Genomic DNA, 72,089 nt, shown 5'->3' with positions numbered 1-72,089 from the left:
TAGCGCAAAGCAGGAGGTGGAGGCCTCCCGGCTCGGTCATGCACGCCTTCCCCTCTCCGTACTGCCAAAGGTTCAAGATGACCGCCCCGCTCAGGTGGGCTAGGCCAGTTGCCTCCTCGGCTAGGTAAGCCCTGGTAGGTATTCTATCGTTTTATTTTTATTTCTATTTTTTTGTATTTTTGACATTTATTCTGGCATTAAATAAAATACCTAGACATTTGTAAAAATCATGGGAATATTTATGTGGGTTGAGTGGATTTAACCAATGCCACATAATAATTTTCAAAATATATGGAACTATATTATATATATAGTACATATAATTCCATTGCAAATAATTGTTTGATTAACTCAGAAGCCCAAAATAAGATGTTTCTGTAGTTCTAAAATATTGGTTGTCATTTTTACCTCATGCCAATATTTTATTAGAACACCCAGGACATTTTCTTCGACCAATTTGATGCAATTTTTATATTGCTTATTTGACAATAATTACTTCTGAGACTTGATCACTTCCTCAATTCATTTTAAAAATGCATGCATGAATTTATTGGCAAGCATAATTTAACTTGGTTTGTCACACATGATGACAGACCCGATAGGAGCCGCGTATCTTGTTCTCAGGGCACGACCAGATGAGCTAGACGTCGGGTGGGATGAGACCCTGGGTGATTGGCGGCATCGGACATCACTCATCTTGGACCAACACTCATGAGGAGCACCGGCCGAGGGGTTGATTACGTATCCACGGGTGTCGGCGGGTCCGTATGCTTTTTATTAGTTATTAGGCAAATGTAGTACCGATGTTGGGACTTGCGAGAAGAGTTTTGTCACAAAACAAAATTCAAGGGGCTCCCCATAACAACCCAAAGCATGTTAGGACCGCTCAATTATGGAACATAACACCGGTACACAAATAACTAGGGCGGCAAAGGTGGAACAAAACATAGACCTAGAAGGCCAAGCCTTCCATCCTTTACCAAGTATATAGGTGCATTAAATTAATTAGCAATAATATGGTGATATAACAAGGAACCCATGTTTTTACATGGAGAACAATTGCACCTGCAACTTGGAACGCTATAAGAAGGTTGAGCAAGCAGTAACATAGCCAAATCGAGGTTTGTTGGGATGTGGAGGGGTTAGAGGATCTTCATGGCAATGTTGTGAGGCTTAACATGGTAGGCGGTAGGCAGCAAGACAAAGTGATAAAAACAAGATAACTAGTATGTGATCCCGCTTGGAAGAAGAACGAATCTGTGAAGAAGGCGAACCAGCGTAGCGGAACGAATCCTCACGCTCCGCACGCTTGCGAAACTCCATCAAGAAGAAGCAATCCGGAAACAACAATAAACACACAAAAAACACCATAACATATGCATGACATGATGCATAGTCGGACATGATGCATGTTCAATTAATTATGCATGGTATGGCAAAGCACAACAATCAACTCCTACACATTAAATGAAGCTCAATATGCAACGAATTGCATATTGATGAAACTTCATATTTTAATTACTTAGTTCACTCCCGTTTAGGTACACAAAAATGTTAAATTTTGTTAAACATGGAAAGATGTGAAGAATAAATAAAGTACACTGCCTAGGCATTTTAAATGAGGTCGGAAACAACCTATAGTATTTCCAAAACGACCCCATATGTTAATTTCAAAATTGGTCCAGATCTGTATTAAACACATTTTATGTTTATTAAACAGAAAAATAAAGTGGGTCATGTGATTCGACGCATCATTCTAGTCAATTTACATATATAGATCATCCAAAACGGAGCTACAGCCTAAAACATGTGCAACACAAGATGATATGGTATGAATGCAAAATGTAGGCAAATGAAAGCCACAGCAACAAGATATTATGAAAATACATGAGATTCTAAGCAAGTTTCATATATGTCACGTTCAAATCGGAGCAGTCGTTCAAGAATTACACGCAATACAAGATATAGCTATAATCTGCCAAAACCAGCATCATGGCATTTTATTCACACCAAAACAACAAGCTACCGGAATCCAAAATGTACAAACAAGACATGAGGAAGTAGTGTAAAAGATTCTCAACAACCATCTACAAACAGCAAATTGAATAGAAGCCTGGATCACTAGCAAACATCAACACAACATGGCATGGTGAAAATCAGATTCTCAGACTTGGAAATATTTGACACTACCAAACAACAACATCATCTTAGGATGTTCACATGATAAAAACTACAGCTAAGCATGACATACATGGCATGGCAAACCTACTAATAGCAACTAGTCATAGTCTACTGCAAATAACTCCATTTCACACAATCAAAAGAGGCATGATTTGCTTAACAGAGACTCCGCAAAAATGAACTTATCGTTAACTCATTTGAGTTTTAACTTGATGGCTACTTGAGAGCAAGAAATGAGCAAGATAATGGTGTTGTACCTAGCAAACAAAGTCATGGCATCAAGGTACACATATTATAGAGAAAATTACATGAAGGAATGTAACGACCAAACCTCGAAGGATTTGAGTCTCTGTGCTTTACTATGCTAGTCCCTGGATCGACTCGCTAGCACACACAGTATAGATGAAAACCAGAATAGCAAGTGCATCATTTATTACAACGTATGATCCAGAATTTAAAGTATAACAAACTGCATAGCACTTAGCTAGCTTTGTTCTATCAAACAGCGGAAAAGTAGCAGACTAATAACGATGAGTCCCATCATAGCCCACTGGCGATGTTGAGTGAAGACTCGCGACCCTAATTGTACCTTACTCCTCGTCTGAATATCCTGCAACATGATACGTTGCAGCCATATAGGTCAATACTTTGAATGTATTGGCAAGTTACACAGGAAAAATAATATAACATGGCTACATGTATATGCATAGTATAACAAGAGAAAGGCTGATGGTTATTTTGCAGAAAGCTGATTTTATCCTCCTAGGTACGTAATAGTCAAGTTTTAGTTTGTTTGCTACAATAACTCACATATGGTTGAATTGGCATCTCCTACTCCAACCTATTACCGTTATTAAGTTCCCACCAAGTTTTATTAAGTGTGTCATCTTTCAAGATCATCCAACAACTGTAATGGCCTAGCTGCTCAAAATTGTCCATAACCGGGGACACGGCTAATCATGATTAGTTTATACACTCTGCAGAGGTTAGTACGCTGTACCCACGGGACCCAACCCGAAGATTGAGACAAAGTCTTTCAGAAGCAGTCACCTAGTCCCACAGGAGGCCCATCCCACCTATCATAGCTACATCAGCTGGCACATCCGGGTAAGGTTTCCACGACTGATCAAGTAAGCCACAGCCCATAATAGCCACTAAGTCTGTTTGATCTTTTTGAACCTGGGCCGCATCCACTTACATTCAGAGGGTTGATACCATGATGTTCTTGAAACCACCCAGCAATACCATATCCGCCCAGAGGTGAATTAAATCCTTAATTACTACTCAAATTTATTTTGTAGTAATCCTCACATAATCTCAATGAATACAGGAACCAATCCCCATCTACATAGCATAGCAACATTACAAATACCACGATCTTCATGACAAGGGGATATAGCTCAATAGCATAGCAATAATAATAATATTCCTATACATCCATAATTTCATAGGGTGATATAATACTACATGCATAGAAAAATAATAGGTAAAGGATGATCAACATGTAACTTGACTTGATTCTGGTTCAGTAGGTCACACTCCTGACAATAGTTTGCGTCGCACTCCGTACAATCTACACGTTGCAAACAATCACACCAATCAATCATCACAATCACATAACACCAAATAAAACCATCGGCAATAAAACAACTTGTTTAAACCAAAGCATAAATAGCATGGCAGTAGGTATAAAATCATCTGCACGCTGATACGATGACAACGCAAAAAGAAACAACTAAACCGGATGAACGGTTTGCAAAATATGGCCTCCGGTAGTTTAAAAAAAATCTGATTTAACAAAAAATTAATTTTCTTAAAACTGAAAACTACTGGTTCTAACATGTTCTACTCATCAATACGAGATCACAGGAAAAATAATTTCCTGAATCGGAGTTACGAGTAAAAAGATAAACGCATTTCAAAATTATACCGAGAATTTGACACAGCTAAAAACAGATTAAAAACAGATTAAATTTCGTCCGGAAGATGTTCATCGGGGTTCGATGAATCGGCTCGTGCATGCGTTCTCACCACGAACAGCGGGGAAAAACGGAACCGTCTCGGTGTGGTGCCTCCGATGGTGCTCCAGTGGCGGTCGAACGCACTCCGGTGACGGCAGCTCCGCAAACTCCGATGAACACGGGTGAACTCCGGTGGTGCTCCGGTGGACGGGGCTCCGTTGTGCTTTGTGGTGGGTTCCTCGGCGAGATGGGGTTGCGGTGTAGATCGAAATCGCGACAGGGCTTCGGTCCTGTGATTAATTCTTCGCGATGGGAAAATCGGACTAGGGGCTCTCGGTTCTGGTTCTCGTGGCTACCTGAAGCTATATGTTCGCGAGGAGTGCTGCGCTCGGTCTCGGTGTGCGGAGCTGTGTCCGGCTCGGGACAGGATTAGGCGCAGGGGCGTGAGGCCTCCTGGCCGCTGGCTTCGCTGGGCAAGGAGCCTGCCTCGGACTCGGTCAACGCTCGGTTTCTCCTGGGCTCGTTGTAGTCTGGCACTTCGTGGTGCTGGTGGTCCAAGCTGGAGCGAAGGGAGGCTCGGGTTGTGGCCCTGTGGAAACCAGGAGCTGGGGCTGGCCCTCGGTGGAGCTATGGCTCGTGGCTGGGGCACGTGGCCACCTGCCGCTAGCGTGGGTTGACCAGGCGATGCGAGCCTGGCTGGGTTGAGCGCTGGCTCGGCCTGGCCAGCTGGTTTCCTTTTTTTTAAGAAAACCACAAAAAGTAAATAACTAAATAATATATTTTTTTAAGGAAAAACAAATAGGAAAAAAATAATAACAATATACCTATACAAAAATATATACATATATATTTAAAAAAATATACGCATATAGTAATATATATAAATAAGTATATATAGATATACATATTAAAAATCTAATATAGATATATATATATATATATATATATAAATATAAAATAAATCCACCTAATAAATAATAAAGGAACCCTAGTTCCACCTAATGCATGTCACATCCCTAACTCTTAAGCAAGTTAGTCTTGTGCTCATGTCTTCTTTGCATTTGCATCTAAGATTTTCCAACAAGATCAAGGAAGTGGCAAAAGAAAAACTCAAAACCCTAGCCACTACTTCAAATAAAGAAAATCTCAAACTAGTTAAAATCAATGAACCCAAAATGGCCTCAAGAAATGTTCAAACTTTCTGATAAATCATGAAAGTAAATGAGCATTGGAGAAAACTATTTTCTTGACACTTTAAGCATTTTATTTTAAAGCAAAAGCCACTGGTTTCAAATTTTAAATTTGAAATCATAAACTATAAATTTTAAAAAATGTTGAAAATTTTGGAAATGGTTGGGAATATTATAACAAATATTCAGGTGTGTTTAAAATATATTTTTTACAACCTTTTTGGAGCTGAAATAAATAGCAAATCAATGTCAGAAATTAACACAGAAATAAAACAGAAGGAAATGGAAAAGAGCTTACCTGTCGCCTAGCCTGGCCCGGCCCATCTCCCTGAGTCGTCCCCTCCCTCGCGCCAGTAGGAGCAGGAGGTGGCCGCCGCCTCCTCCGGCGCGGCCACGCACCTGTGCGCCTGCCTGGCCGCCGCATCGTGCTGGCAAGGCCAGGGATAAGCTCCCCGAAGCCTCACCTATCCATTCCCAGCGTCGGCTCTCTCCCTCCTCCCGGATCTCTTCCTCCTTCCTCCTACCGCCATTGGAGCCGAGCAAAGCTCGAGCTGCCCGAGCCCCTAGCCATAGGATCCCCTCTCAGAGCATGCCGTTAGCTCCGCCTCGTCGGTCTCGTCCTCCCTGCAGAAGCCGAAGCCACCCCGAGCCCTGCAACGCCTGCGGCCCCATCGTCTTCCACCTCCGGCCGCCGGACCTCTCCCGTCGATTCGTCGCCCCCAGGCCTTCCCCGAGCCGTCTAAGCCCTGCTCTGCACTCCCCGTGAGCATGCGGTCATTTCCCCTAAGTTTTCCCCGTCGATCCCCTCCTCTAGCTCTAGTTTCACCGGTTTCCGACGAGGACCGCCGCTGCCGCTCGTCGCCGGTAGCCCTCGGATGATCAGCTCGTCCTTCCGAGGGCACCAGCAGCTTCAGGTCGACGCGTAGATGTTGTAGGAGCTAAGAACCGAGCGTAGTTCCCTCTGAGTCAAAGACCCCGATGACGCCCGAGCCTTGGCCGCCGCCAAGCTCGTCGCCGGCGTCATCTCCGGCCAGATCAGCCCTGGCTAAGTGCAGAAATGGAGCTGCGGGAGATGTGCAGTTCTTCTCGTGCTCTCCGCGCAGCATTTGGCCCCATGTGCGCCGTTTCCGAGCCCCTCCGCCATGCTGGTGGTCGCTGGAGGCTCCCCGCCGGCGAGGACGACCTCGCCGCCGGTGGATCTCGGCTGGCCTGAGCCACCGACTGGTGGGGCCAGCCTCTGGCAAGTTTAAAACTAATAAAAATAAATCAAATAAGTTAATTAGTCACTGACATGTGGGTCCAGCAAGGTTAATCAGTTAATGAAGTTTATAACTTAATCTAAAATTGACCAGAGAGACCGACCAGTGGGTCCCACTGGTCAGGTTTGACTTTCAACGGCCAGATGGACCTGCTGATGTCATGCTGATGCAATAAAAGTATTTTCCAGTATAAAAATAATTCCAGAAATGTTTCAAACTTCCAAAATTCATAGAAATTAATCTGTAACTCCAATGAAAATAATTTATATATGAAAAAGTATCAGAAAAATTCAAGGATTCTGAATATGCTATTTTCAACTATGTTTGAAAAAGTTACAGAACCCTAACATGTAGAATAAGGAATAATTCAACTCTTATAATTACTTTATTAATGGAATTTGGAAAATATTCAAATTTCATTATGAATGCCATGATCACACACTGTCCTAATTACAAATCAGTACCATAACATGACATTTCATGCATGCTAAAATCAAGTTGATCTGAGCATCAGGTCGAATCAATTAAAACGGTATCCGAGAATACCCCGTTTGAATTGATATTCGAATGTGATTCAAATCAACTCTAAATCTAATACGTGTTGATTATAATAACTTATCACCTTGCATTCTCATGCCATGCTCATGCATCATTTTGATTGCATATGATTGTTATTGAATGTTGCCATATATTTCGGTAGGCTCCGCACCCTCGGATTCCATCGAATATCCGTCTGACGGATATCGTCCCTCCTCTGAGCAACAAAGCAAGCAACCCTTTTGATCATCCCGATAATTCCCATGTTCTTGCTCCTGCACTTATTTATTGCATTAAGATCAAATGCTTCAACTGCTTTTGCCACGATAGTTGAACCCACTTCCTTTGCATGACCTAACCTTGTCATAGTAAATAGCCGAACCTTGCAACCTAGCATACCTGTTAGTTGCTTGAGCTATGATGTGCCTTATCCTTCTATGCATGCTATGCTTAGAGTTGTGTATGGTCTGTCATCTGGGAGATGAACAGAATTGTGGAATGTGTTCGGTGAGCAAAGGTTGTGTGTTGAACTTGATTTGGTAAAGGTACAGGTGAAAGGCTGTGTAGGAGTACATGGCGGGTTGTTTCATTGGAACCATCCTTAGGAACTGAGTTCCGTGTATGTAATCCAAGACTAGTTACTACCACATGCTGGGCCCTGAAATATGACCCCGCTCGGCCTATTAATCGCGTAGTACTCGGTTCAGGAGTTGCAAGTAGTTTCTGGTGTTTATAGTAATGCAGGAGGCCGTGCATGCTGCTGACCTGAGAGGTGGACCGTGATGCGGTAGGCAGTGGCACGGTGTACCAAGTGGCACCCGGATGGTGGGCTTGGGAACCCTGCGCACATCGTTTGAGGCCGTGGCGGAAACCTCGGCCGGACTTCCGTATGGGTTACTCTCAGATAGGCGATAAACCTGGACTAGGTACTAGTGTGGTTAACGGTCGTGGCCGACTCCCTCGCTGGGCTTCCGCTTGAAGGTTGCCGAGGTGCATGACGTGCACATAGCGATAAGTGGCGAGAGCGTGTGTGACGAAGTACACCCCTGCAGGGTATGATCTATTCGAATAGCCGCGTCCGCGGATATGGACTACTTGGAGACATATGTTGTTCATAGATAACTTCAATGGCTACTCATAAAATTGCCAAGATAAGCGTGAGTGTCATGGACGGCATTTCCGTACGGAAACAGAATGATTCCACGATAGTGTATTGTTGTGGTGTTAGTGGACTCGCGTGCGAGAAATCAAGTTGTCAAAATTATTTGAAAAATGCAAGTTGTCTAGCCACGAGTCAAATGCTGGCTTTCCGCATGAAACCACACAATAACTTTTGATACCTTGCATGAGTAGTTAGTTGTCCTAAAGTCTTGCTGAGTACCTTCGTACTCATGTTTGCTTAATACATGTTGCAGAGGTTGCTAACGACCCTAATGGAGGGTTCTTCGTAGACATCAACGACGACGAGTAACTGGTGTCCCAGCTACGATCTGGCCCTACGTTGGATCTATAGTATAGTCAGGCCATGTGCCTTCTAGTTGTCCTGTCTGTACTCAGACAGTTTAAACTCTTCCGCTGGCTTGTAATTGAATGACTGCTATTATGGGTTGTGAGACCCTTAATGTGTAATATTATGTGTGTGGCTCTTCCGAGCCTCTTAAATAAAGGTTGTATGTTTATGGTTATGTTGTGATGCCATCGATGTATCTATACATATCGGTATGCCATGCGTACGTGTGTTGTACTTGATATGTATGGGGTTCGATTACTAAGTCGTGAACTTTAGTAGCACTCCTTACAAGGAAATGCCCCTTTGTGATCCATAGAGCCTTGATAGTTCGCTACTGCTCCGGACACATTGGTTGACCGGCATGTGTCCTTCTTAGCTGCTGTGTCTGTCCCCTTTGGGGAAATGTCACGCGATGTAATGGAGTCCTTGTAGCTTGCTACGACTCGTCTACATTCGCTAAGGACCGACACCTGCTTTGTTGGGTCATGTATGCATGTCGTTGTGCGGTACTGCCACTTTGGTTTATGACTAGATATGTCGATCCGGGTTCTTTGACATTGGATTGCTAGCGACACTATCGCATACGTGAGTCAAAAGACGCAAACGGTCCCGGCTAAGGTAAGGCTGCAGCCGTGGAGTTAACCGTGCGTGAGACCACAAAGGGATGCGATGTGTTACAGGCTGGATTCCTATGGCTTAGGATAGGGTTCCCGACAATGCAATATTTTGAAAATAGTTTTAATGCAATAGGACGAACAACGAGCTTTTAAAAACTCAACTGAAAATAATTTCGGACATTATAAAATTTGTAAAACCAAATCAGAACAACTTCAGTTACATTCTAAACATTATGCACTTTAATTCGAGAGGGGAGAAGTCATATTGTCTCCACTCCAATAAATTGCCCGCAGTTGCATAATGAATAGAATTTCAGAAGAACAAAATAATGCATAGAAGAATATGAGATGCATATGAATGATCTATTAACATCCGAATTTAAGAAAATTGGGACGTTACAAACCTACCCCCCTTAAGATGAATCTCGCCCTCGAGATTCGGGTTGGCTAGCAAATAGGTGTGGGTTGTCCTGCATGAGATCCTCCTCGTTCCCAAGTAGCCTCTTCTTCGGTATGATGATCCCACTGAACTTTGCATTACCTCATTGTCATGGTGCGAGTAACTCTCTCTGCTGTCTCCAGAATCTTAACAGGCTTCTACTCATATGTCAAGTCAGTCTCCAACTGAATTGCCTCAAGTGGCACTATATCTCTCAAAGGAACGTCTGCCAACTCGGCATGACACTTCTTCAGCTGGGATACGTGAAACACATTATGAACTCCTGACGAAGCTTCTGGCAACTCCAGCTGATAAGCTACCTCTCCTCGACGCTCCAAGATCCTGTAAGGCCCCACAAAGCGTGGTGCTAACTTACGTTTGATTCCAAACCTCTTAATTCCACGAAGTGGTGAAACTCTAAGGTATGCACGGTCTCCTACCTCATATGTCACCTCCTTGCACTTTGCATCGGCATAACTCTTCTGTCTGGATTGTGCTATCTTTAGCCTGTCACGAACCAACCTGACTTTCTCCTCGGCATCTCTAATCAAGTCTGGTCCAAAGAACTGACGCTCTCCAACCTCATCCCACATGAATGGTGTCCTGCACTTCCTACCATACAGAAACTCGAACGGTGCCATCTGCAAACTAGCCTGATAACTGTTATTATATGAGAACTCTGCATATGGTAAATTATCATCCCAACTGGACCCGTAGTCCAAAGCACAAGCTCTCAACATATCCTCCAATATCTGGTTCAACCTCTCAGTCTGCCCATCTGTTTGTGGATGGAATGATGTACTGAACTCCAGTCTAGTACCCAATGATTCATGTAACTGACGCCAAAATTTAGAAGTGAACTGAGTACCTCTATCAGACACTACCTTCTTTGGAACTCCATGGAGACAGACAATTCTGGACATATAAATCTTAGCTATCTTAGCACTGGTATAGGTAGTCTTTACTAGGATGAAGTGAGCGACTTTAGTCAAACGATCAGCAACTACCCAAATAGAATCATAACCCGATCAAGTCCTGGGTAATCCAGTGATGAAATCCATACCAATCTGATCCCACTTCCAATCAGGTATAGGCAATGGTTGTAACAAACCTGCTGGTTTCTGATGCTCTGCTTTAACTCTCTGGCGCACATCACATACTGTGATATACTCAGCAATTTCCCTCTTCAGGCTAGGCCACCAAAATCTCTCCCTCAAATCCAAATACATCTTAGTATTACCTGGGTGGATAGAATAAGGTGAATCATGTGCCTCCTGAAGAATCAATTTCCGTATATCTGCATCCTGAGGTACACAAATACGCTTCTCAAACCATATGGTTCCATGTTCATCCTTATGGAAATCCTTTCCTTTCCCTTTTAGCATATTCTCATTTATCTCAGTAATATACTTATCATCCTTTTGAGCTTTTCTAATTCTATCAAGCAAAGTAGGCCTTACCTGAAGTGTAGCCAAATAGCCTCTAGGGACCATATCCAATCTCAGATTTCTGAACTGCTCACATAACTCCGGTGGCATATCCTCAATATTAATTGCATTAGCATGGCTCCTACGACTCAATGCATCAGCAAAAACATTAGCCTTACCAGGATGATACTGTACATTCAAATCATAATCCTTAATAAGCTCCAACCATCTCCTCTGTCTGAGGTTCAACTCCCTCTGAGTAAATATGTACTTCAGGCTCTTATGATCAGTAAATATATCACAATGATTACCGACAAGATAATGCCTCCAAGTTTTCAACGCATGCACAACTGAGGCCAACTCCAAATCATGTGTGGGATAATTATGCTCATGCTTCTTAAGCTAACGTGAAGCATAAGAAACAACTTTACCTTCCTGCATCAAAACACTCCCGAGTCCTTGACGAGAAGCATCACAATATACCTGGAAGTCTCTATGTATATCTGGCAGAGTTAAAACTGGTGTTGTGACTAAACGCTGCTTCAGCTCCTAAAAGCTAGCTTCACAATCATCAGTCCAAACAAACTTATTCCCCTTCTTCAACAATTCAGTCATAGGCTTTGCAATCTTTGAGAAATTCTCAATAAACCTTCTGCAATAACCTGCCAAGCCCAAAAAGCTGTGAATCTCACCAACTGACATGGGTGTCTCCCACTCTGTAACAGCAACAACCTTGGATGGATCAACTGCAACTCCATTACCTGATATAACATGGCCAAGGAATGCTACCTCATCCAGCCAAAACTCACATTTACTAAACTTGGCATACAACTGGTGCTCCCTTAGTTTCTCCAACACCAAACGCAAATGCGCTTCATGCTCTTGCTTATTCTTGGAGAACACCAATATATCATCAATGAAAACAACCAGAAACTTATCCAAGAACTCCATAAACACCTTGTTCATCATATTCACGAAGTATGTTGGGGCATTAGTCAATCCAAATGACATAACAGTATACTCATACAACCCATACCTCATAGTGAAAGTGGTCTTTGGAATATCTTGCTCACGAATCTTTAATTGATGATAACCAGAACGAAGATCAATCTTAGAAAACACAGTAGCTCCCTCCAACTGGTCAAACAGATCATTTATCATAGGTAAAGGATACTTATTCTTAATGGTTACCTCATTAAGGGAGCGATAATCAACACACATCCTCAAGGTACCATCCTTCTTCTCCACAAACAAAACAGGGGCTCCCCAAGGTGATGAACTTGGGCAAATAAATCCTTGTGCCTGTAATTCCCTTAACTGCTTCTTCAACTCCTCCAACTCTTGAGGAGGCATTATGTATTGTCTCTTTGCAATAGGTCCAGTACCAGGAATCAAATCAATGAGAAACTCAATATCTCTATCTGGTGGCATACCTAGCAACTCCTCCGGAAACACATCTGGATAATCCTTCACAACTGGCACCTCTTCCAGGCTACCCCCCTTAAGAGAGTTCACCTGCATCCTCTTATGTTGGTACTTACATACATATTTGATTCTCTTCCCTCCTGGTGCACTGAGAGAAATAGATCGACTAGCACAATCGATAACTCCTTCATATAATTGTAACCAGTCTATACTCAAAATAATATCCAGACCTTGTGACCTCAATATGATCAAATCTGTAGGGAACTCATGCTTCCCAATAGACAAGTTTAACTGATGACAACCAACACCTGTTATCATCTCAGCTCCTGGGGAACTCATTCTAATAGGCATACTAAGGGTTTTGGTTGGCAATTCATGTTTATCAACGAATACCCACGAAATAAATGAATGCGATGCACCAGTATCAAAAAGAACAAGAGCGGGTACTGAATTGATCAAGAACTTACCAATCAGTGCATGAGGCTCATTATAGACCTGCTCCACATTAACATGGTTGACATGACCCTTCTGAAAGGGGTTTCCCTTGATGACTCCAGAATTCCGATTACCATTATTGCTCTCTAGGCATGCATTGGAGTAGTGGCCCATCTTTCTTCACTTGAAGCACTGGACCTGATTAAGGTCTCTCTGCACTGGCACATTCTGGCGGTTCTGGTTATTATTACCTCCATTACCATTACCATTACCATTGCCATTATTGCCCTTGTGTCCATTATGATGATGGTGGCCATTATGATTGTGGCCATTACCTCCACTATGATGATGATGATGATGCCCATTACCTCCATGGTGATGATGTCCATTACCTCCATGATGATGATATGATGTGCGTGGCTTCTGCTGCGGTCCTGAATTAAACTTGTTGTTGCTATACTTCCTCTTGCGGTTCTCTATTGCCTGATGCTTTCCTTCAAGCACAATAGCCTTATCAAAAAGCTCCTGATAATTACCAAAAGTGGCCACAGTCAACTGAACTCCCAAATCATCATTTAGGCCCTCCAAGAACTTCTCCTGTCTAGCTACATCAGTGTTAACATCATTAGGAGCATAACGTGCAAGTTTATTGAAATCCTCCACATAATCATTAACTGAGCGACCTCCCTGATGCAAGCTGCGAAACTCCTTCTTCTTTAGACTCATGGCGCCAGCAGACACCTGTGCGGCGCGGAAAGCTGCCTCAAACTGCGCCCATGTGATAGTATCAATGGGATAGGTGACCAATTAGTTGTCCCACCAAGCTGCGGCAGGACCCTCCAATAGATGTGAGGCAAACCTCACCCTCTCTGCATCTGTGCATCCAACGGTCTGCAGGTTCCTACCAATGGAACGAAGCCAATCATCTGCCATAATAGGTTCAGGGCTGCTGGAGAACCTCTGAGGATTCAACCTCAAGAACCTTGTAAGCATATCCATAGGTGGCGGAGGCAGTGGGTTGTTGTTGTTATTGTTGGCCAAACTCTGGGCAAGCAACTGTATCAACTGGCCTTGTCCCTCAAGTATCTGGCGCACATATTGTGATGCATCGTTGCCATTGCCATCATTGTTGCCTGCTCCTGCATTCCTGTCCCTAGGCTCACATCTCGGCGGCATCTGGTGGGCAAGAATAGATAAGAAAATAGATAGAATAGGTCTAGAGGAATATAGATATTCTACCCATATGAGTATTATGATCAAGGTAATATATATGAGGCAACAAAACATCACAACAAATAACAAAACAAGCATAACAATAATCAAACATATCTATATATATAGTCGACTAATTTCCGACAAGATCCTAGTTTCGCAAACATGCAAAATAACAATCAAGCAAGCAACCTAGTATCGTCATGCCACAAAGCGAGCATAATCAGATACGCTAACACGTTAATATCGCAAATAAAAACTAGATAAGTGGTGGTCTCAACACTAGTTCCTACTTAAGCTGGTAAAGATACTAGAGTGGTTGTCTAATGAAAGAGCAAGATGTAGACAAAGTGTATAGAATAAATTTTCACTCCTATGGCTTTTCTAATCCATTTTCTAGGGCCACGACCTATAGTCCACGCATTGCTCTGATACCATCTGTAACGACCAAACCTCGAAGGATTTGAGTCTCTGTGCTTAACTGTGCTAGTCCCTGGATCGACTTGCTAGCACACACAGTATAGATGAAAACCAGAATAGCAAGTGCATCATTTATTACAACGTATGATCCAGAATTTAAAGTATAACAAACCGCATAGCACTTAGCTAGCTTTGTTCTATCAAACAGCAGAAAAGTAGCAGAATAATAACGATGAGTCCCATCATAGCCCACTAGCGATGTTGAGTGAAGACTCGCGACCCTTACGGTACCTTACTCCTCGTCTGAATATCCTGCAACATGATACATTGCAGCCATATAGGTCAATACTTTGAATGTATTGGCAAGTTACACAGGAAAAATAATACAACATACCTACATGTATATGCATAGTATAACAAGAGAAAGGCCGATGGTTATTTTGCAGAAAGCTGATTTTATCCTCATAGCTACCTAATAGTCAAGTTTTAGTTTGTTTGCTACAATAACTCACATATGGTTGAATTGGCATCTCCAACTCCAACCTATTACCGTTATTAAGTTTCTCACCAAGTTATATTAAGTGTGTCATCTGTCAAGATCATCCAACAACTGTAATGGCCTAGCTGCTCAAAACTGTCCATAACCGGGGACACGGCTAATCATGATTATTTTATACACTCTGTAGAGGTTAGTACGCTGTACCCACTGGACCCAACCCGAAGATTGAGACGAAGTCTTTCGGAAGCAGTCACCTAGTCCCACAGGAGTCCCATCCCACCTATCATAGCTACATCAGCTGGCACATCCATGTAAGGTTTCCACAACTTATCAACTAAGCCAGAGCCCATAATAGCAAGTGGTTGCACAAGGAAGCTACTAGTCACTAAGTCTGTTTGATATTTTAGAACCTGGGCGGCATCCACTTACATTCAGAGGGTTGATACCATGATGTTCTTGAAACGACCCAGCAATACCATATCCGCCCAGAGGTGAATTAAATCCTTAATTACTACTCAAATTTATTTTGTAGTAATCCTCACATAATCTCAATGAATACAGGAACCAATCCCCATCTACATAGCATAGCAAAATTACAAATCCCACGATCTTCATGACAAGGGGACATAGCTCAATAGCATAGCAATAATAATAATATTCCTATACATGCATAATTTCATAGGGTGATATAATACTACATGCATAGAAAAATAATAGGTAAAGGATGATCAACATGTAACTTGCCTTGATTCTGGTTCAGAAGGTCACACTCCTGACAATAGTGTGCGTCGCACTCCGCACAATCTACACGTTGCAAACAATCACACCAATCAATCACCACAATCACATAACACGAAATAAAACCATCGGCAATAAAACAACTTGTTTAAACCAAAGCATAAATAACATGGCAGTAGGTATAAAATCATCTACACGCTGATACGATGTCAACGCAAAAAGAATCAACTAAACGGGATGAACGGTTTGCAAAATATGGCCTCCGGTAGATTAAAAGAAATCTGATTTAACAAAAAAATTAATTTTCGTAAAACTGAAAACTACTGGTTCTAACATGTTCTACTCATCAATACGAGATCACAGGAAAAAGAATTTCCTGAATCGGAGTTACGAGTAAAAAGATAAACGCGTTTCAAAATTATACCGAGAATTTGACAGAGCTAAAAACAGATTAAAAACAGATTAAATTTCGTCCTGAAGCTGTTCATCGGGGTTTGATGAATCGGCTCGTGCATGCGTTCTCACCACGAACAGCGGGGAAAAACGGAACCGTCTCGGTGTGGTGCCTCCGATGGTGCTCCAGTGGCGGTCGAACGCACTCCGGTGACGGCGGCTCCGCGAACTCCGATGAACACGGGTGAACTCCGGTGGTGCTCCGGCGGACGGGGCTCCGGTGTGCTCCGTGGTGGGTTCCTCAGCGAGATGGGGTTGCGGTGTAGATCGAAATCGCGACAGGGCTTCGGTCCTGAGATTAATTCTTCGCGATGGGAAAATCGGACTAGGGGCTCTCGGTTCTGGTGCTCGTGGCTACCTGAAGCTATATGTTCATGAGGAGTCCTGGGCTCGGTCTCGGTGTGGGGAGCTGTGTCCGGCTCGGGACAGGATTAGGTGCAGGGGCGTGAGGCCTCCTGGCCGCTGGCCTCGCTGGGCAAGGAGCCTGCCTCGGACTCGGTCAAAGCTCGGTTTCTCCTGGGCTCGCTGGAGTCTCGCACTTCGTGGTGCTGGTGGTCCAAGCTGGAGCGAAGAGAGGCTGGGGTTGTGGCCCCGTGGACACCAGGAGCTGGGGCTGGCCCTCGGTGGAGGTGTGGCTCGTGGCTGGGGCACGTGGCCACCTGCCGCTAGCGTGGGTTGACCAGGAGATGCGAGCCTGGCTGGGTTGAGCGCTGGCTCGGCCTGGCCAGCTGGTTTCCTTTTTTTAAAACAAAACCACAAAAATTAAATAACTAAATTATATATTCTTTTAAGGAAAAACAAACAGGAAAAAATAATAACAATATACGTATACAAAAATATATACATATATATTTTAAAAAATATACGCATATAGTAATATATATAAATAAGTATATATGGATATACATATTGAAAATCTAATATAGATATATATATATAAATATAAAATAAATCCACCTAATAAATAATAAAAGAATCCTAGTTCCACCTAATGCAATATTTTGAAAATAGTTTTAATGCAATAGGACGAACAACGAGCTTTTAAAAACTCAACTAAAAATAATTTCGGACATTATAAAATTTGTAAAACCAAATCGGAACAACTTCAATTACATTCTAAACATTATACACTTTAATTCGACACGGGAGAAGTCATATTATCTCCACTCCAATAAATTGCCCGCAGTTGCATAATGAATAGAATTTCAGAAGAACAAAATAATGCATAGAAGAATATGAGATGCAGATGAATGATCTATTAACATCCGAATTTAAGAAAAGTGGGAAACGAGCATCCCGGCAACAATTTTAAAACACCGAACATCCGACAAATAAACCAGCTATAGTGTCGCTATAGGTTTATCCGTTGGGGTATCAAACAACCTTCGATTGTGATGCAGTTCGGCGCGCGGTCTACCTACCCGACAATAAGACTGCACGCCTAGTTTCAACCCAATCCAAGAAATTTCTATACACACTTTAAAAAAATATTTTATCGATGCCGCGGGCGCGGACGCGTGTAGTTGGGCTCGAAACGGTCAACGACAAAACAGACAAAACCGACAACTAATAACGGATGCAATTTTTGAAAAAATTATGCAACAGATTGTAGATGCAATTCGCATGATGCGATGACTAATGCGACAACCAAATAAATCACATGGCGACAACGGAATAAAATGGTAATCTTCTGGAGCATCGGTTCCGGGCTGTTACAACTCTCGTACACTAACAAGAGATCTTGACCCAAGATCTAAGAATAAAAGGGGGAAGAGGAAGAATAAAGAGGAAGAGGTAAAACTTAGTTGCATCTTTGACAAAGGAGTGAAACCAACGATCCTTGAAAGTTGCAAAGAGATGAAGAATGCCATGTGGAACAAGCAAGAATTCAAAACAAGTATCGGCAGCACTTCGGTAGGAAAGATAGGCAAAAAATGATAAGATGGAATAACTTGAAAACATTTCGCAACACTCTGATTCAATGGACAAACAAGGGAAGAACATGTAATAATAGGTTAGTCCCAAAAATAATATAGAACGGCATATTAATCACTGTTCAAGAATTCGTCTGATTAACCAGTTAACTTGCCAGTTAATCGCTACTCTTAGAGTGACCGAATCGAATAACACCTATTCATCACGTTAACTTGCCATGCCGATTAATTGGCCAGTTAGACCGATTAATGATTTGTCATACCGATTAATTAGTTGCCTGACCGATTAATCACGACTGGCCTATTAACTGGTGGGCAAACGAATCCCAAAAATTTGGCACATAATGCCTCCCACCCCCTCTTTCTACTAAATACCTAGGGTTTGGCCCTCCTCGCGCTTCCTCATGCTCCTTTCATCCCGTCCTAACATGGCTGGTGGCTAGTCGTGTTCTCACCAGTGCCAGTCTCCACACAACACCTGGAAGATCTAGTTGTTCCGCCATTCTGGTTGCTTGCCTTGACCACACCCCCCTTGGACACTCCTCATCCTCTCCCATGGGATGCTCCTCAATCTCTTCCTCAATGGCGTCACCAGCAGGGAAGGTACTACCATCTTCCCCCCATACCTTACTAGAGAATCCAACATTCATATATTAGTAGATTATGAATTACAATTTTGTAGATGGATGGATGGAACTATTGGTTTTGGCTGTTATGTGTAGTAAATTATGTGATGTATGTTAGCAAGTAAATGCATAAGTTTAAATATTTAATTCCTCATTTTGAATTTTGAGATTTTATATATTTAGATGTATAACGATTATTAATTTTACTTCTTATCTATTTTTTATATGCCTACAATAGAATATTTTGGTATATTACATAGCTAGGTGCATGGAATTATGGTATGATACATAAAAAATTTAGATATAAGTTGGCAAGTTTCTGTTTAATCTACCGATTAATGGTCGACCGACTAATCCAGTTAATAGGCCGATTCATCGATTAGTCGCTACTCCCAAACCGACCGAGCAGCTACCAGTTACCGATTTCTTGAACAATGATATTAATGCATATAAACATCCAAAACAAATAGTATAATAGCATGGAACAATCAAAATTTATAGATTCGTTAGAGACGTATCAGATACCCTAACAGAAGAAAAGATGGGTTGAAAAATCTCATGATCAAAGAAAATGGTGGGTTTAAATATATCATTCTTGAAACAAATTCTCTTTGATACTCCTCATGAATCAAGAATTCTATAACACTATCTCAAAGGATAATGGAGGAATAATTGCACTTTGAAATGCAAGACGAATTATAATTGAGCCTCCCAACAAGAATATTTAAGAATACTTCAAGAAATAATTAAATACTCGATGAACCACCATGAAGAACCTACATGTACAAAAGAATGATGAAAAGAAATGAAGGTTGAAAAGAATAAGATTATGACCTTGCAAGGATTTCGATGAAGCTTCATGAAGAGATAGGTGAAAAAACTTGGAACTCCAAAAAATGATAAATAACTTAGAATAAAGAATTTATATCGTGAGCCACTCCGGAAGAAGAATTGAAATCACTTTGGAGAAAGAAGAACAAGAATTACGTTATGCTTTTCCTTCATCAACTTAAATTGAGGAGAAACAATGGATTTAGCATACCACTTATTTTCCTAGAAAATTGAAGAGAGAGACAAGAACTCAAACTTGAAGGAATATTGAATGAAACACAAGTAAGAATTCAGAAACCAATGAGGATATATGAACGAATGGACTTGTCACAGCCCTAACTTGCCATTGACTCGTTTGCATCATGCATCATGTCATAGTGTTATTTTGTTTTCCTTCAACTTGAAATGGGGATTGTATAAACTCTAGAAGGCCGTCCTGATAAAAAATGGTTCAAATTGTTTTTCTAAATGAACCCAAAATGCCTTTTAAAATGTTCATAAGTTTTGAGAAAGCCTAAATGCGTCACCAAAAATGTTGCATATTTTTGAAGTCATATTTGGGATGTTGTTTAACTTGTTAACATATTTGAATTGGAGTTATTAATTCTATAAATAATATTATATAACTCCAATAATTCTGGAAATCTATGTGTGTCTTTGGGTATATTTTAAGAGGCCACATAGTAATTTTCAGAATTTATGAAACTGATATGGTATTAGTAATAAATTAAAACGAAGCTGCAGAAAACAGAAAAATGAAATAATTAAATAAAAGAGAGAGAGTGGACTTACCTTGGCTTATCTGGAGTTTCGGCTCAGCCCACGTGGCACTCCGTGTCGTCTTCCTCCTCGCTAGGAGCACAAGTCATGGCATAGCGCGCACCGCATCCTCGAGCTCATATTCTTGACAAGGAGCCGTGCTCGAGCCCCTCATCCTCTCTCTTTCTCTCCACGTGTCTATCCTCTCCCTTGCTTCTTGCTCTCGCCCATCAAGCATTGTCGTCGGTGTCGATTGCTGTCGCCGCAGCCATAGTCCTTAAGGAGCCCCGCCGCTATACCCAGAAGCGCCTCCGTGCTCCTCCCCATCTCCTCATCGACGCAATCGAGGCTGGAGTCCCTCTACCATCGCCATCTTCGCCACCTCCGACCGCCAGATGTCATTGTTGCTTCGCCATGTGTAGGTCGTCCCTGAGCATGTTGGTCAGCATTCCCGTGAGCCATCTTCCTCTTTCCTCTCTTCTCAGTGTCACACGTGTGCCCAAGTGCCTCTCCCCATCAGAACCGAAGCTCGCTCCCATCGATCTTCTCAACACCGTCGTTGGGGTCCACCACAGGCGCATCCAAGCTCGAAAACGACCTCGTGGATCTCCGTAGAGGCCGTAGACCACTCACCCAGCTCACATGTGCCCGCAACCCCAAGCGTGACCATATCTGAGCCGCCATAGCTGCTCGTCTCATTGTCGGCATGGATTCCGACGACCATTTGGTCCAGCTCCACAACCCCTTGATGCGGCCAAGCCTCAACTACCGGTAGCACCTTCCGGCATGCCAAATTATGGTTGTAGGAGCAAGTCCGGCGCAAAGCCGCCGTCGGTCTGGTCTTTGTCGGCCAACTCCGGTGAGAATGACGTGTGTAAGTGCATCTAGTGCCCCTTAGTGATTTTGGTGGTTTGAAGACTTATAGGTTAAGTATCTAATGTGTGCATGAGTGTACACAGGATCTATAAGTGACTGAGGAGTTTGAAATATTTGATGAATATCGACCCCTAAAAATGTATATGTTCGGTTGAAGAAATTGGTCTGAAGCTGAAGAATTTAATCGCGAAGAATCTGCGATGAAATTGATATTCCTCATGAAGATATTGAAATTGAGGAATTTGGTGTGTCCTGAAGAAAATCATTCTGAAGACTTTGAAGCATGAAGATTTACTCTTTCTATTTTGTTTTCTTCACACTTGAGTAATAGGAACACCGTAGTGTTAAAGGGGGTCGAAGTTACACTTTGGAATGAATTTCCTCATGATCCTCAACCCAAGCCTAATCCTACCAAAAGCCTCAAGTGAGGAATACGAGTGACACGAGGACTCTCACAGTTGAGGGTTCCGACCGTTTCGATAGCCACGCCACATGAGTGGTCTTATCCACACCAACGGTCATATTATTTAAGGGCATTAGTGTCAAATCATGTCGGGATGCTCCCAGGCTATAAATAGCCGCCCCCCACAACCATTAGCTGGTTGGCTGCTCTGTTAGAAACTAACACTTGTCATAAGAGCAACCCAATTCCTCAGAGTCTTCAAGAGTAATTCATAAGTGAGGAAATACCCCCAAACACCAAACCACAAACCGAGAACCAAGTGATTGAGCATCACTGAAGAAGTTGTTCCTGCGTGGGACTGAAGCCTTTTACCTTTGAGGATTGTGCATCCTCCAGTCGATTAGGCGTCATGGTCTAGAGCAATCCAGCAGTCAATTGTGGATCGCCGGGTGACCAAGTTTGTGAGGGTATGGAAGTCTGCCCTAAAGACTTACCACGAGTGTTGGGCGAGGACTGTGTGTTCTTAGCGCAAGGAGAATACGGTAGGGACTGTGTGTCCCGGGACTGTGTGTCTTTTGCTTTCAATACCAAGCCGCTCCAAACCAGATGTACAACAGTCACAGTAGTTGGAACTGGGTCATCAACTATTGTCTTCGCTGTGAAACGGGTTCTGATTCCTCAACTCTTTATATTCCTCAGATTATGTGTTTATGGTTTCCACTGTCACTGTTTGAAGAATTTGTTGAAGACTTTCTCTGAAATTCCTCAACCCCAAATTCTTCATGCTAGTTAATCCTCATTTGTTTTCTGCGTGCCTGCTTACTGTGCAATCTATTTTCACATTCCTCATACTGAAAAACTGCTGTAGTGAAACCTTTTACTCCTGGTCCTTTACTGTTTCTGCTGTAAGTTAGTCATCAGTGAGGAATTTCCTCAAAAGGAATTTCCCCAGTGATGAAATTCTAAAAATCTCCTATTCACCCCCCCTCTAGTCGATATAACGCACTTTCAATTGGTATCAGAGCAAGGTACTCCCTTGTTTTGTGTGATTTTGGTTTATCCACCTGGAGTTTTAGTTATGTCGACTGCAGGCATGATTAAGGTTGCTGCAGCATGTCCTACTTTCGAAGGAAAGAACTTTCCTTTCTGGAAGACCAAGATGCAGATGGCGTCCCCATCGTCTCTGGTATATTGTGGAACATGGCGTCCCCATCATCTCTGCTAGTGTCTCTGCTGCTGATGTGAAGAAATTGAAGAAACTTGATTCTCAAGCGAAAAATATCATCTGTGGCGATCTGTGCCCAGGCCAGTTTGGAAGAGTGAGTGCTTTGGGCTCAGCAACACTTATCTGGGAGAGACTGTGCAATGTAAATGAAGGAGTATCAACCCAGCAAGATTCTCGAGTTGATGTTCTTCGCAATCTCTTCAATATCTTCAAGAGGCTTCACAATGAAAGCTGCCAAGATACCTTTGATCGCCTCACTGACATATCAAATGAACTGCAAGCACTGGGAGCTCGAGACATTTCTAATCACGAAGTTGTGAAGAAACTGCTGAGGTCTTTGGATTCTTCATTTGATACTTCAGTCGTGATGATTCAAGAAAGACCAGACTACAAGATGCTTGATCCAGCTGATATACTCGAAAGACTCAATACTCATGAATTCCAGCAAGAAGAAAAGAAAGATCTATATGGACCAAGCTATTCTAGACCACGTGCACTGAAGGCTATACCAATTTCCTCATCTGAAGAAGAAGACTCGGATGATAGCATTGGTGATCCTGAAGAATTTGGACACGAGCTTGCAATGCTCGTGAGGAAATTCCAAAGGTTTAGATGACGTGGCCAGTTCGGTAAATCTTCAAGGAGAGATATGAGGAAATTAGAATATTCATCTGAGGACTACAAGAAAAGAACCTGCCACAAATGCAAGAAATCGGGTCACTACATAGCTGATTGTCCCCATTGGGGAAAGGAATCAAAGAAGAAGAAATACAAGCATGACAGTTCTGATGACTCGAAGAAGAAGAAGAAATCTTCAGAATTCTCATCTTAAATACCTCATCGCACAAGAAGACTAGTTTCAGAAAGGCTAGGGCACTTATTGGCAAGGAAATGGATTCCGAGGCAGAATCAGAGGAATGTGATGAAGAGGAGGGTTCTGATGAAGACTCAGAATCCGGACAGGCCAGTCTTGCACTTGCAACCACTTTCGTCAGCAAGTCAATCTTCAACCTTGAAGAAGATGATAACACCATCCACACTGATGACTATGCTGATGACTTCGCTCCAACCTATTGCTTCATGGCAAAAGGTTCAAAGGTACCGAATGATGCTTCCTCCTCTGATTCTAGTGACTGTGAACCTGATGACTATAAAAACCTAGTTAAAGTAAACTTGCTATCATTGCCAGTAAACAACAAACTGCCTTGGAAAAGCTTCAGAAACTGGTAGATAGAAGTGATGATCTGTTGAATGATGAAATGAATCTTACCCAAATCCTCACTGAAGATGTGAAAAGTCTTCAGTCTAGATTTGATAATCTTCAAGATCGTTATGATACACTCCTCGCTGATCATGAGAAACTTTCCTATGAATTTCTTCAAAGGAAGCTTGATATAGAGAAGCTGAGGATTTCTCATGATGATCTTCACATGGAAAATGATTCATTACTAGCTCAACAGATCAGTGCTGCTCAAGCTGAATTCATTCCTCCATGTCTTAAATGCATTGAACGCGAAACTGCTAATTCTTCACCAGAATCATCAAATTCTTCAATTGCTACAAATTCTTCAACTGCTCCTGTAGTGTCAAATTCCTCACTTGAGGAAAACACAAATGTCACTGATGAAAATGCAAGGCTGAAGGAATTGTATGTGACAGGCATATACAAAATCCTTAAAGGACATCAAACCCTTTGTGATGTGCTCAAAAAGCAGATCTTGAACAGGAACCCGAGGCAAGAAGGAAATGCCTTTGAGAGGAAATTGAATGCTGATGGATCTTATTGGAAACCTGAGCAGTTTCCCAAAACCTCATGGGTTGCTGCTACTCGGCATCCTATTGATCCATCCAATCTAACTCGCTTTTCATGTGAATTATCCTATTCCTCAGATGAGTCAGTTGACTCCAACTATAAACTGTTCAAAAATCAAGATGGTGAAGTATTTGCTCGATATGTTGGAACTAACTGCAGGAATGGCCCTCCCCTGAGGAAAATCTGGGTTCCCTAAAGTTGTCTTGAAAATCTTCAGGTGAATGTCCTCATGACACCACCAATGAAAAATCTGAACCCTAGATCAAATTCCTCAGGAGGACCAAAGTCTTCAAGAGGATCAAAATCCTCAACCGGTCAAAACTATGCTCGTACCCGTGCTAATGCTTGTAACATGCAAGGAAACTACAAGGAATATGAATATGAGCGTTACTCTTCAAATCATTATGTTCATAAATCCTCAAACCAGTTCTCTGCATATTCGTATGAGTACTTTAACCCCCCTGCTGCTAAGAGAAGTGCATTAGCTTCAATGCCTCCTTTCTCATATGGTGCTCGCAGGATGATGAATGCTTTACCACCCCTTCAGATGTGGGTGGTGAACAAATTGAACTAATTTCTTCTGCAGGACAGGTCTCCAGATGAAAATCATCATGTGAAGAATTTGCTGGAGACCTAAGGAAACGCTTGATAGGACGCAAGCTAATATTGATGAAATAGAAATATTTCACACGTCCTTATAATTTTGTTATGATGAAATTCCTATCTGATGAAATTGATATCATATTCTTCAAGTTTGAAGCATATGAGATGGTAAGCTGTACAAATTCATCTGCAGGATGACAAACCCAAGAGTACTGAGTGGATTCTTGATAGTGGCTGCACACATCACATGACTGGTGATAAAAGCTCGTTGATGAATATGCCACTAATTCCATCACCTCTGAAGCAAATCACATATGCTGACAAAGGTAAATCAAGGTATTGGGAATTGGCAAAGTGGCTATATCCAAGGATAGGCATATGGACAAGTTGATGCTTGTTGAATTCCTTGGATTTAACCTCATGTCAGTCTCAATGCTTTGTGATCTTGATATGATTGTTATCTTTGGTAGATATAGATGTGTTGTGATCATGGAATCTAATAAATCCAAAGTCTTCGAAGGTGTAAGAAGAGGGGATTTGTACATTGTTGATTTCTCTACAGGTCCTCAACCAACCACTTGCTTACTAGCAAAAACCTCAGAAGGATGGCTATGGCACCGAATACTAGGTCATGCAGGCATGAGGAATTTGCACACGCTCGCAAATTCCTCAAGGATCATCTGTGCGGTGCATGTGAATCTGGGAAAATGACCAGATCCAAGCATCCCTCGAAGACTATCATGACCACTACTCGTCCCTTCGAATTGCTTCATATGGATCTATTTGGACCTACTCACTATGCCACACTAACCAATGTAGCATCTTTATATGGCTTCGTCATAGTTGATGATTATTCCAGATATACATGGGTGCATATCATCTTATATAAAACTGAAGTGCAGGAAATCTTCAAACGATTTTCTTCAAGGGCCTGGACGAACTTCGGCATCAAGATCAAACATATCAGGAGTGATAATGGAACAGAGTTCAAAAACACTGGTCTTGATGATTATCTTGATAAACTTGGTATTACTCACGAATTATCCGCTCCTTATACTAATCAACAGAACGGTGTCGTCGAAAGGAAGAACATGACTCTGGTTCAGATGGCTAGAACCATGCTTCAAGAATATCGGACTCCTTGTCGCTTTTGGCCTGAAGCAATCAACACTGCATGCCATATCATCAACAGGGTATATCTTCACAAATTCCTCAAGAAAACCTCATATGAACTCCTCACTGATAAGAAACCCAATGTAAGTTATTTCAAAGTCTTCGGTGCAAAATGTTGGATTAGAGATCCTCACCATAGCTCAAAATTTGCACCTAAGGCACATGAGGGTTTTATGCTCGGTTATGGAAAGGACTCGCACACCTACAGAGTCTTCAACAACTATCACAACAAAGTTGTTGAGACTGTAGATGTGCGGTTCGATGAAACTAATGGCTCGCCAAGAGAGCAATTGCCTTCTGATCCAGATAAGTTGTCTCCTAAGGAAGCAATAAAGCTCAAACCTACTGAAGACATAGTTCCCACTGAGGAAATTGATGAAGAAGTCATCCCCATCACTGATGAAAATGAAGAAGGTGCTCCTGAGGAAATTGCTCCAGAACAACTTCCTCAGCCCAGACGAAATCCTCAACCAGCTCATCCGAGGATTGCAAATGAAGTAGAACTTGACAAAATCTTCAATGGTATCAACGCGCTAGGTCCTCTCACTCGCTCAAAAGCTTCACACTTAGTTAAATTTTGTGGGCATTTCTCCTTTGTATCTATCCCAGAACCCTCAAAAGTTGCTGAGGCTTTCCTGGAACTGGAGTGGATCCAAGCTATGCAAGACGAACTTCTTCAATTCAAGCTGAATGACATATGGGAGCTCGTCAAACGACCAGATCGTCGCAAGCACAACATCATCGGAACCAAGTGGATTTTTTGAAACAAGCAAGATGAGGATGGTCAAGTGGTGAGGAATAAGGCACGACTTATAGCCCAAGGCTACACCCAGGTTGAAGGAATAGATTTCGATGAAACTTTTGCACGTGTTGCTAGACTTGAAGCTATTCGAATACTACTTGCTTATGCTAATCATCATAACATCTTATTATATCAAATGGATGTGAAAAGTGCATTCCTCAATGGTAAGCGTGAGGAAGAAGTATATGTTGCTCAGCCCCCAGGTTTTGAGGATCCAAAGAATCCAGACAAAGTCTTCAGACTCAAGAAGGCGCTCTATGGCCTCAAGCAAGCCCGTCGGGCATGGTATGATACATTGAAGGAATTCCTCATGAAGAAAGGCTTCAAACCTGGTTCACTCGATCCAACTCTTTTCACTAAATCCTATGATAATGAGCTATTTGTGTGCCAGATATATGTCGATGACATTATATTTGGGTGCACCGAGAAACGATACAGTGATGAATTTGCTTACATGATGAGTGAAGAATATCAGATGTCTATGATGGGGGAGCTGAAATTCTTCTTAGGTCTTCAAATTCGTCAACAACGCAATGGAATCTTCATATCACAGGAGAAATACCTCAAGGTTGTTTTTGAGGATATTCGACATGCATGAATGCAAAGGTGCCAAGACTCCAATGCCTACCAACGGCCACCTTGGCACTGATGAAAATGGTAAAGAATTCGATCAGCACGTATATCGCTCTATGATTGGCTCTTTATTGTATCTATCTGCATCTAGGCCAGATATAATGCTTAGTGTTTGCATGTGTGCACGTTTTCAAGCAAAACCGAAGGAATCACACCATAAGGCTGTGAAGCATATTCTTCGATACTTAGCTCACACACCAACACTAGGATTATGGTATCCCAAGGGCTCAAATCTTCATCTGGTAGGGTATTCTGATTCTGACTATGCTGGTGATCGTGTGGATCGCAAGTCAACATCTGGCACATGCCATTTCCTCAGAAGATCACTAGTTTGCTGGTCCTCAAAGAAGCAGAACTGCGTATCACTCTCCACTGCCGAGGCTGAGTACATTGTTGTTGGTTCATGCTGTGCTCAATTGCTGTGGATGAAGCAAACCATCAAGGACTACGGCATCACCATAAAGAATGTGCCTCTCTACTGCGACAATGAGAGAGCAATCGAGATTGCATACAACCCAGTACAGCACTCGAAGACCAAGCACATCCAGATTCGTCATCATTTTCTTCGGGACCATGTCCTCAAGGGCAATATCCTGATCGACCATGTGAAGACTGGTGATCAACTGGCAGATATCTTTACTAAGCCCTTGGATGAGAAAAGGTTTTGCAAGTTGCGGTGTGAGCTAAATATCTTAGAATCTTCAAATGTTTTGTAAAAACATGCACACATCCTAACACTTATGCAAAATTGATGACTTAGATGTGCAACACACGATGAATCGATTTTCTTCAACTAATGAAGAATATCACTCTGAGTGTGAAGAAATCAACGAATAAATTGATTCTCAGGGCCCTATGATAATTGTACGCGGCGTGTGTAATCAACATTCTTATATGGTGGGTCACGCCACCGCCTGATACGTCTCCAACGTATCTATAGTTTTTGATGGTTCCATGCTATTATCTTGTCAACTTTGGATGTTTTATATGCATGAATATGCTAATTTAATGTCTTTTTTGGGACTAACCTATTAACTCAGTGCCAAGTGCCAGTTTCTGTTTTTTTCGTGTTTTTGGCCCATTTTCAGACGGAGTCCAAATGGAATGAAACTTTACGATGATTTTTTTCGGACCAAAAGAGACCCCCGAAGCTTTGGGAGAAGGCCAGATGGGCCACGAGGGAGTCACAAGCCCTCACGCCGCCACCCCCCCCCCCCCCCCCCCCCGCGCGGTGGTGGCGAGCAGGCTTGTGACCTCCTCGTGGGCCCAACTGACGCAATTCCACCGCCATAAATTCCTAAAAATTCAGAAACCCCCCAAAAGAAACCTAGATTGGGAGTTCCGCCGCTGCAAGCCTACATAGCCAGCAAAAACCAATCTGGAGCCCGTTCCGGCACCCTGCCGGAGGGGGAATCCATCTCCGGTGGCCATCTTCATCAACCCGGTGATCTCCATGACGAGGAGGGAGTAGTTATCCCTCGGGGCTGAGGGTATGTACCAGTAGCTATGTGTTTGATCTCTCTCTCTCTCTCCTGTTCTTGAGATGTCTTGATCTTGATGTACCATGGGCTTTGCTGCTATAGTTGGATCTTATGATGTTCTTCCCCCTCTCCCTCTTGTAAAGAATTGAGCTTCCCCTTTGGAGTTATCTTATCGGATTGAGTCTTTGAGAACACTTGATGTATGTCTTGCACGTGTCTATCTGTTGTGATCAACTTGCGGGTTTATGACATTGGGAACCTATGCATATGGGTTGGCACACGTTTGATTCATGTGAGTACTCGATGTATGTTTTGGTGATCAACTTGCGGGTTCGTGACATTGGGAACCTATCCATAGGGGTTGGCACACGTTTTGACCCTTTTTGTAGAAACTTTGGGGCACTCTTTGAAGTTCTATGTGTTGGTTGAATAGATGATTCTGAGATTGTGTGATTCATATCGTATAACCATACCCACGGATACTTGAGGTGACAATGGAGTATCTAGGTGAAATTAGGGTCTTGGTTGATATGTATCTTAAGGTGTTATTCCAGTACGAACTCTATGATGGATCGAACGGAAAGAATAGCTTCTTGTTGTTTTACTACGGACTCTTAAATAGATCGATCAGAAAGAATAACTTTGTGGTGGTTTCGTACCCGACAATAATCTCTTCGTTTGTTCCCCGCTATTAGTGACTTTGGAGTGACTCTTTGGTGCATGTTGAGGGCTAGTTATATGATCCAATTATGTTATCATTGTTGAGAGAACTTCACTAGTGATAGTATGAACCCTAGGCCTTGTTTCCACGCATTGCAATACCGTTCGTGCTCACTTTTACCATTTGTTACCTTGCTATTTTTGTAATTTCAGATTACAAAAACCTATATCTACCATCCATATTGCACTTGTATCACCATCTCTTCGCCGAACTAGTGCACCTATACAATTTACCATTGTATTGGGTGTGTTGGGGACACAAGAGACTCTTTGTTATTTGGTTGCAGGGTTGCTTGAGAGAGACCATCTTCATCCTATGCCTCCCACGGATTGATAAACCTTAGGTCACCAACTTGAGGGAAAATTGCTACTGTCCTACAAACGTCTGCACTTGGAGGCCCAACAACGTCTACAAGGAGAAGGTTGCGTAGTAGACATCACCGCCCAACGTGAAATTCCTCAAGTTGATTTTCTTCAGAGTTCAATTTCTTCAAAATTTGATTTTCTTCAAAACAGTGTTCTTCAAAATCATTTTTCTTCAAAAACAGTTGATGATTTTCGATTACCTAGATAGACTGCGATTTCAAGTCCTCAACAACATTCACTTATAGCTATTTCTTCAAGTTGATATTTCATCTAAGTGAATGTGATCGGACCCTACTTTCCCTCTATGCTATTCTCATCCAGTCTATTCAATTCTGCATATGCGTTCTACTTGAAACTTTGTTCGAAATCCTCACTGCGTCCTTCTCAGCTGATGATTTTGTAACAAAATCCTCAAATCTTCAAAAATAATTTTTTTAAATGAACAGTAACTGAACCCCACTTTCCTCGTTCGGATAACCACGATCTCCAGCGCTTTGCCCGCAAGCTACACGTGTCCTGCGGAGACGTAGAGGCAGGGGCTATTTGGTCCGATTTCTTCGCGCCAACAGTAACTGCCTGGCTATAAATATGTCCCCATCCCCCTTGGTATAACACTTCTTCGCTCCATCGCGCTCCTACTACAGCAAAAGCACCGAACCCTAGCGCCACCGCTGGAAGTCTCGTCGCCGGCGAAGAAGAGCTTCACTACCTCGACTTTTCCGTCGCCTAAACCACGCCGGAGTCGGACCATCCTCGTCCGCCGCCGCCATAGACGTCCTCTGCTGCCGGGTTAGGGCGCATTGGACACGCATCGAAAGAGCTTCTCCATAGACGTCCTCTATTCTCCGTGCGCGCCATCTAGGGTAAATAAAAACCCTATTTTTACAGCAAGTTTGATCTACTGTTTTTCCTATGAGATGTGAAATCTGTTTTTTCCTCAAGAATCCATATACATCTGATTCCTCAAACACTGCCTAACACCACACTATTGATGAACTTCACTAAGCAGCTACGATTTTCACGAGATTCCTCAATTGTGCGAATTTTCGGATCTATACAACTCTGGAACCCAAGAACAGTATGCTTAGGCAAATTCCTCAACCACTAGTCAAATTCCTCAACTATCAAATTCTTTCATTTTCTTCAAATCTGAGAACGCATATGACCTCTCCAAATTCCTTGCAACTATACTCTGTTCACAGGTACACACATGTCAATTGATGAATCTCTCGGTTCTCATCAAATTAACTCATTTGCAGCATTTCTTGAAGAAAATCTTGAAGTCTCATCAGAGTCCTCAAGAGTTCAATCTCATCAGCAAAATCCTCAGCTAAAGATAATGGAGGATGACAGGAAGCAAAAGGGAGGCAAGAAACTTGAACAGAATACAGCCTTAGACATCCCTGAGGATATATACCTGGATTACTGCACCCCTGATGAACATGAAACTATGGCCAAGAGAAAGATTCGGCTTCAGAAGATAGAACGCCAGTGGGCTAAGGAGTGGAAGGAGTAGAGATTCGTCACTCCCAAATATGCAAAGAAATTCGCTCTGAAGCCTCCTGGCAAACGGGCTCCACTTGAGGATTATCAAGAAGCACATCTCTCAAGCCTCAAGACGCTTGATGATTATCCTGATGAAAAGGAAAAGCACTTGGCAAAGCTCAACAAGCAGGCAGAGGATGTTGTGAGGAAATTCAACGAATCATCTGTTGCTGCTTCAAATGCCGCTACTTCCTCTGCTGCTGAGACTTCTGGCTCGGCAATTCCTCAACAAAAGTATGTGCCATCAAAAGAAAAGGCTTCAAAGCCTCAAGAGAAACCAGCTCCAGCATCAACTCCAAAACCATCAGCGCCAAAATCCTAAGCTCCAAAATCCTCAGCACCACCACAGGCTTCAAAAACAGAACAAAAGTCGATAGTGAAGCCACTGCCAGCTACATCAAGCTCCTCACTCCCAGCTACAACCAACTCGGAGACAAAGTCTTCACCAACTCCTCTGAAGACTAAGGTGACTGCTGGGAGAGGAACAAGACCCAGCCCAAGCAAAATCATCATGGTCCCTTCTGCATCAGAGCGTAGTGATGAATATGATGGTGAAACCTTGCAAGCAATGATCAGAAACAAGCAGGAGAGGGTAGCTCAAGCTTCTGGCAGCTCCATTCCTTTGGCCATGGACCCAAAAGTCCTCCTAGACTACATCAATATCTGGTATGAGGACCCCAACACTCCGCTTGATGATTTGAAACTTCCCCCTGGCATCAGCCACATGGTGGCCACATTCATCAACGAGGCCAAGTGGAAGGAGCAGCAAGCTAAACAGGCCAAGGTGGCTAAGCTCAAGAAGGAGAAATTCCTCAAGCAGAATCTCCTCAATGTGACGCCTGATGATCTTGTGTCAACACATGCAGAGTTGAAGACTTTGACAGATAAGTACTCCAAGCTTTCTGACTGTCAAAGTCTCAAAAGCAATTTCATCAAACTTGCTACTGAAGCTGTTAATAACTACAACAAGAAAGCTGCCCCTCCAATACCAACTCCTCAGCCTCTGATTGAAGAACCAGCTGATGAAACTCCTCAAGCTGAGGAAATCCCTCAAGAAAGCCGTGTGGATGAACCGGTAATTGAGGAAATCACCACAGACAAGCCAGCTGATGAATCTGCCATAGCTGCTGAGACTGAATCTGCTCCAGCTGATGCTTCCAAGCTAGCTGATGACTCTGCTCAGAAAACACCTTCACCAAAAGCTTCAAAGGTGAAGAAGATGACTCCGTCTGCATCAGACGTGAAGAAGACAAGGGCTGCTGAAAAGGAAGCCAAGAAGAGAAAGGTTTCTTCAGCAGAAGAACGCAGTGAGGCCAAGCGCCTCAAAGCACTTGAAGAAAATGCTGCACTGGACCCTGTGCCTCTTAACATCGCTCCATCCTATGAAATGGTCACCTTTGAAGACCAGGAGAAAGGGCCAGATGAGGAGATGAAGGATGCTGCATCTGAGGAACATACTGACGAAGAAATTCGCATTGACGACAGTCCTCAACCCTCCATTCCTCATGAAGAAACTGCACAAGGATCAGCTGCACCAGCTGATGAATCTGGCTCTGTCACCAAGTGTAGCGACCTGACTCAAGACGAGTCAAGCCTCTGTGTTTCGGTGCCATCCCTGGATCAGTATGCTGGCACACACAGTACATCAATGTATATATCAAAGTGCAATCACATGTAAATAGCGTAAAACTGATATATACCTTAAATATTTCAGCGGAAGCAGTCAGAGAGTGTAGTCCCAATAAACACCAACGGCAAGTTGAGTGTAGACCGTAACCCTGAATCGTACTCTTACTCGTCGAAGAAAATATCTGCAACATAAGACGTTGCAGCTGTGTAGGTCCGCATATTGAATATGCTGGCAAGTCACATAAGAGAGGGGTGAAAAGTAATCATCTATACTGTATGCATATATGGCAGGTGGGGCTATAAGATTTTAGCGAAAAGCAAGTTTTCTCCTACATCAATAGAGGGTTAAAGCAAACTGTTACTACATTGTTGGTTGTTAACGAGATGGTTCCGCCAACCAGTTCTCGTACCCAAGTTGTCGATAATTACCCTCATCAAATATATATAATGGTGTTGAGAAATCCAGATAACTTCAGTTCCTTTGGCTCAAGTTGTCCATGACCGTGGACACGGCTAATCGATTAGGTTTGAGTACTCTGCAGAGTTTTGCACATGTTCCCCACAAGATTTGATCGCCTCCGTGTATGTCCTCGCACTTCAGGGTGTTTGAAGACCGGATGATCAAAACATGGTCTTTCAACGGGTCCCTCTGAATCCCTGTCGGTGCCCATCCATTCCTACCGTTCTTCTACATCTGCTAGCACCGCCTGTCCAGAGTCGCCGCGTTGTCCAACCAAGCCGGAGCCCATAATGACTTGTGGCTGTGCAGGTAAGCCTTGGGTCTTGAAAATATCCGTCGTCTCTTTGAGCCTGGGTGAAGCTTTTCGCAGGATGTCATGGCCTCTCCAGCATCCCGGGTCATCCACTGGGTTCTCCAGGGAGCCGATCAACCGTCCTTCACCCAGAGTTGCATTGCGTCCGAGGTCTTGAAAATCTTGTCTTAACCAGACTTGATTATTTAATCAACCTTGCATCACTCGTGTTATGCACTCAACCGAAATCCCGTCTACTCAAGCATAGCAATATGAAATTTGTCGTCCCGGGGCCAAGTATCGGGGTTGTTGTGTGCCTACCACATGATACTACAACCTTTACTAAAATTTCCAAGTACCTAAGCAGCATGCAATTGGGCATAGGATGGTAGAACTACGATGCATAAAACATAGGTGATAGTATGATCAAAGTGACTTGCCTGGTGATGTTGACGAAGAAGAATTTCTCGAGAAATTAACTTAATAGACTACTCGTCACTCTCCGATGAAATCTATATAAAAAACATATCATTCACATAAGCACTCATACTAGCAACCATTCTAGCAATGAAAATAAAAGAGAGAGCGAATAGGAATCCGAAAGAAACTTCAAATAAGACTAGGGAGTCTTCTACTACGTCAAACACTAAATAGTTTTTGTCTAAAAGAAAATAATAACAAGGAACTAAGATATAAATCTAACTAAGATAAAATAAAGTATTTTTTACAAAACTTTTTGAAAGTATTCCCAAACGGGATTTGAAAAAGTGGAGAAACCAATTGCAAGTTACTAAGGAACTAGAATTGATTTAATGATGACAAATAAAAATAAAATCAACACTTGTTGCAAAACTACTGTTAACTAACATAAACAAAACAATAATCTTTCTGAAATAATAAAGAAAATATTTTAAACAAAAGTAGATAAGGAATTAGTCGAAATCCTAAAAGAGATGAACCAGAAATTGTTTCACAAGAAACCATGAGCTAAAATACTCAAACAAATCTGAAATTTCTACCACTGATAAATAAGATCACTAGTGATCAGTAGCAAAAAGAATCAAATTAAAATCTATTGTTAAACTCCTGGAATAAGCAAAACAAGGTTTAAACTAAATCTGATCCAATTCAAATTTGAAATTTCAAACATAGACAACTTATATGTTTTTAAATACTACAGGACATTTGTGAGCTACTGGAAAAAGAATCTACATCATTGGACTTACGGATCAAAAGTTATGGGCTAAACAAGATTGGAACTTTTCTGTTTTTGAACTAAATCTGAAAAAATAAAACGAACAGGGAATCCATGTGGCGGCTTCTGATTGGCTGATGGGTGTTCGTTGTATAGGCTAAACAGCGGATGGCCGCTAAATATGAAAAATATTTCGGTTAACTTACAGCTTGACCGGTTCTTTTTTAGAAAACCGAAGGGGTAAGTACCTTCTAATCCACACCGTGGGATCTAGATCTAACGGTAATACAAAAAAATAGAACAAGTAAAGGAAAAAAAGAAGGGAGGAGGAGTTACCTCGTGCTACAGGGGAAAGCACGGTGAGGGCACTCCAGCGATGGGGAGCTCCGGCGGGGTGGGGTGGGGTGCAGCGAGGTGGAGGAGGGGGTGGCAGGGGCGATGTGGAGGAGCACGACGAGTTCTCTGGTGACCGACTCCGGCGATGGTGCAGGGGGAGCAGGAGGTGGGGAGAGGCGGGGGTTTCAACGGGAATGGAACGAGGAGGACCGGAGCCTTCTTATAGGGGCGACGGGAGGTGCTGGGAGGGAAAGAGCTTCGCGAATCCCGGAGGTGAAGATCTCCCTGTCCATGGCTAAGGAAAGCTCGTGTGACGTGGGGAAGAGAAAGAGGAGGAGGAAGATCCTCTGTTGGGCCAAAATAGGAAAACTCTTGATGGGCCAGCAGGTGTTTCCAAATAAAAGTGATTCCTTTCCTATTTTTAAAACTAGGAAACTAAAACGATAAAAGGGAAATCAAATCAATTCGGAATATAGAGTTTCCATATACTAATATTATCAGAAAAATAAAATATAAATGATGGGAATTTTTCCACGGCCAAAATAAAAACTTCAGGAAAAAATATTTTCACAAATTTGCCTAAAAGATTTATTTTCTTTTGCAAATAATTTTCAAATGACCCGCTAAGTTTTAGGGTTCAAATAACTTTCAAAATGCCCGTGTTTTTGAGGGTCATGTTCCTCCGCTCTTTCTTGCGTGCAAGAATTTTGTCGGGGCATTTTCTCGGGGAAGAAAAATATAGAAACAAGGGCAAATATTTTGAAAGGATTCAAATGCAAACTCTGTTCAAATTCTTTATAGTTGAAGAAGTCATGTCATCTTCTCTCTTTGCTTTTTTTAAATGATTGAATTTGAATTCACCGGAGAAGGGGAAAGTCATTTTATTCCCTCTCATTCAAAAGTTTTGAAAAGATTCAAATTTCCACTCAAGTTTCAATCACACAAGCAAACAAACAAACAGCTAATAATTATTTTAACATTCCAAAATATAGGATGTTACAAATCTACCACACTTAAAATGAATCTCGTCCTCGAGATTCGAAGAGGCTAGAAAGAAAGGTTAGGGTTTGGGGGTCTTCTAACAAATCCAATCTCTGGCAACGTGGGATGCTACCCCACTTAAAATGGGAGATACTGGTCCCTCAAAAATGCTTTAACGATCCTCTGGGGTTTTGGCAACTGACATCGCACAGTCTTCATTTTAAATCCTTTGGTGATGCTCTCCCGTTGATATAAGCTTCTTCCGTTACTGGGTCTTCTTTAACTGACAGTCTCGTGGTCAATTCTAAATAACATATCGATGGTTCTCATGGTGGTCTACCATTTGTGGGTATCCTGCAGAGAGAGGGGTCTTGGTTTCATTCTCACCGTAAAATTTCCTACGTGTGACAACAGGTGCCATCTACATGGGGCTTTCAGTATACCATTCTAAGGCTTAAACAAAAGCTTCAAAGAACGTCGTCTCTCACTATGGGTAAGTCTCTCAGATTTACCATTCCAAATAGCAAGAGAATGATAATAGTAAGTCGTCATGGTGGCCAAGCCATGTCGCACTGAAATCATTACCTTGTATAAGGCTTAGTGAATCTCGTATTCTAACACTTGGGCATCCTCACAAGCATTGCAGAATATCTCTTGTCCACGAACGAAGTTCGGATAATCCATTGGTTCTGCAAGCTCAACAAAACATCTATCGTATCTTCACAACTCTAGGGTTTTCGTATGCTCCTAAGAAAACGTTTGCTGATCCATGTTTCCTTCTCCAAAAAGATAGTACTTGGTCCTTGTTAGTCCCAGGGTCTGTGGGTTTCAGGCATACTTGGGGTAGATATGACACTGGGCTGGGTAGTGGGTGGTTCCTTCACACAGGAAACAAGTCACCTGACTACTTGGGCAATCCTCCGCAGGGTGATTTTCTTCACAATGAGGGCATCCATCCTGCTTTTCTTCCTGGTTGTGTCCTATTTCTCCACAGATCTTGCATGCACAAGGCTTCTTCATCGGGCTATCATATCACTTTTGGATAAGATAGGATCTTAACAGAGTCTTCTTGAATTCATCCCAAGTTTCTGCTCCACTAAATCCTTATATGGCATGATGCATTTTCCACCAGATAGCAGCACTTTGGGTAAAGTACTGAAGATCGTGTGCAACTTCATACTTCCTGGAAATCAAATTGCTCTCGAAGTAGTTCTCCATGTTCTGAATCCATATTTCAACTTCCAGCTAGGTCATTGGTCCAGAGATTACAAGTCCAGCTTCATACTCCATCTGGTAGGGTTGAGGTCTTGGGGATGAGACGGGTAAGAGAGGGAGGGAGATACACACAATACAAACAATATTTTTGAGAATAGGTTTTATTTGTGGCTGTCGAAAAACACACACCAATGACGGCTCACAAATCATCGTATCTAACGTGGGTATATAACAGGGGTTTGGACTTCTAATGGTCATATAAATATTCGAACGCTTCAGCGTCTTCGAATTCTTCGGGTCTTGAGAGTCTTCAATTGGTGTAGCTTCATTTCTTCAAACGCGTGGTGAAATTCTCTTTACTTTGAAGTAGAACTCCGTTGATTCTTCATGTGGTCAAAGGGGAAAGGGCATTGTCTAACTATTTGAGGAGAGAGAGAATGTTTGATGAAATCAGAAGAGATGAGAAGTGAAAGGTGTTCTCGAAAATAAGATTTTTGAGAGATCCTATCCTAAGAAGTTTCCAGTTTCTAGGGTCACGTCCTACAGTCAACATGTGCTCTGATACCATTTCTGTAGCGACCCGACTCAAGACGAGTCAAGCCTTTGTGTTTCTGTGCCATCCCTGGATCAGTATGCTGACACACAGTACATCAATGTATATATCGAAGTGCAATCACATGTAAATAGCGTAAAACTGATATATACCTTAAATATTTCAGCGGAAGCAGTCAAGGGAGTGGAGTCCCAAAAAACACCAACGACAAGTTGAGTGTAGACCGTAACCCTGAATCGTACTCTTACTCGTCGAAGAAAATATCTGCAACATAAGACGTTGCAGCCATGTAGGTCAGCATATTGAATATGCTGGCAAGTCACATAAGAGAGGGGTGAAAAGTAATCATCTATACTATATGCATATATGGCAGGTGGGGCTATAAGTTTTTAGCGAAAAGCAAGTTTTCTCCTACATCTAGAGAGGGTTAAAAGCAAACTGTTACTACATTGTTGGTTGTTAACGAGATGGTTCCGCCAACCAGTTCTCGTACCCAAGTTGTCGATAATTACCCTCATCAAATATATATAATGGTGTTGAGAAATCCAGATAACTTCAGTTACTTTGGCTCAAGTTGTCCATGACCGTGGACACGGCTAATCGATTAGGTTTGAGTACTCTACAGAATTTTGCACACGTTCCCCACAAGATTTGATCGCCTCCGTGTATGTCCTTGCACTTCAGGGTGTTTGAAGACCGGATGATCAAAACATGGTCTTTCAACGGGTCCCTCTGAATCCCTGTTGGTGCCCATCCATTCCTACAATTCTTCTACATCTGCTAGCACCGCCTGTCCAGAGTCGCCGCGTTGTCCAACCAAGCCAGAGCCCGTAATGACTTGTGGCTGTGCAGGTAAGCCTTGGGTCTTGAATATATCTGTCCGTCTCTTTGAGCCTGGGTGAAGCTTTCCGCAGGATGTCATGGCCTCTCCAGCATCCCGGGTCATCCACTGGGTTCTCCAGGGAGCCGATCAACCGTCCTTAACCCCGAGTTGCATTGCGTCCGAGGTCTTGACAATCTTGTCTTAACCGGTCTTGATTATTTAATCAACCTTGCATCACTCGTGTTATGCACTCAACCGAAATCCTGTCTACTCAAGCATAGAAATATGAAATTTGTCGTCCCGGGGCCAAGTATCGGGGTTGTTGTGTGCCTACCACATGATACTACAACCTTTACTAAAATTTCCAAGTACCTAAGCAGCATGCAATTGGGCATAGGATGGTAGAACTACGATGCATAAAACATAGGTGATAGTATGATCAAAGTGACTTGCCTCGTGATGTTGACGAAGAAGAATTTCTCGAGAAATAACTTGATAGTCTACTCGTCACTCTCCGATGAAATCTATATAACAAACATATCATTCACATAAGCACTCATACTAGCAATCATTCTAGCAATCAAAATAAAAGAGAGAGCGAATAGGAATCCGAAAGAAACTTCAAATAAGACTAGGGTGTCTTCTACTACGTCAAACACTAAATAGTTTTTGTCTAACAGAAAATAATAACAAGGAACTAAGATATAAATCTAACTAAGATAAAATAAAGTATTTTTTTACAAAACTTTTTGAAAGTATTCCCAAACGGGATTTGAAACAGTGGAGAAACCAATTGCAAGTTACTAAGGAACTAGATTTGATTTCATGATAACAAATAAAAATAAAATCAACACTTGTTGCAAAACTACTGTTAACTAACATAAACAAAACAATAATCTTTCTGAAATAATAAAGAAAATATTTTAAAACAAAAATAGAAAAGGAATTAGTCGAAATCCTAAAAGAGTTGACCCAGAAATTGTTTCACAATAAACCATGAGCTAAAATACTCAAACAAATCTGAAATTTCTACCACTGATAAATATGATCACTAGTGATCAGTAGCAAAAAGAATCAAATTAAAATCTATTTTTAAACTCCTGGAATAAGCAAAATAAGGTTTAAACTAAATCTGATCTAATTCAAATTTGAAAATTTCAAACATAGAAAAAGAATTTGTGAGCTACTGGAAAAAGAATCAACATCATTAGACTTATGGATCAAAAGTTATGGGCTAAACAAGATTGGAAGTTTTCTGTTTTTGAACTAAATCTGAAAAAAATAAAAGGAAAAGGGAATCCATGTGGCGGCTTCTGATTGGCTGATGGGTGTGCATTGTATAGGCTAAACAGCGGATGGCTGCTAAATAAGAAAAATATTTCAGTTAACTTACAGGTTGACCGGTTCTTTTTTAGAAAACTGAAGGGGTAAGTACCTTCTAATCCACACCGTGGGATCTAGATCTAACGGTAATACAAAAAAAACAGAACAAGTAAAAGAAAAAAAAGAAGGCAGGAGGAGTTACCTCGTGCTACAGAGGAAAGCACGGCGAGGGCACTCCAGCGATGGGGAGCTCCGGCGGGGTGGGGTGGGGTGCAGCGAGGTGGAGGAGGGGGTGGCAGGGGCGATGTGGAGGAGCACGACGAGTTCTTTGGTGACCGACTCCGGCGATGGTGCAGGGGGAGGAGGAGGTGGGGAGAGTCGGCGGTTTCAACGGGAATGGAACGAGGAGGACCGGAGCCTTCTTATAGGGGCGACAGGAGGTGCTGGGAGGGAAAGAGCTTCGCGAATCCCGGAGGTGAAGATCTCCGTGTCCATGGCTAAGGAAAGCTCCCGTGACGTGGGGAAGAGACAGAGGAGGAAGAAGATCCTCTGTTGGGCCAAAATAGGAAAACTCTTGATGGGCCAGCAGGTGTTTCCAAATAAAAGTGATTCCTTTCCTATTTTTAAAACTAGGAAACTAAAACGATAAAAGGGAAATCAAATCAATTCGGAATATAGAGTTTCCATATACTAAAATTATCAGAAAAATAAAATATAAATGATGGGCATTTTTCCATGGCCAAAATAAAAACTTCAAAAAAAATTATTTTCACAAATTTGCCTAAAAGATTTATTTTCTTTTGCAAATAATTTTCAAATGACCCTCTAACTTTTAGGGTTCAAATAACTTTCAAAATGCCCGTGTTTTTGAGGGTCATGTTCCTCCGCTCTTTCTTGCGTGCAAGAATTTTGTCGGGGCATTTTGTCGGGGAAGAAAAATATAGAAACAAGGGCAAATATTTTGAAAGGATTCAAATGCAAACGCCGTTCAAATTCTTTATAGTTGAAGAAGTCATGTCATCTTCTCTCTTTGCTTTTTTTAAATGATTGAATTTGAATTCACCGGAGAAGGGGAAAGTCATTTTATTCCCTCTCATTCAAAAGTTTTGAAATGTTTCAAATTTCCACTCAAGTTTCAATCACACAAGCAAACAAACAAACAACTAATAATTATTTTAACATTCCAAAATTTGGGATGTTACACCAAGCAAGCTGACGAAGAACACAGTGAAAATCCTCAAGCTGATGAACTTCAGAGCCCTGAGAAAAATCCTCACCCTGAGGATCAGGCTGCCCCAACTCCTCGTGATCAAGATCCTCAAACTGAGGCTCAGGGTGAACCCATTCCTCCTCCGGAGCAAAACCCTCAACAGGATGCTCGAGTTGACGACATTCCTCCGCCTGAGGCTCAGCGAGATAACATTCCTCAGCCTGATGCACAACAAGAGCATGCCCCTCAGCCTGAAGCTCACGCTGATGAAATTCCTACCCTGAGGACCATGCTGAGGAAAATGCACCAGATCAAGACAATGCTTTCCTTGTGCTCAACCCAGAGTCTGCAATTGTTGTATCCCCTCAAGTCCAACAGCAAAATCTTCAGCCAATGCAGCGTCAGCCGTTCTCCAAGCGGCCAAAGTTTCAAAAGGAGAACTTCTTTGAAGAACGCATGTACTTCATTGGAGAAAATCCCTATGACAAACCTCAAATCAGGCATCTGATGTTTTGGACGAGGACACAACTCAATTACTATGTCTCTGTGCTGTGTGGAAGAAACAAGATTTTCCAGCACACGCATATTCCTCATGTTGAACTTGAAGCAATACCTTGCCTAGCTCCAGTCCTCAACGTCCTTCATGAAGCTGGACTTCTCCCCATTGGCTATGATATCTGTGATTGGAACAGTGAGCTTATTCTTCAATTTTATAACACTCTTCACATATCTAGGGATCCACCGGATATCAACACTTGGGTGTTTCACTGGATGACACAAACAACACACCACAAGGCTCCTGCCATTGAGCTTCTGCGTGAACTGCGAGTATCAATTCCTTCAGAACATGCCGTGAAGCTTTATGATGAACGTGAGCTGCCCACCGGGATGATGGAAGTCCTCATGAAGCCTTTGGCTAAAGGGAAATCACCGAGAAAAACTTTCCTCGTCCATGAGCTCAAATATGAACCAAGGTCTGTTTACAGAATCCTCTGCAGCGTCCTTGCGCCAATCAAGGGACACGATGATGAAGAAGATGTTGTAGGCATCATGAAGAATATCCTCTTCAACATCATTCATGGTATTCCTATCAACATCCATGATTTCTTCTTGAGGACTTTGGCCGACAATGCAATGTGTCCTTTTGACCACAAGATATATGCTCCATGGATCATGAGATTCATCAGGAAAAGGACAGGCATCAACTTTCATGTTTATTGTAACAACCATGTTGGTTACATGCCTCCTATCCGGGTCAACAAGAAGACTTTCGATCCTGTTGAAGGAAAAGGCATGTCTGTTATTGATGAAGGCAGTAGGCCCCTTGATGGCCAGTTCAGAGAGCCTGAGCCATATTCCTCATGGGATGATACTGAGACTCATCCTCCAAGCCCTGTTGCTCCTCGCGTGTTGAATACCAGAGAGCTTCTCCTCAGTCTTCACCAGAAGGTCGATCGAAATCACAAGTGGGTCAAATGCCAGTTCGGTGCCATTGGGAAAACCCTCACTGAAACACAGAATTCTGTGAAGCTTAACCATCACTATTTTCATGAGGTTTTTGATCGCACCTGGGCTACACTTGCTCATCTGAAGACTCCGGGAGTCCTTGAAGAATTGTAGTTTGAGCGAGACTTTGACTGGTCGTGGCCACAAAAGAAGAAGTTCAGGCCAATTCCTGTTCTAGACCTTGAAGGCAGTTCTTTTTCTTCATTACGCACTGCGGAATCTGATGAAGAACAACAAGACAGTGCCACCGGTCCAAGGCAGAAGACTACTCCCAAGAATCCTCACGCGTCTTCATGAACTTCCTAGGAGTGAAGTCTTCACGAACGTTAGTCCTCAGTTTGTTCCTTTTTTTCACTTGATGACAAAGGGGGGGGGGAACTTGAGATTTAGTCTTAGAGCGGGATATTTTGGGGCTTATGAACTATATTTAAGTTACAAACTCTTGGCTCTTCTGAAGTGTTTATGTAATGAGTTGTAACTTAAGCCCGATGGTACTCAGACGCTTTTGAACGTTTTTCTTCGCTTGCTTATTCCTCAAATTTTTAATGCATGCATGCTGGAATTCGTCAGATACCATTTGTCATCATGCATCCTCAATTTCTTCATACTATATGTCATATGTATTCATGATTTACAAGACTTAGGGGGAGATCTCCATGATATAAATCATCAATGTGCATTTGTTGTGAAAAGCAAAATCCTCAAGATATGCACATCTTCATGGAGAGTCGCTCTGAATCTTGATTTCAAATTCCTCAAATGAGTACTTACACTTCATATCTATATCCCTGTTGAAGACTTAACCTAATTTTCATCAACCACCAAAAAGGGGGAGATTGTAAGTGCATCTAGAGCCCCTTAGTGATTTTGGTGGTTTGAAGACTTATAGGTTAAGTATCTAATGTGTTCATGAATGTCCACATGATCTATAAGTCACTGAGGAGTTTGAAATATTTGATGAATATCGACCCCTAACATGTATATCTTTGGTTAAAGAAATTGGTCTGAAGCTGAAGAATTGAATCGCGAAGAATCTGCGATGAAATTGATATTCCTCATGAAGATATTGAAATTGAGGAATTCGGTGTGTCCTGAAGAAAATCATTCTGAAGACTTCGAGCATGAAGATTTACTCTTTCTGTTTTGTTTTCTTCACACTTGAGTAATAGGAACACCGTGCTGTTAAAGGGGGTCGAAGTTACACTTTGGAATGAATATCCTCACGATGCTCAACCCGAGCCTAATCCTACCAAAAGCCTCAAGTGAGGAATATGAGTGACATGAGGACTCTCACAGTTGAGGGTTCCGACCATTTCAATAGCCACACCACATGAGTGGTCTTATCCAGACCAGCGGTCATATTATTTAAGGGCATTAATGTCAAATCATGTCAGGATGCTCCCAGGCTATAAATAGCCGCCTCCCACAACCATTAGCTGGTTGGCCGCTCCGTTAGAAACTGACACTTCTCATATGAGCAACCCAAATTCCTCAGAGTCTTTGAGAGTAAATCATCAGTGAGGAAATACCCCAAAGACCAAACCACAAACCAAAAACCAAGTGATTGAGCATCACTGAAGAAGTTGTTCCTATGTGGGACTGAATCCTTTTACTTTTGAGGACTGTGCATCCTCCAGACGGTTAGGCGTCATGGTCTAGAGCATTCCAGCAGTCAACTGTGGATCGCGAGGTGACCAAGTTTGTGAGGGTTTGGAAGTCTGCCCTGAAGACTTGCCACGAGTGTTGGGCGAGGACTGTGTGTCCTTAGCTCAAGGAGAATACGGTAGGGACTGTGTGTCCCGGCACTGTGTGTCTTTTGATTTCAATACCATGCCGCTCCAAACCAGATGTGCAACTGTCACAACAGTTGGCACTTGGTCATCAACCAATATCTTCCTTGTGATACGGGTTCTATTTCTTCAACTCTTTGAATTCCTCAATATTGTATGTTGAAGATTTTAATAGCCACTGTTTGAAGGATTTCCTGAAGACTTTCTCTAAAATTCCTCAACCTCAAATTCTTCATGCGAGTTAATCCTCACCTATTTTCTCTGTGCATGCGTAGCATGCAAACTATTTTTCATATTCCTCATCTTGAAAACTGATGTAGTGATACTTTGCACCTCTAATCCTTTGCTGTTTCTGGTGCAAGTTAGTCATTAGTGAGAAATTTCCTCAGAAGGAATTTCCTCCGTGATGAAATTCTAAAAATCTCCTGTTCACCCCCTCTAGTCGATATAACGCACTTTCAATTGGTATCAGAGCAAGGTACTCCTTTGTTCTGTGTGATTTTGGTTTAACCACCTGGAGTTTTAGTTATGTCGACTGCAGCCATGATCAAGGTTACTGCAGGATGTTCTACTTTCGAAGGAAAGGACTTTCCTTTCTGGAAGACCAAGATGCAGATGCATCTACAAGCTATTGACAATGATCTCTGGTATATTGTGGAACATGGTGTCCCTATCATCACTGCTACTGTCTCTGCCGCTGATGTGAAGAAATTCAAGCAACTTGATTCTCAAGCGAAGAATATCATTTGTGGCCATCTGAGCAAAGGTCAGTATGGAAGACTGAGTGCTTTGGGCTCAGCAAAACTAATCAGGGAAAGGCTATCCAAAGTAAATGAAGGAGTATCAACCCAGTGTGATTCTCGTGTTGATGTTCTTCGCAATCTCTTCAATCGCTTCAAGAGGCTTGACAATGAAAGCTGCCAAGATACCTTTGATCGCCTCACCGACATATCAAATGAATTCCAAGCACTGGGAGCTCGAGACATTACTGACCATGAAGTTGTGAAGAAACTGCTAAGATCTTCGGATTCTTCATTTGATACTTTAGTTCTCATGATTCAAAAAAGACCAGACTACAAGATTCTTGATCCTGCTGATATACTCGAAAGACTCAATACTCATGAATTCCAACAAGAAGAAAAGAGAGATCTATATGGACCAAGCTATTCTAGACCTCGTGCACTGAAGGCCAAAGCAATTTCCTCGTCCGAAGAAGAAGACTCGGATGGCAGCATTGGTGATCCTGAAGAATTTGGATAGGAGCTTGCAATGCTCGTGAGGAAATTCCAGAAGTTTACAAGACGTGGTCAGTTTGGTAAATCTTCAAGAAGAGATATGAGGAAATCAGAATCTTCATCTGAGGACTACAAGAAAAGAACCTGCCACAAATGCAAGAAATCAGGTCACTACATTGCTGATTGTCCTCGTTGGGTGAAGGAATCAAAGAAGTAGAAACACAAGGATGAAATTTCTGATGACTCGAAGAAAACTAAGAAACCTTCAAAATCCTTATCCTCAAAGTCCTCATCGCACAAGAAGACTAGTTTCAGAAAAGCTCGGGCACTGATTGGCAAAGAAATGGATTCTGAGGCAGAATCCGAGGAATCTGATGAAGAGGAGGGTTCTGATGAAGACTCAAAATCTGGAGATGCTAGTCTTGCACTTGCAACCACATTCGTCAGCAAGTCAATCTTCAACCTTGAAGAAAATGATAGCACCGTCCACACTGATGACTATGCTGATGACTACCCTCCAACCTATTGCTTCATGGCAAAAGGTTCAAAGGTACCGAATGATGCTTCCTCCTCTGATTCAAGTGATTGTGAACCTCATGATTATAAAGAACCCTGTTGTAGTAAACTTGCTATCATTGCTACTAAACAAGAAACTGCCCTACAAAAGCTTCAGAAACTGCTAGACAGAAGTGATGATCTGTTGAATGATGAAATGAATCTTACCCAAATCCTCACTGAAGATATGAAAAGTATTCAGTCCAGATTTGATAATCTTCAAGATCGCCATGTCACACTCCTCACTGATCATGAGAAACTTTCCTATGAATTTCTTCAAAGGGAACTTGATCTTGTGAAGCTGAGGATTTCTCATGATGATCTTCGTATGGAAAATGATTCATTACTCGCTCAACAGATCAGTACTGCTCAGGCTGAATTCATTCCTCCATATCTTAAATTCATCAAACTTGAAACTGCTAATTCTTCACCAGAATCATCAAATGCTTGTATTGCTACAAATTCTTCAGCTGCTCCTGTAGTATCAAATTCCTCACTTGAGGAAACCACAAATGTCACTAATGAAAATGCAGGACTGAAGGAATTGTATGTGACAGGCATGTACAAAAGTCTCAATGGGCACCAAACCCTTTGTGATGTGCTCCAAAAGCAGATTTTGAACGGGAACCCGAGGAAAGAAGGAATTGCCTTTGAGAGGAAATTGAATGTTGATGGATCATACTGGAAACCTGAGCAGTATCCCAAAACCTCATGGGTTGCTGCTAAAGGGCCTCTCGTTGATCCATCCAATCTAACAGGCTTTGCATGTGAATTATCCTATTCCTCAGATGAGTCATTTCACTCCAACTATAAATTGTTCAAAAATCAATCTGGTGAAGTATTTTCTCGATATGTTGGAACTAACTGCAGGAATGGACCACCCCCGAGGAAAATCTAGGTCCCCAAAAGTTGCCTTGAAAATCTTCACGTGAATGTCCTCATGACACCACCTATGAAGAATTTGAACCCCAGATCAAATTCCTCAAGAGGACCAAAGTCTTCAAGAGGATCAAAATCCTCAACTGGTCAAAACTATGCTCATACCCGTGCTAATGCTTCTAACATGCAGGGAAATTCCTAGGAATATGAATATGAGCGTTTTTCTTCAAATCATTATGTGCATAAATCCTCAAAGAAATTCTCTGCATATTCATTTGAGTACTTTAACCCCCCTACTGTTAAGAAAAGTGCATTAGCTTCAATGTCCCCTTTCTCATATGGTGCTCACAGGATGATGAATGCTTTACCACCCCTTCAGATGTGGGTGGTGAAGAAACTGAACTAATCACTTCTGTAGGTCAGGTCTACAGATAAAAATCATCATCTGAAGAATTTGCTGGAGACCTAAGGAAAATGCTTGATAGGACGCAAGCTAATATTGATGAAATGAAAATATTTCACACGTCCTTAAAATTAATGTTTATGATGAAATTCCTATCTGATGAAATTGATATCATATTCTTCATGTCTGAAATATATGAGATGGTAAGCTGTACTAATTCATCTACAGGATGACAAACCCAAGAGTACTGAGTGGGTTCTTGATAGTGGCTGCACACATCACATGACTGCTGACAAAAGCTTGCTAATTAATATGCCACTAACTCCATCACCCCTGAAGCAAATCACTTATGATGACAAAGGTAAAAGCAAGGTATTGGGACTTGGCAAAGTGGCTATTTCCATGGACAGGCACATGGACATAGTGATGCTTGTTGAATCCCTTAGGTTTAACCTCATGTCAGTCTCAATGCTTTGTGATCTTGATATGGTTGTTATCTTTGGAAAATATAGATGTGTTATCATCATGGAATCTGACAGATCCAAAGTCTTCGAAAGTGTCAGAAGAGGGGATTTGTACATTGTTGATTTCTCTACAGGTCCTCAACCAGCCACTTGCTTACTAGCAAAAACCTCAGAAGGGTGGCTATGGAATTGAAGACTTGGTCATGCAAGCATGAGGAATTTGCACACGCTTGCGAAGAAGAAGCATGTCATCGGCATCGAATCAGTCAAATTTCTCAAGGACCACCTCTGCGGTGCTTGTGAGTCTGGGAAAATGACCAGATCCAAGCACCCCTCAAAGACTATCATGACCACTACTCGTCCATTTGTATTGCTTCACATGGATCTATTTGGAACAACTCATTATGCCACTCTAACAAATGCAGCATCTTTATATGGCTTTGTCATAGTTGATGATTATTCCAGATACACTTGGGTGCATATCATTCTGTATAAAACTAAAGAGCAGGAAGTCTTCAAACGATTTTCCTCAAGGGCCTCGACGAACTTCGGCGTCAAGATCAAACATATCAGGAGTGAAAATGGAACAGAATTCAAAAACACTAGTCTTGATAATTATCTTGATGAACTTGGTATTACTCATGAATTGTCCGCACCTTATACTCCTCAATAGAGTGGCGTCGTCAAAAGAAAGAATAGGACTCTGGTTGAGATGGCATGAACCATGCTTGAAGAATATCAGACCCCTCGCCGTTTATGGCCTGAAGCAATCAACACTTCTTGACATATCATCAACAGGTTATATCTTCACAAATTCTTCAAGAAAACCCCATATGAACTCCTCACTGATAAGCAACCCAATGTAAGTTATTTCAAAGTCTGCGGTGCAAAATGCTGGATTAGAGATCCTCACCATAGCTCAAAGTTTGCACCTAAGGCACATGAGGGTTTTATGCTTGGTTATGGAAAGGACTCGCACACCTACAGAGTCTTCAATACCTATCACAACAAGGTTTTTGAAACTATAGATGTGCGGTTCGATGAAACTAAGTGCTCGCAAAGAGAGCAATTGCCTCCTAATCCAGATAAGTTATCTCCTGAGGAAGCAATAAAGCTCAAAGCTAGTGAAGACATTGTTCCAACTGAGGAAATTGCTGAAGAAATCATTCCCAACACTCATGAAAATCAAGAAGATGCTCCTGAGGAAATTTCTCCAAAACCAATTCCTCAGCCCAGACGTAATCCTCAACCAGCTCATCCGAGGATTGAAAATGAAGTAGAACCTGACAAAATCCTCGATGACATCAACGCGCCAGGTCCTCTCACTCGCTCAATAGCTTCACATTTAGTTAACTTTTGTGGGCATTCTTCTTTTGTGTTGTGAGGCTTTCATGTAACCGGAATGGATTCAAGCCATGCAAGACGAACTTCTTCAATTCAAGCTGAATGACATATGGGAGCTCGTCAATCGACCAGATCCTCGCAAGCACAATATCATCGGCACCAAGTGGATTTTCCTAAACAAGCAAGATGAGGATGGTCAAGTGGTGAGGAATAAGGCACGACTTGTAGCCCAAAGGCTACACACAGGTTGAAGGAATTGATTTCAATGAAACTTTTGCACCAGTTGCTAGACTTGAAGCTATTCGAATACCACTTGCTTATTCTAATCATCATAACATTATCTTATATCAAATGGATGTGAAAATTGCATTCCTCAATGGAAAGCTTGAGGAAGAAGTATATGTTGCTCACCGCCCAGGTTTTGAGGATCCAAAGAATCCAGACAAAGTCTTCAGACTCAAAAAGGCACTCTATGGTCTCAAGCAAGCCCCTCGGACGTGGTACGATACATTGAAGGAATTCCTCATGAAGAAAGGCTTCAAACCTGGTTCACTTGATCAAACTCTTTTCAGAAAATCCTATGATAATGAACTATTTGTGTGCCAGATATATGTTGATGACATCATATTTGGCTGTACTGACAAACGTTACAGTGATGAATTTTCTTACATGATGAGTGAAGAATATCACATGTCTATGATGTGGGAGCTGAAATTCTTCTTAGGTCTTCAAATTCGTCAACAACGCAATGGTATCTTCATATCACAGGAGAAATACCTCAAGGATGTTCTGAGGAAATTCGACATGCATGAATGCAAAGGTGCCAAGACTCCAATGCCTACCAACAACCACCTCTGCACTTACAAAAATGGTAAAGAATTCGATCAGCAGGTATATCGCTCCATGATTGGCTCTTTACTGTATTTGAGTGCATCTAGGCCAGATATAATGCTTAGTGTTTGCATGTGTGCACGTTTTCAAGCGAAACCGAAGGAATCACACCATAAGGCAGTGAAGCATATTCTTCGATACTTAGCTCACACACCAACACTAGGATTATGGTACCCCAAGGGCTCAAATCTTCATCTTGTGGGATATTCTGATTCTGACTATGCTGGTGACCATGTGGATCGCAAGTCAACATCTGGCACTTGTCCTTTCCTCGGAAGATCATTAGTCTACGGGCCCTCAAAGAAGCAGAACTGCGTTTCTCTCTTCACTGCCGAAGCTGAGTACGTTGCTGCTGGTTCATGCTGTGCTCAATTACTATGGATGAAGCAAACCATCAGGGAGTACGGCATCAACATGAAGAATGTGCTTCTCTACTGCGACAATGAGAGTGCAATCAAGATTGCGTACAATCCTCTACAACACTCGAAGCCTAAACACATCCAGATTCGTCATCATTTTCTTCGGGACCATGTCCTCAAGGGCAATATCCTCATCGAGCATGTGAAGACTGACGATCAACTAGCAGATATCTTCACCAAGCCCTTGGATGTGAAAAGGTTTTGCAAGTTGCGGTGTGAGCTAAATATCTTAGAATCTTCAAATGTTTTGTAAAAATATGCACACATCCTAACACTTATGCAAAATTGATGACTTAGATGTGCAACACACGAAGAATCGATTTTCTTCAATCAATGAAGAATATCACTCTTAGTGTGAGGAAATTAATGAAGAAATTGGTTCTGAGGGCCCTACGACAATTGTACGCGGTGCCTGAAATCATCATTCTTATACGGTGGGTCACGCCACCACCCAACTTTGAAATTCCTCAAGTTGAATTTCTTCAAAGTTATTTTTCTTCAATGTTGTATTTATTCAAACTTGTCTTTCCTCAAAGCAAAAATTCATCAACATGATGCTTTGTCACAAAATCCTCAAGTTAATCAAAATCTTCGAAAACACTTGATGATTTTCTTTTGCCTAGATATATATATAGACTGTGATTTCAATGTCCTCAACAGCATTCACTTGTAGATATTTCTTCAACTTGATATTTCATCTAAGTGAATGTGATCAGACCCTACTTCCACTCCATGATATACTCACCAGTCTATTCAATTCTTGATATGCGTTCTACTTGAAACTTTGTTCAAAATCTTCACTGCGTCCTTGTTAGTAGATGATTTTGTAACAAAATCCTCAAATCCTCAAAAATGATTTTTATATTGTTACTAAGTAACTGAACCCGACTTCCCACGATCAGATAAGCACGATCTCCATCGCTTTAAATGGTTGCTACACGTGTCCTGCAGGGACGAAAGGGCAGGGGTAGTTCGGTCCGAAAGAATCGTCCGGACAGTTTTCACCTGAGCTATAAATATGTCCTTACCCCCTCCGGTCAGAACTCTTCGTTCTCTCTCGACCTCTTCTCCGCTACAGCAAAGACCTAGTGCCACCGCTAGAAGCTTCGTCGCCGGCGAGGAACAGTTTCACTGCCTCAACCTCTCCGCTGCCAAAATCACGTCGGAACCGGAACGTCTTCGTTCGCCACTTCCGTAGCCGTCCGCTGTCGCCAACTTAGGGCGAAGTGGACTCGCACCGAAGAGCATCTACTGCTAATTCTTCTGTTCTTCGTGCATGCTATATAAAACCCTATTTTTACAGTCCCTTTCAATCTACTATTTTACCTTAGATTCGTGGAATCTGTTTTTCATCAGTGTCTATCAGTATCTATTCCTCAAACACTGCTTATTCCTCAAATTGTTGCTAAATTTCACTAAGCAACTAAAAGTCTTCACGAGATTCCTCAATTGTGCAAATTTTCGAATCTGTACAACTTTGGAACCCAAGATCAGAGTGCTTAGAAAAATTCCTCAACCCACTGGTCAAATTCCTCCACTTTAAAATTTTCAATTTCTTCAAATCTGAGACCGCATATGACCTCTTCAAATTCCTCGCAACTATACTCTGTTCACAGGTACAAAAATATCAGCTGATGAATCTCTAGGTTCTCATCAACTTAACTCATTTGCAGCGTTTCTTGAAGAAAATCTGCCAATGTCATCAGAATCCTCAAGAGTTCAATTTCCTTAGCAAAAGTCTCAGGTGAAGAAAATGGAAGATGACAGGAAGAAAAAGGGTGGCAAGAAGCTCGAACAAAACACTGCCATTGATATCCCTCAGGATATATACTTGGAATATTGCACACCAGATGAGCAAGAAAAAATGCCCAAGAGGAAAATAAGGCTCCAAAATATAGAACGCAAGTGGGCTAAGGAGTGGAAGGAATACCGAATCGTCACTCCAAAGTACGCGAAGAAATTCGCTCTTAAGCCACCTTGCAAAAGGCCTCCTCTCGAGGATCATCAGGATGCCCATCCTTCAACCCTCAAGACGATTGATGATTATCCTCAGGAAAAGACCAAACACTTGTCAAAGCTTCAGAAGCAAGCAGAAGCCGCTGTGAGGAAATTCAACGAAGAATCTGTTGCTGCTGCCGCAACCACCTCCTCAGCTACTGAAACTTCTAGCACGGCCATTCCTCAAGTGAAGCATGTGCCACAGAAATCAAAGGCTTCAAAACCTCAAGAGAAATTGCTTCATAAGGTTGCGCCTGCGTCTACACCAAAACCCTCAACAACCAAACAGGCCTCAAAGCCTGAATACAAGCAGATTGTGAAGCAACTGCCTACTGTCTCCAGCTCCTCCGTTCCTTCCGCAACGAGCTGAGAGACAAAGTCTTCACCAACAGCATCAAAGACTAAGATGACTGCTGGAAGAGGAAACAGACCCAGCCCAAGCAAAGTCATCAAAGTCCCTTCTATATCAGAAGGAAGTGATGAATATGATGATGAGACACTGGAAGCAATCATCAGAAACAAGCACGAGCGGGTCGCTCAAGCTTCATGCAGCGCCATTCCTCTGGCCATGGACCCAAAAGTCCTACTGGCCTACATCAATGTTTGGTATGATGACCATAGCACACCCATTCATAACTTGAAGCTTCCCTCGGGCATCAGCCATATGGTGGCCACATTGATCAAAGACCAAACAAGCAAAGGCTGCAAAGCTGAAGAAGGAGAAATTCCTTAGACAAAATCTTCTCAGCCTAACGCCCTATGCTCTTATGTCAACCCAGGAAGAACTGAAGACTTTGACACACAAGTATACCAAGCTATCTGATCGTCAAAGTCTCAAGAACAATTTCATCAAGTTTGCAACCAGCGCAATTGATGATTACAATAAAAAGGTTGCCCCTCCAACAAAACCACAGCAGCCAGAGGTAGAGGAAGAACAAACCACCTCTGCTGAGGAAATGCCTCAAGAAAGTCATGCTAATGCACCCACTATTGAGGAAATAGCTAAGGAAATTCCAACTCATGCATCTAAGCTAGCTGATGAATCTGCTCCAGCTGAAGAAAATGCTTCAACTGAGGAAACTGTCAGGACGGATACGGCTCCGCCTCCTGAAGAGAAAATGCCTTCACCAAAATCCTCAAAGGTGAACAAAATGACTCCGTCTACATCAGACGTGAAGATAACCAGGGCTGTGGAAAAGGAAGCTAAGAAAAGAAAAGCGTCTTCAACACCAGAATCAACAGAGGCCAAGCGCCTCAAATCTCTTGATGAAAATGCTCCTTTGGATGTTGTGCCTCTCAAGATTGCTCCGTCCTATGCCATGATTCCATTCGAGAGCAAAGATAAGGAGCATCTGACTGATGAGGAAATGAAGACTGCTGAGTCTGAGGAACACACTGATGAGGAAATTCAAATTGATGACAGACCTCAGACATTCATACCTCCTGAAGAACCTGCTCAAGGATCAGCTGCAACAGTTGAAGAATTTGGCTCCTCCTCCAAGAAAATTCCTCAAGCTGAGGAAAACCAAGGAGAAGATCCTCAGGCCGAGGAAAATCCAAATCCTGAGCAAAACCCTCAACCCGAGGCTCAGCATGAAGAGATTCCTCATCCTGAGCAAAACCCTCAACCTGAGGCTCAGGCTGAAGAAAATCCTCACCCGGAGCAAAATCCTCAACCTGAGGCACAGGCTGATGAAATTCCTCATCCTCAGGAACATGTTGAAGAAAATGGCCCTGCGCCAAATACAGAAACAACTATTGTGGTTGTCAATCCGGAGACTGCCATGATCATCTCTCCTCAAGAAAGCAGCAAAATCTTCAGCCTGTGCAACATCAGCCCTTCTCCAAGAGGCCAAAGTTTCAGAAGGAAGCGTTCTATGAAGAACGCATGTATTTCATCGTATAAAATCCTTATGAAAAGCCTCGCATGAGGCACATGAAGTTTTGGACAAGTACACAATTCAACTATTATGCATCTATGCTCTGTGGAAGAAACAAAATATTTCAGCACACGCATATTCCTCATGTTCAGCTTGAAGAAATTCCTTGCTTCGCTTCAGTCCTCAACGTTCTTCATGAAGCAGGACTGCTGCCACTTTGCACTGATATCTGCGATTGGAACAGTGACATTGTTCTTCAATTATATGCAACTTTGCACATCTCTGGAGATCCAACAGATATCAACACTTGGGTGCTGGATTGGATGACGCGGCACACACACTTCAAGGCCCCTGCAAATGAGTTGTTGCGAGTACTTCCTGTGTCAATTCCTTCAGAACATGCCGTGAAGATGTATGATGAACGAGAGCTGCCAAATAAGCTGATGGAAGTCCTCATGAAGCCTTTGGCCAAGGATCAACCACCAAGAATGACTTTCCTGGTCCAAGATCTGAAGTATGAACCCAGGACAGTCTACAGGATTCTGTGCAGGGTTCTTGGGCCAATCAAGGGCCATGATGATGAAGAAGATGTTGTAGGCATCATGAAGAATATCCTCTTCAACATCATCCATGACATCTCCATAAACCTTCACGATTTCTTCATGAGGACTCTGGCTGACAATGCTATGTCACCTTTTGAACTGAAGATTTATGTTCCATGGATCATGAGATTCATCAGACGCAGGTCAGGTATCAACTATCATGCTGATTTCAATAATCACCTTGGATGTATGCCTCCAATCAGAGTCAACAAGAAGACTTTCGAGCCAGTTGAAGGAAAAGGAAAATCAGTGATCGATGAAGGTAGTCGGCCGCTTGATGGCCAGTTTCGTGAACCAGATGCATATTCTTCATGGGATGATACTGAAACACAGCCACCAAGTCCAGTTGCCCCAAGGGTGATGAATAACAGAGAGCTACTCCTCAGTCTTCATCAGAAGGTCGATCGCAATCACAAATGGGTCAAATGCCAATTCGACGCCATTGTGAAAACCCTCAATGAGACACATAATGCAGTTAAGATTAATCATCACTATCTTCATGAGGTTTTTTATTGCACCTAGGCCACATTGGCTCATTTGAAGACTCCAGTAGAACTTGAAGAATTGGAGTTTACACACGATTTGACTGGTCATGGCCACGAAAGAATAAATTCAAGCCAATTCCAGTTCCACACCTTGAGGACAGTTCCTTTTCTTCATTTCGCACTGCAAAACCTAATGAAGACCAAGAAGACACTGCCACTGGTCCAAGGAGGAAGCCTGCTCCCAAGAATCCTCACGTGTCTTCCTCAACTGCCAAGAAGTGAAAGTCTTCAAGGGGCGTTATTCCTCAGTTTTGTCCCTTTTCGTCACTTGATGACAAAGGGGGAGAAATCTGAGAGCTAGTCCTCACGCCGAATATATTTTGGGGCTTATGAACTTTATTAAGTTACAAACTCTTGGTTCTTCTGAAGTGTTTTATGTTATGAGTTGTAACTTAAGGCCAATGGTACTCTGACACTTTTGAACATTTTTCTTCGCATGCTTATTCCTCAAATATTAATGCACGCATGTTGAAATTTGTCAAATACCATTTTTCATCATGCATTCTCAAATTCTTCGTATTAAATGTCATATGCATGGATGATTTATAAGACTCAGGGGGAGATCTCCATGATATAAATCATCAATGTGCATTTGCTGTGAAAAGCAAAATCCTCAACATATGCACATATTCAGGGGCAGTCTCTCTGTATCTTGATTTCAAATTCCTCAAATGAGTATTTAAACTTCATATTTTTATCCCCCGTTGAAGACTTAACCTAATTGTCATCAACCACCAAAAAGGGGGAGATTGTAAGTGCATCTAGTGCCCCGTAGTGATTTTGGTGGTTTGAAGACTTATAGGTTAAGTATCAAATGTGGTCATAAGTGTACACATGATCTATAAGTCGCTGAGGAGTTTGTAATATTCGACGAATATCGACCCCCAAAAATGTATATGTTCGGCTGAAGAAATTGGTCTTAAGCTGAAGAATTGAACCGTGAAGAAATTACGATGAAATTGATATTCCTCATGAAGATATTGAAGATGAGGAATTTGGTGTGTCCTGAAGAAAATCAATCTGGAGACTTTGAAGCATGAAGATTTATTATTTCTGTTTTATTTTCTTCCGTCTTGAGTCATAGGAACATTGTACTGTTAAAGGGGGTCTAGGTAACACTTCGGAATGAATTTCCTCATGATGCTCAACCCAAGCCTAATCCTACCAAAAGCCTCAAGTGAGGAATATAAGAGACATGCGGACTCTGATAGTTGAGGGTCCCCACCGTTGCCGCAATTCGTGCCACATCACCTATCTTATCCAGACCAACGGTCATATTACTTAAGGGCATTAATGTCAAATCATGTTGGGATGCTCCCATGCTATAAATAGCCGCCCCCACAACGTTTAGCTAGTTGGGTGCTCCGTTAGAAATTGACACTTGTCATAAGAGCAACCCAAATTCCTCAGAGTCTTCGAGAGTAAATCATCAGTGAGGAAATACCCCCAAACACCAAACCACAAACCAAAAACCAAGTGATTGAGCATCACTGAAGAAGTTGTTTCTGCGTGGGACTGAAGCCTTTTACCTTTGAGGACTGTGCATCCTCCAGACGGTTAGGATTCATGGTATAGAGCAATCCAGCAGTCAATTGTGGTTCACCAGGTGACCAAGTTTGTGAGGGTTTGGAAGTATGCCCTGAAGACTTGCCACGAGTGTTGGGCGAGGACTCTGTGTCCTTAGCTCAAGGAGAATACAGTAGGGACTGTGTGTCCCGGGACTATGTTTCTTTTGGTTTCAATACCAAGCCGCTCCAAACCAGACGTACAACTATCACAGCAGTTGGAACTGGGTCATCAACCAATGTCTTCACTGTGATACGGGTTCTATTTATTCAACTCTTTCAATTCCTCAATATTGTATGTTGAAGATTTTAATTGTCACTGTTTGAAGGATTTGCTGAAGACTTTCTCTGAAATTCCTCAACCCTCAAATTCTTCACGTGAGTTAATCCTCACCTGTTTTCTCTGTGCATGCGTACCGTGCAAACTGTTTTTCATATTCCTCATCTTGAAAATTGTTGTAGTGATACTTTGCACCTCTGATCCTTTGATGTTTCCGCTGCAAGTTAGTCATCAGTGAGGAATTTCCTCAAAAGGAATTTCCTTAATGATGAAATTCTAAAAATCTCCTATTAACCCCCCTCTAGTGAGTATAACACACTTTCAGAATGTAAGTACATAGTTTGAGGAATTTGAAGTCAAGATACACAGAAACTCCCCCTGAAGTTGTGCATGTTCTGATGAATTTGCTTTGAACAACAGATGCACATTGATGATTTATATCATGGAGATCTCCCCCTATATCTTGCAATTCATCCATGCATTTGACATATAGTATGAGGAATTAGAAATGCATGATGAAAAATGGTGTCTGACGAATTTCAGCATGCTTGCATTAATTAACTTGAGGAATAGACATGCGAGGAAAAAACGTTCAGAAGAGTCAGAACACCATCAGGCTTAAGTTACAACTCGTTACATCAAAAGCTGCAAAAGAACCAAGAGTTTGTAACTTAATAAAGTTTATAAGCCCATAAAATAAATCCCTCTTGATGACTAACTCTCAGATTTCTCCACCTTTGTCATCAAGTGACGAAAAGGGACGAAATTGACGACTAACGCCCATGAAGAATTTTGCTTCTGTGCTGAGGAAGAGGCACGAGCAATCTTCGAGTCAGACTTCCTTGTTGGGCATGTTGGAGTATCCTCATGTTCTTCATCTCATTCTGCAATGTGGAATGAAGAAAATGAGGTGTCCACCAAGTCAGGAACTGGAATAGTCTTGAATTTCTTCTTTGGAGGCCACGACGAGTCAAAGTCTTGAGTGAATTCGAGTTCTTCAAGTTCCTGAGGAGTCCTTAGATGAGAAAGTATGGCCCAAGTGCGATCAAATCCCTCATGAAGATAATAGTGATTTTTCTTCGCAACATTTTGAGTCTCATGGAGGGTTTTCACAATGGAGCCAAACTGGCATTTTACCCACTTGTGATGGCGATCGACTTTCTAGTGAAGATTGATAATAAGCTCTCTGTTAGTCATCACCCTCGGGGCAGTTGGGCTTGGAGGTTTTGCTCTACCATCAGATTCTTCAGTGGTAGTGTCATCATATGAGGAATAAGAAGCAGCCTTGCGAAATTGACCATCCAAAGGCCGATTCCCTTCATCAATCATAGACTTACCTTTGCCTTCAACATGTTCAAAAGTGTTCTTGATGACTTTGAGAGGCGGCAGATAGCTGAGGTGATTCTGAAAGGCAGCTTGGTAGTTGATGGGTGATCTGTTTTTGTTGTATCTCATAATCGAAGGTGCATAATTCTTCAACTCAAATAGTGACAAAGCATTGTCATCCAAAGTCCTCAAGAAGAAATCATGAAGATTCATTTTGTTGCCATGAACGACGTGAAACAGGATATTCTTCATGATCCCAACAACATGTTCTTCCTTATCATACCCTTTGATTGGTGCAATGGAATATGACAATATTCTGTAAACAGTCCTGGGCACATACTTAACTCTTTCACTAGGAATCTTTTCATGGGAAGTTGGCCCGGAGCCAAAGGTTTCTTGATGACTTCCATTAGATGATTTGGCAGCTCTCTTTCATCATAGAGTCTAATTGCTTCATCCGAAGGTATTGATATCGGTAAAGCTCGAAGCAATTCAGTGGCTGGAGCTTTGTAGTGGGTGAACTGTGTCATCCAGTCCAAGACCCGTGAGTTGACGTATTTGGGGTCACCAGAGATATGCAGTGTGGCATAGAACTGAAGAATAATGTTAGTATTCCAGTCACCAATAGACATGCAGAATGGCAATAGCCCTTCATCATGAAGAACACTGAGTATTAGGGTGAAGCAAGGAATTTCCTCCATGTCACAATGAGGAATATGGGTGCGTCGAAATATTTTACTTCTTCCACAGAGCACAGAAGCATAGTACTTGAGTTGAGTTCTGGTCCAGAACCTTCTATGCCTTATGCGAAGCCTATCATAAGGATTTTATCCTGTGAAGAAATGATGTTCATCATAGAAGTCTTGCTTTTGAAACTTTGGCCTCTTTGAGAAGGGTTGATGAGGCTTTGGTTGAAGATTATGATGTTGTTCATTTTGAGGAGTTGTGGCCACCACAATTGCAGTTTTAGGATTTACCACTACAATTGCAGTTTCGGCATTTTGAGCAGGAGATTGTTCTTCAGTTTGAGGATTTTGCTGATCCGAGGGAGGAGATGTAGTTTTTGGTGTTGTAGTTTCCTTTTCAGTTTCTTCAGCTGATGCAACTTCTTCTTCGTCTTGTGTTGATTCCACATGTGAGATCTTTTCTTCAGAGCCAGTCAGAATCTCAGTGGCTACAGAAGTTTGAGGAATTGGAGCTGTTATTGGCGAGTTTGGGTGAGCCTCTTCCCACAACTCATCATGGATAACAGGTGTGCTGCATCCAATGTCTTCATCACCCTCCTTTTCTTCAGCAGTCATTGGAGGTGTTGTGACTTGAGGAATTTGATCTGCTTGAATTTCCTCATCCATTTGCGTGGATGTAGCAGAGCGATTATCATCCATTTCGTCATCCTGTTCTGGAATGATGTATTCTTCACCAAATGGAACAACCATATATGATGGTACTACATTGAGGGGTGTAGCACCCACTTGAGCTGATGATGTGGTAGGCATAGTCTTTAGGTGTTTTAATCTGAAGACTCTCAAGTAGTTTAAGCCTTTCTCTTCTTGGCTTCTTTTTCAGCATCTTTTGTTTTCTTCACGTCTGCTGCAGATGGAAGAGTCACTTTCTTCACCTTTGAAGACTTAGGTGAAGGAGCATTTTCATCAGGCATTGCGTTGGCAGTGTCTCGCCTGGCTGATTCTTTAGCTAAAATATTCTAAGTAATTTCATCAGCAGCTGGTTCTTAATTTTCATCAACCTCAGTCATTTGCATAGTATAGCTTGGCTAAGGATTTGTTGGCTGCTTTGGATCGGCAACCCTGCTGTTGTATTCATCAATTGCAGTAGTTGCAGCTTTGAAAAATTGCACTTTGACACCCTTTTGATCAGCATGAAGACTTGTGTATCTGTCAGTGAGGGTTTTTAGCTCTGCCTGAGTAGAAACGAGATTCTCAGGCGACAGGTTTTAGCTTGCTGATCCTTCCATTTTGCTTCATTGATGAATGAAGCAACCATATGATTGACTCTAAGAGGAAGTTTCAAATCATCAATTGGAGTGTTTGGATCCTCATACTAAATATCAATGAAGTTCGACAGTACTTTAGGATCCAGTGCGAGGGGACTGGTGCTCCCAGTAGCTTGTGCAACTCTTTCTTGCTTGTTCTTGATGATGGCTTGAAGAGTTTCATCATCATATTATTCACTTCCTTCTGATGTAGAAGGAAGGTTGACAATCTTGTTTGGACTTGGCCTGGTACCTCTACCAATAGTAATCTTAGTCTTCAGCAGACCAGGTGAAGATTTTGAAGCTGGGCCTGTGGTTGATGGTACAGAGGAACCTGGATTCTCAGTTTGTTGTGACTGCAGAGGAGGTGAAGACTTTGGTGCAGTTGAGGACTTGGCATTTGTTGCAATTTTCTAAGGAATTTGCTCTTTTGATACTGCTGATGAGGCTTTTAGCTTGAGACTTGGTTTCTTCAACAGATCCTTCTTCTGAGGTTTTTCTGTAGCAGAAGCCTCAGCAGCAAAAGAAGTGTTAGTTGTAGCTGCAGCAGCAGAGTCCTCATTAAATTTTGTGACAGCAGCTTTAGCCTTTTTTCTGTAGCTTAGACAAATACTTACTTTTTTCATCAGGATAATCATGAAGTGTGGCTACGCTTGAGGGATGAGCTTCTTGTTGATCTCCCTATGGCAACCTTTTGCAAGGAGGTTTGAGGGCAAACTTCTTGGCATATTTTGGAGTGACATACATATATTCCTTCCACTCCTTTTCCCATATGCGTTCAATCTTTTGAAGCCTTATCTTGTGTTTTGCTATGGTCTCTTTACCATGAATTTCCTCATCGCGAGTGCAGTACTCAGCATATATCTCCTGAGGGATCTCAAAGTCAGTGTTCTGTTCCAGCTTCTTGCCACCCTTCTGTTTTCTGTCTTCCTCCATTTTCTTCAGCTGAGGAATTTGTATTCTTGATGAATCTGAGGACACACGTAATGTTTCTTCAAGAAATGATGCACATGAGTTAAGTTGATGAGAACCTAGTGATTCATCAGTTGACATTTTCTACCTGTGAACAGATTATAGATGCAAAGAATTTGGGGAGGTCATATGCGTTCTCAGATTTGAGGAAATTGAAATTTTTCTTAAGTTGAGGAATTTGACTAAGCATTCTGATCTTGGGTTCCAGAGTTGTGCAGATTCAAAAATTTACACAACTGAGGAATATCGTGAAGAATTTAGTAGCTTAGTGAAATTCATCATGTGTTGTATACATGAGTGTGCACAGGTGAGAGAATTTCTGAGGAAAAACAGATTTCACAAATTTTAAGAGAATAAAGAGATCAACAGGAGCACTACAATAGGATTTTAATTACCCTGTGCGAAGAACACGATGAACTGGAGAAGTAAAAGTAGAAGTTCTTGGGTCATATCTTCAGTGCCCTAACTCGGCGACTAAAGACAGGTATGGCGGCGGCGGAGGAAGACGTTCCGCAGTCGGCATGAGTCCGGCAAGGGCGAGGTCGAGCCAGTGAAGCTTTTCCTCACCGACGATGAAAATGCTAGGGCGGCGCTAGGTTTTGAGCTCGAGTGGAGACGACGAGAGGGAGGAAGAGTTTTTCACTGAGGGGGTAGAGGGCTATTTATAACTCAGGTGAAAACAATGTGAAGCAAAAACTTCGGATGGAACTGCCCTTGCCCCTTCGTCTCCGCATGACACATGCTACCCATGATCGAAGTGGTGGAAATCGTGGTTATCCGAACATGAGTAGTGGGTCCGGTTACTGTGGTAACGTTTAAAATTTATATTTTTTATGAATTTTGAGGATTTTGTTGCAACGTCCTCAGATGACAAGGACTCAGTGAGGATTTTGAACAAGTACCAAACAGAAGGCATCTGAAGAATTGAGAATAGACTAGGTTGAGGTTAGCATAGAGGGGAGAAGGGTCCGATCACTTTCACTTAGAGGAAATACCAACTTGAAGATTTAGCCATAAGTGAATGTTGTTGAGGACATTGAAAGCTTATTATATTTTATACAGTGAAATGAAGATCATCACAAAAAGATTTTGAAGAAATTGAAATTTTTGAAAACTTTGAAAATTTTGTGGAATTTGTGAAAAGTCTGAGATTGAAGAATTTCAACTTTGAAGAATTTCCAACTTGAAGAATTTTAAAGTTGGGTGGTGGCGTGACCCACCCTATAAGAATGATGATTTCAGGCGCCACGTACAATTGTCGTAGGGCCCTGAGGACCAATTTCTTCACACTTAGAGTGATATTCTTCATTGGTTAAAGAAAATCGTTACTTTGTTTGTTGCACATCTAAGTCATCAGTTATGCATAAGTGTTGGGATATGTGTATGTTTAAAGACATTTGAAGACTCTAGGATATTTAACTCACACCGCAACTTGCAAAACCTGCTCTCATCCAAGGGCTTTGTGAGGATATCTGCTAGCTGATCATCAGTCTTCACATGGTCGATGATGATATTGCCCTTGAGTACATGGTCACGTAAAAAATGATGACGAATCTAGATGTGCTTGGTCTTTGAGTGTTGTACTGGGTTGTAGGCGATCTTGATTGCACTCCCATTGCCGCAGTAGAGGGGCACATTCTTCATGTTGATGTCGTAGTGTCTGAGGGTTTGCTTCATCCATAGCAGTTGAGCATAGCAAGACCCAGCAACAATGTATTCAACTTCAGAAGTGAAGAGTGATACGCGGTTCTTCTTCTTTGAGGACCAGCGGACTAATGATCTTCCGAGGAAATGACATGTACGTGACGTTGACTTGTGATCCACACGGTCACCAGCATAATAAGAATCAGAATATCCAACGAGGTGAAGATTTGAGCCCTTGGGGTACCATAATCCTAGTGTTAGTGTGTGAGCTAGATATCGAAGAATATGTTTCACACCCTTATGGTGTGATTCCTTCGGTTTTGCTTGAAACGTGCACACATGCAAACACTAAGCATAATATCTGGCCTAGATACACATAGGTACAATAAAGACCCGATCATAGAACGATATACCTGCTGACCAAAATCTTTACCATTTTCGTGAGTGCAGAGGTGGCCGTTGGTAGGCATAGGAATCTTGACGCCTTTGCATTCATGCATGCCGAATTTCCTCAGAACATCCTTGAGGTATTTCTCCTGAGATATGAAGATGCCATTGCGTTGTTGACAAATTTGCAGTCCTAGGAAGAATTTCAGCTCCCCCATCATGGACATTTGATATTCTTTACCCATCATGTAGACAAATTCATCACTATAATGTTTGTCAGTACAACCAAAAATAATGTCGTCGACATATATTTGGCACACAAATAGTTCATTATCATAGGATTTTGTGAAAAGAGTAGGATCAAGTGAACCGGATTTGAAGCCTTTCTTCATGAGGAATTCCTTCAATGTATCATACCACGCCTGAGGGGCTTGCTTGAGGCCATAGAGTGCCTTTTTGAGTGTGAAGACTTTGTCAGGATGCTTCGGGTCTTCAAAACCTGGGGGTTGAGCAACATATACTTCTTCCTCAAGCTTACCATTTAGGAATGCACTTTTCACATCCATTTGATATAGAGTAATATTGTGATGGTTATTATATGCAAGTAATATTCGAATAGCTTCAAGGCTAGCAACAGGTGCAAAAGTTTCATCAAAGGCAATTCCTTCAACCTATGTGTAGCCTTGGGCTACAAGTCGTGCTTTGTTCCTCACAACCTGACCATCCTCATCTTTCTTGTTTCGGTAGATCCACTTGGTGCTGATGATATTGTGCTTGTGAGGATCCGGTCATTTGACGAGTTCCCATACATCATTTAGCTTGAACTAAAGAAGTTCATCTTGCATGGCTTGAATCCACTCTTGTTCCATGAAAGCTTGAGCAACTTTTGAGGGTTTTGTGATAGACATAAAAGAGGAATGCCCACAAAAGTTCACTAAATGTGAAGCTTTTGAGAGAGTGAGAGGACCTGGCGCATTGATGTCATCGAGGATTTTGTCAAGTTCCACTTCATTTGCAATGCTTGGATGAGCTGGTTGAAGTCTTTGGTCGGGCTGAGGAATTTGATCTGTAGCATTTTCCTCAGGTGTGCCTGTTTGAATTTCATCAGTGTTGGGGACGACTTCTTCAACAAGGGTTGTTCGTCAGTAGTAATTATATCTTCAGTTGCTTTGAGCTTGATGGCTTCCTCAAGAGTCAATTTATCTGGCACAGGAAGCAGTTGCTCTCTTAGCGAGCCGTTAGTTTCATCGAACCACACATCTACAGTTTCAACAACCTTGTTGTGATAGGTGTTGAAGACTTTGTAGGTGTGTGAGTCTTTTTCGTAACCAAGCATAAAACACTCATGTGCTTTAGACGCAAATTTTGAGCTTCGGTGAGGATCTCTAATCCAGCATCTTGCACCTAAGATTTTGAAATAACTTACATTGGGTTTCTGGTCAGTGAGGAGTTCATATGAGGTTTTCTTGAGGAATTTGTGAAGATATACCCTGTTTATGATGTGGCAAGAAGTTTTGATTGCTTTAGGCCAGAAGCGACGAGGAGTCTAATATTCTTCAAGCATAGTCCGTGCCATTTCAACCGGAGTCATGTTCTTGCATTCACCGATGCCATTCTGTTGAGGAGTATAAGGAGCAGACAATTCGTGAGTAATGCCAAGTTCATCAAGATAATCATCAAGACCAGTATTTTTGAATTCTGTCCCATTATCACTACTGCTATGTTTGATCTTGACACCGAAGTTCATCGAGGCCCTTGAGGAAAATCGTTTGAAGACTTCCTGCACTTCAGTTTTATACAGAATGATGTGTACCCAAGTATAGCGAGAGTAGTCATCAACGATGACAAAGCCATCTAAGGATGATGCGTTTCTTAGAGTAGCATAATGAGTAGGTTCAAATAGATCCATGTGAAGCAATTCAAACGGACGAGTAGTAGTCATGATAGTCTTCGAGGGGTGTTTGGATCTGGTTATTTTTATAGACTCACAAGCACCGCAGAGATGATCCTTGAGGAATTTGACGGATTTGATGCCAATGACATGCTTCTTCTTTGCCAGTGTGTGCAAATTCATCATGACTGCATGACCAAGTCGTCGATGCCATATCTAGCGTTCTGAGGTTTTTGCTGGTAAACATGTGGCAGGTTGAGGACCTGTGGAAAAATCAACAATATACAAATCTCCTCTCCTAAAGCCTTCGAAGACTTTGGATTTGTCAGATTCCATGATGACTACACATCTATGTTTTCCAAAGATGTCAATCATATCAAGATCACAAAGCATTGAGACTGACATGAGGTTAAACCCAAGGGATTCGACAAGCATGACTTTGTCCATGTTCTAGTCCTTGGAGATAGCCACTTTACCAAGTCCCAATACCTTGCTTTTACCTATATCAGTGTAAGTGATTTGCTTCAGTGGTGATGGAGTCAGTGGCATATTCATCGATAAGATTTTGTCACCAGTCATGTGATTTGTGCAACCACTGTCAAGAACCCACTCAGTATTCTTGGGTTTGTCATCCTGCAGATGAATTAGTACAACTTACCATCTCATATGCTTCAGATTTGAAGAATATGATATCAATTTCATCAGGTAAGAATTTCGTCATAAACATGAAATTTGAGGACAAGTGAAATTTTATCATTTCATCATTTTTAGCTTGCGTCCAATCAAGCAATTTCCTCAGGTATCCAGCAAATTCTTCAGATGATGACTTTCATCTGGAGACCTCACCTGCAGAAGTGATTAGTTTGATTTCTTCACCACCCACATTTGAAGGGGTGGCAAAGAGTTCATCATCCTGCGAGCACCATATGATAATGGAGGCATTGAAACTAATGCACTTCTTTTCATAGTAAGGGGGTTAGAGTACTCAAATGAGAAGGCAAAGAAATTCTTTGAGGACTTATGAACATAATGATTTGAGGAATAATGCTCATATTCATGTGCCTTGTAGTTTCCCTGCATATCAAAAGCATTAGTTTGAGTATGAGCGTAATTTTGACCATTTGAGAAATTTAATCCTCGTGAAGACTTTGGTCCACGTGACGAATTCGATCTAGGTTTGTGGTTCTTCACGAGTGGTGTCATGAGGACATTCACCTGAAGATTTTCTAAGCAACTTTTGGCAACCCAGATTTATCTCACAGGAGGTCCATTCCTGCAGTTAGTTCCAAGATATCGAGCAAATACTTCACCAGGTTGATTTTTGAACAGTTTATAGCTGGAGTCAATTGACTCATCAGAGGAATAGGACATTTCACATGCAAAGCATGTTAGAGTGGATGGATCAATGGAAGGGACTTTAACAGCAACCCAAGAAGTTTTGGGATATTTCTCAGGTTTCCAGTATGATCCATCAGCATTCAAGTTCCTCTAGAAGGCAATGCCCTCTTTCCTCGGGTTCCTGTTCAGAATCCGCTTTTTGAGCACATCGTAAAGGGCTTGATGCCCTTTGAGAATTTTGTATATGCATGTCACATACAATTCCTTCAACTATGTATTTTTGTCAGTAGCATTTGTTGTTTCCTCAAGTGAAGAATTTGATACCACATGAACAGTTGAAGAATCTATAGCGATAGAAGCATTTGATGATTCTGGTGAAGAATTAGCAGTTTCAAGCTCGATGCGTTTCAGACATGGTGGAATGAATTCAACCTGAGCGGTACTGATCTGTTGAACAAGCAATGAATCATTTTTCATTCGAAGATCATCATGAGACATTCTTAACTTTTCAAGATCGAGCTTCCTTTGAAGAAATTCATAGGAAAGTTTCTCATGATCAACCAATAGTGTGCCATAACAATCTAGAAGACTATCAAATCTAGACTGAAGACTTTTTACATCCTCAGTGAGGAATTGAGTACGATTCACTTCATCGTTCAACAGATCATCACTTTTGTCTAGAAGTTTCTGAAGATTTTCAATGGCACTTTGTTGCTTACTCGCAATATTGGCAAGTTTATAGTAACTGGTTTTTGATAATCATTAGGTTCACAGTCACTAGAATCGGAGAAGAAAGTGTGGTTTGGTACCTTTGAACCTTTTGCCATGCAGCAATAGGTTGGAGCAAAGTCATCAGCATATTCATCAGTGTATATAGCGTTGTCCTTTTCTTCAAGGTTGAAGATTGACTTGTTGACGAATGTGGTAGCGAGTGCAAGACTTGCCACACCAGACTCTAACTCCACTTCGGAACCTTCCTCTTCATCACATTCCTCAGATTCTTCTTCAGAATCTATTTCCTTGCCAATGAATGCCCGATCCTTTCTGAAACTGCTCTTCTTGTGCGATGAGGATTATGAAGATTTCTTCTTTTTCTTCGAGTCGTCAGAACTTTCATCCTTGTATTTCTTCTTCCTTGATTCTTTCACCCAACGAGGACAATCAGCAATGTAGTGATTAGACTTCTTGCATTTCTGGTAGGTTCTTTTCTTGTAGTCCTCAGATGAAGATTCTAATTTCCTCGTATCTTTTCTTGAAGATTTTCTGAACTGGCCACGTTTTGTGAAGTTCTGGAATTTCCACACGAGCATAGCAAGTTCATGTCCCAATTTTTCAGGGTCACCAAGACTGCAATGAGATTCTTCTTCTTCAGATGAGGAAATAGCCTTAGCCTTCAGCGCACGAGGTCTTGAGTAGCTTGGTCCATACATATCTCTCTTTTCTTCTTGTTTGAATTCATGAGTTTGAGTCTCTCAAGTATATCAGGAGGATCAAGCATCTTGTAGTTTCTTCGTTCTTGAATCATCATAATGAGTGTGTCAAATGATGGATCAAGAGATCGTAGTAGTTTCTTCACAACTTCATGGTTAGTGATGTCTCTAGCTCCCAGTGCTTGCAGTTCATTTGAGATGTCAGTGAGGCAATCAAATGTATCTTGGCAACTTTCATTGTCAAGCCTCTTGAAGCGATTGAAGAGATTGCGAAGAACATCGACACGAGAGTCACTCTGTGTTGAGAATCCCTCATTAATTTGGACGGCCTATCCCAGATAAACTTAGTTGTGCCCAAGGCACTCACTCTCCCATACCGACCTTTGCTCAAATGGACACATATGATATTCTTTCTTGCGAGTCAAGTTGCTTAAACTACTTCACATCAGCGACAGAGATAGTAGCACTGATGGAGTGAATACCATCTTCTACAATATACCAGAGATCATTGTCAATTGCTTGAAGATGCATTTTCATCTTGGTATTCCAGTAGAGAAAGTCCTTTCCTTCGAACATAGGACATCCTGCACTAACCTTGATCATACATGTGGTCGACATAACTAAAACTCCACGTGGTTAAACCAAAATGACACACAACAAGGGAGTACCTTGCTCTGATACAAATTGAAAGTGCGTTATATCGACTAGAGGGGGGTGAATAGGAGATTTTATAATTTCATCACTAACGAAATTCCAAGTGAGGAAAGTCCTCAGTCATGAACTCAATGAGATTTCAGAGATTCGGTTTGCACAGTTCGCAAGTACAGAGTAAGTAGGTGAAGATTAACTCAAGTGAAGAATTTGAGGTGAGGAATTCAGAGAAAGTATTCAAGAAAATTCTACAAACAGTACACATGAAATTCTTCAACATGTAATTGAGTAAATGAGAAGGTTGAGGAAATAGAACCCGTAGCTCGATGAAGACAGTTGTTGATGACCCAATTCCAACTGTTGTGACAGTTGTACGTATGGTTTAGAGCGGCTTGGTATTGAAACCAAAGGACACACAGTCCCAACCGTATTCTCCTTGAGATAAGGACACACAATCCTTGCCGAACACTCGTGGTAAGTCTTCAGGGCAGACTTCCAAACCCTCACAAACTCGGTCACCCAGCGATCCACAATTGGTTGCTGGATGCACTAGACCATGAAGCCTAACCGTCTGGAGGATACATAGTCCTCAAAGGTAACAAGCATCGGTTCCACACAGGAACAACTTCTTTAGTGATGGTCAATCACTTGGGTTTTGGTTGGGGTTTGGGTGTTTGGGTTATTTCCTTACTTGATGATTTTCTCTCGAAAAGTTTGAGGAATTTGGGTTGCTCTTAATGACTAGTATCAGTTTCTCTCAGAGCAGCCAACCAGCAAGTGGTTGTGGGGGATGGCTATTTATAGCCTAGGAACACCCCCGACATGATTTTACATAAATGCCCTTTAATAATATGATCGTTGGGTGGATAAGATCTATGACAGGTGGTGTGTGGTGCAGCAACGGTCGGAACTTGCAACTGTGAAAGTCCTCACGTCCCTCATATTCCTCACTTGGAGGTGTTGGTAGCTTTAGGCTTGGGTTGAGCATCATGAGGAAATTTGTTCCATGGTTTTACCTCGACCCCCTTTAAGAGTACAGTGTTCCTATGACTCAAGTGTAAAGAACATGAAACAAAAAGAGTAAATCTTCACGCTTTAGAGTCTTCAAAGTGTTTTCTTGAGGACACACCGAAATCCTCATCTTCAATATCTTCATGAGAAATATCAATTTCTTCACAATTTCTTCGAGATCAAAGTCTTCAAGGAATGACCAAAGTCTTCACCTGAAGACATACATTTTTAGGGGTCGATATTCATCGAATAACTCAAACTCATCAGTGACTTATAGAGCATGTGTACACTCACAAACATATCAGTCTCTTAATCTATAAGTCTTCAAAACACCAAAATCACTAAGGGGCACTAGATGTTGTTACAAAACCATCCATCATGGTGGGCTTGGGAACCCTGTACACATTGTTTAGGGTTGTAATGGAAACTTCCGCCAGACTTCCGTGTGGGTTCAGCCTCAAAAAGGTGATAAACCTGGACTAGGGTCTTGTGTGGTTAACGGTCGTGGTCGAGCCCATGCCAGTGCTTCCGCTTTAAGGTTGCCGAGATGCATGACGTGCATATGCTAATAAGTGGTGAGAGCGTGTGTGAAGAAGTATACCCCTGCAGGGTTATATAATCTGTTCGAATAGCCGCGTCCTCGGATATGGACTACTTGGAAACTTTATGGTACATAGACAACTTGAAACATATACTCTAAAATACGGAAGATAAGTGTGAGAGCTATGGATGGCTTTCTCGTAGGGAGACAAGAGTGGCTCCATAGTGGTGTATTTTTTTGGTGAACGTGTGGACTCGTGTGCGCTATCCCACCTCAAAGATACTACTTGTAGTCGCAGTACATGTTAGCCAAAAGTCAAAGCTGGATTACTGCAATTAAACCCCACAACCCCTTCATTGATACTGAGGCATATGTAGATAGTTCTGATGTAAGTCTTGTTGAGTACCTTTGTAATCATGGTTGCTTGACTTATGCATTTGCA

Source organism: Hordeum vulgare, chromosome 7H (genome assembly GCF_904849725.1).
Source record: "Hordeum vulgare subsp. vulgare chromosome 7H, MorexV3_pseudomolecules_assembly, whole genome shotgun sequence".
Classification (NCBI taxonomy): Eukaryota; Viridiplantae; Streptophyta; class Magnoliopsida; order Poales; family Poaceae; genus Hordeum; species Hordeum vulgare.
Note: the sequence above shows the minus strand (reverse complement) of the source record.